At 31.9% G+C, this 67,696-nt stretch overlaps 10 protein-coding genes across 17 annotated transcripts; 4 read left to right on the top strand and 6 right to left on the bottom strand.

Moving 5' to 3' along the window:
• Nucleotides 1-2,606: 2,606 nt before the first annotated feature.
• LOC106760555 (serine/threonine-protein kinase HT1-like) lies at nt 2,607-3,548 on the bottom strand. The gene has a single exon (XM_014643976.1). The coding sequence runs from the start codon at nt 3,546-3,548 to the stop codon at nt 2,607-2,609; it is 942 nt and encodes a 313-aa protein (XP_014499462.1).
• Nucleotides 3,549-9,461: 5,913 nt separating this feature from the next.
• On the bottom strand, nt 9,462-16,664 carry LOC106762126 (pentatricopeptide repeat-containing protein At2g03880, mitochondrial). Of its 5 annotated transcripts, none has more exons than XM_022781274.1 (4): nt 16,527-16,664; nt 14,116-14,139; nt 13,724-13,882; nt 9,462-12,158 (listed from the first exon to the last, which is right to left on the bottom strand). In XM_022781274.1, the coding sequence occupies exon 4, from the start codon at nt 12,123-12,125 to the stop codon at nt 9,687-9,689; it is 2,439 nt and encodes an 812-aa protein (XP_022636995.1). In that variant the 5' UTR covers nt 12,126-12,158; nt 13,724-13,882; nt 14,116-14,139; nt 16,527-16,664; the 3' UTR covers nt 9,462-9,686. The 5 variants fall into 5 exon arrangements, with proteins under 5 accessions (XP_022636995.1, XP_022636996.1, XP_022636993.1 ...); XM_022781275.1 differs by having other exon boundaries at nt 14,116-14,136; nt 16,527-16,574; XM_022781272.1 differs by lacking the exon at nt 14,116-14,139 and having other exon boundaries at nt 9,462-12,161; nt 16,527-16,641.
• On the top strand, nt 16,557-18,747 carry LOC106762127 (thioredoxin-like protein Clot). The gene is made up of 3 exons (XM_014645852.2): nt 16,557-16,686; nt 17,547-17,701; nt 18,207-18,747. The coding sequence occupies exons 2-3, from the start codon at nt 17,557-17,559 to the stop codon at nt 18,455-18,457; spliced, it is 396 nt and encodes a 131-aa protein (XP_014501338.1). The 5' UTR covers nt 16,557-16,686; nt 17,547-17,556; the 3' UTR covers nt 18,458-18,747.
• Nucleotides 18,310-26,616, bottom strand: LOC106762125 (sister chromatid cohesion 1 protein 3). 2 transcript variants are annotated; one of them, XR_002667971.1, is made up of 15 exons: nt 26,328-26,616; nt 25,975-26,236; nt 25,818-25,864; nt 25,155-25,204; nt 25,000-25,067; nt 24,495-24,913; nt 24,300-24,408; nt 24,037-24,173; nt 23,368-23,948; nt 22,800-22,839; nt 22,595-22,643; nt 21,658-21,829; nt 20,809-20,929; nt 19,086-19,196; nt 18,310-18,421 (listed from the first exon to the last, which is right to left on the bottom strand). XR_002667971.1 is itself a non-coding variant. In XM_014645848.2 (14 exons), the coding sequence occupies exons 1-13, from the start codon at nt 26,449-26,451 to the stop codon at nt 20,831-20,833; spliced, it is 2,157 nt and encodes a 718-aa protein (XP_014501334.1). In that variant the 5' UTR covers nt 26,452-26,616; the 3' UTR covers nt 18,941-19,196; nt 20,809-20,830. The 2 variants fall into 2 exon arrangements, 1 of the variants encoding a protein (XP_014501334.1); XM_014645848.2 differs by lacking the exon at nt 18,310-18,421 and having other exon boundaries at nt 18,941-19,196.
• Nucleotides 26,617-30,845: 4,229 nt separating this feature from the next.
• Nucleotides 30,846-34,622, bottom strand: LOC106759845 (30S ribosomal protein 2, chloroplastic). Of its 2 annotated transcripts, XR_002667970.1 has the most exons (5): nt 34,248-34,622; nt 33,045-33,146; nt 32,631-32,930; nt 31,079-31,186; nt 30,846-31,006 (listed from the first exon to the last, which is right to left on the bottom strand). XR_002667970.1 is itself a non-coding variant. In XM_014643194.2 (4 exons), exons 1-4 carry the CDS (start codon nt 34,530-34,532, stop codon nt 31,148-31,150), a joined length of 726 nt encoding a protein of 241 aa, XP_014498680.1. In that variant the 5' UTR covers nt 34,533-34,622; the 3' UTR covers nt 30,855-31,147. The 2 variants fall into 2 exon arrangements, 1 of the variants encoding a protein (XP_014498680.1); XM_014643194.2 differs by having other exon boundaries at nt 30,855-31,186.
• Nucleotides 34,623-39,985: 5,363 nt separating this feature from the next.
• On the top strand, nt 39,986-43,750 carry LOC106762224 (TMV resistance protein N). The gene is made up of 5 exons (XM_014646001.2): nt 39,986-40,498; nt 40,623-41,730; nt 41,872-42,162; nt 42,263-43,060; nt 43,156-43,750. The coding sequence occupies exons 1-5, from the start codon at nt 40,002-40,004 to the stop codon at nt 43,660-43,662; spliced, it is 3,201 nt and encodes a 1,066-aa protein (XP_014501487.1). The 5' UTR covers nt 39,986-40,001; the 3' UTR covers nt 43,663-43,750.
• An 890-nt stretch (nt 43,751-44,640) lies between these two features.
• Nucleotides 44,641-46,470, top strand: LOC106759783 (60S ribosomal protein L6). Its single transcript, XM_014643121.2, has 4 exons — nt 44,641-44,958; nt 45,510-45,616; nt 45,873-46,054; nt 46,145-46,470. Exons 1-4 carry the CDS (start codon nt 44,705-44,707, stop codon nt 46,298-46,300), a joined length of 699 nt encoding a protein of 232 aa, XP_014498607.1. The 5' UTR covers nt 44,641-44,704; the 3' UTR covers nt 46,301-46,470.
• Nucleotides 46,471-47,279: 809 nt separating this feature from the next.
• On the bottom strand, nt 47,280-50,071 carry LOC106761552 (FT-interacting protein 1). Its single transcript, XM_014645113.2, has one exon. The coding sequence runs from the start codon at nt 49,975-49,977 to the stop codon at nt 47,518-47,520; it is 2,460 nt and encodes an 819-aa protein (XP_014500599.1). The 5' UTR covers nt 49,978-50,071; the 3' UTR covers nt 47,280-47,517.
• A 6,771-nt stretch (nt 50,072-56,842) lies between these two features.
• Nucleotides 56,843-63,769, top strand: LOC106759825 (chaperone protein dnaJ GFA2, mitochondrial). 2 transcript variants are annotated; one of them, XR_001375630.2, is made up of 19 exons: nt 56,843-57,069; nt 57,205-57,295; nt 57,531-57,617; nt 57,878-57,960; nt 58,571-58,654; nt 58,769-58,807; nt 59,451-59,540; nt 60,076-60,126; nt 60,214-60,301; nt 60,426-60,490; nt 60,592-60,666; nt 60,917-60,989; nt 61,245-61,336; nt 61,436-61,507; nt 62,357-62,413; nt 62,498-62,546; nt 62,709-62,775; nt 63,057-63,222; nt 63,626-63,769. XR_001375630.2 is itself a non-coding variant. In XM_014643172.2 (18 exons), exons 1-18 carry the CDS (start codon nt 56,995-56,997, stop codon nt 63,151-63,153), a joined length of 1,335 nt encoding a protein of 444 aa, XP_014498658.1. In that variant the 5' UTR covers nt 56,843-56,994; the 3' UTR covers nt 63,154-63,496. The 2 variants fall into 2 exon arrangements, 1 of the variants encoding a protein (XP_014498658.1); XM_014643172.2 differs by lacking the exon at nt 63,626-63,769 and having other exon boundaries at nt 63,057-63,496.
• A 635-nt stretch (nt 63,770-64,404) lies between these two features.
• LOC106760554 (protein LIM2) lies at nt 64,405-65,796 on the bottom strand. Its single transcript, XM_014643975.2, has 2 exons — nt 65,432-65,796; nt 64,405-64,487 (listed from the first exon to the last, which is right to left on the bottom strand). The coding sequence occupies exons 1-2, from the start codon at nt 65,730-65,732 to the stop codon at nt 64,474-64,476; spliced, it is 315 nt and encodes a 104-aa protein (XP_014499461.2). The 5' UTR covers nt 65,733-65,796; the 3' UTR covers nt 64,405-64,473.
• Nucleotides 65,797-67,696: the final 1,900 nt, after the last annotated feature.

The following is a 67,696-nucleotide window of genomic DNA, read 5'->3' as shown; positions in this document are numbered from 1 at the left end:
TTAGTTTATGTATAAATTAACTAGTAAAACTTCCTAAAAATATATCATATATATATATATATATATATATATATATATATATATATATATGAATACCTACCAAGAGAGGTAATGGAAAAAATAAGTTAAAAAATATAGATATTATCCATATTCTTAATCCTAATTAGTTTATGTATAAATTAACTAGTAAAACTTCCTTCTTATTAATTTTTGTAAAATAATGTTTCTTTCAACTTACCCAAACAAATTTTAATTTATAAATAAAAATTATTCCATTCTCTCTTTTTTTTCTCATAAAGTTTTAATGAAAATAAAAAGTTTATCCAGGCAAATTTTCTGATCAATAATTGAGCTAATGTTACATATTGACGTGGTCTCCACCAAGGAAATTTACACCTCGATTGGTTCGTGCAATTTAACTATAACATATTAATTTGCATTTGATATTTAATCAATATTGATATAAGAGTGACCTATATAATTTCTCATTGACTGCTTCATTTTATTATTATTAGCTATAGGGTACCACTCAAACATGATTCATGTGACCTAAAATCATCTGAAAAACATAAAATATATCATAGAAGAACTAGATATCCAGCCAAAAGTTTGTCAAAAAGAAAGCTTATATATTCACAATTTCTTTAACTTTGATCATGTCTCTGATCATTAACAAATAATCTATAATAATAGTAATAGTTACAATTCCTTCCAAGAAACAGACAACATCCTTACAAGCGTGAGAGAGAAGAGTTAATAGGAAAATAAGACATCACAACTGGTGCTCCCTTTGATTTTGGTTTCTTCTTTTGCTTCTCTAAAGAAGGTGCTTTTGATTGACACTTATGTTCAACATCAGATACTTTCATGGATGATGATGATGATGAAGAAGAGGGAACACAACAATTGAAGAAGGATGAGAAAAAAGACACTGTTGCACTTTCTATTTGCCTTCGTATGAAGCAAAGATTGGTTTCAGATATTGAATTGAAAGTGAGACATTTAGCTGCTCTATTTATAGCACCCTATGATAAAAATTAATCCTTTATAATGCTGTGTGGGTCCCTCTATACGTGAGGTGCAAGGATTTTGTATCAAAACTTTCTATTTTCATTGGAAAATAATACTTTGACAACTTCTCGATAACAAATTTTTGACATTGATGCGTCACGTTGTTATTGGTCGACTTTTAAGAAAATAAGATTAATTTTTTTTATTTTTTTAAAAATCGATCAATGATAACGTGACACGTTATCGATGTAAAAAATTTGTCATCCTCAAAGTTATTAAAGTATCATTTTCCAAATTAGACTCAGATTTGGTTAAAATATAAGGATAAAATGGTCCTAAAAATATAAAGTTTTCTAGTTTTTTAACAAAAAAAAAAAAGTAAAGAGTAAATAAGAATATACACATGTGTGAAATAATCGTTATTGTTTTCATTATGCTGAGTCTACCAGCTATTTTCAGGTAAACTTCCTATAGTCAAAAAATGCTAGTGGGAGAAGAAGTCAAATTTTTATAATTTTTTATTCATACTTTTAAAGTTACCACAAATTCACAACCATGTTATAGAAATCTCTAAAAATTATGGGATCATCTGGGTTGGAACAAGGAGACATCAAGAACTAAAATAATGTTAAATTACAAATATTCATGGATTCATCTACCTTGCCACAATCAGGAAAGGCAAATTTTGGCAGAAAGCTTCAACCTTTTCATAACCCAATTGACATTACATTACAACCATAGTAATCTTAAAAAAGCTATCAAAAGGGGTAAGAAGAAAACCTCCCATAACTAGCAAATTAGAATTATCTTCTGTCAAATTTTATTCCAATCATGACAGTTATAATGTGACGACAACAGAAAAAAAAAATACAAAAGAATGTTATCAACAAGTCTTTTATCAAAGGAAAACTATTTGTTTTCTTATTCAGTTCAATAAGAGCATTTGCTACATGGCAAGAATCATTTGAAAAGGGTGCACAGTGATGCAAGAACAGTTTTTTTCTTTTCTTATATGTTGGTGTTTTGATTATTTATATAAAGCAAGGTGCAAAGGTGGTTCTCAATCCATTAAAAAGTGAATAGTAAAAATTATTTGTAACTTCCGTACAACTAAAAGAAAATTAGATAAATACAGAAATTTAATTAATAAAAAGGGAACAAAAGGTAATATTCACACCTTAGCTTCTGCAATGTACAATAACAACCTATCAATTCATGTTTTTATTTGCCATTCAACAAAATGAAATAATTGACACGACATTATAAACATCTAAAACAACTCTTCTTTTTTGCTAATTACAATGGAACAGTTGTACCACAAATTACAAAAACGAGGTCACGCACATGACCAACTTCATGAATACAACGAAAAACACATTCTAGAGATGACAATGAGCATAGCTACAAGATCTGTGCAACACAATTATGTTCCTTCTACGTAGAAAAGATAAAGAAAAAAAGATTAATCTTAGAGGTAGCATTATAGATATCAAGTCACGTCTCTTTCTTTTCCAAAAAAGAGTAACTCATCAGAATGTAATTTTTACACTGTGAATTACTGATATGGAAATGAAAGAAGTTGTGACTTTCCTTTGTTAGAGGAAAATGTCTTTGATCATTTGCTCCAAAACTCGAACAATCTGACAGAATTCAAGTCTCTTCTGTGGTTTCAATGCCCAACATTGATTGATCAAATCTCTCAAACCTTGTGGGCAATGTGTGGGAATAACAGGCCTTGAATTCCTATGAACTACTGCAACAGCAACCTGAACTGGATTCATATGCTCAAATGGAAGTGTTCCACTCACCAACTCCCACAAAATAAGCCCAAAACTATACACATCAACCTTCCTCCCATAGCATTTTCCTTTGATCATCTCTGGTGCCATCCAACGATACGTTCCCCTCAATGAGTCACACTTTGAAGCCAAACAAGCAACGCCAAAATCAGCAATTCTGAGGTTACAGTTCTTATCTACAAGCACATTCTCAGGTTTAAGGTCTCTGTGAATGATGCCTTGTGCATGCACATATTCCATTCCACGAGCAATATCCAAAGCAAAAAGTATGACCTTCCTGAGACAGATTGGCTTCGACTCCAACGTGTTCAAATGTGCCCTCAAAGAACCCTTTTGTTGATACTCCGTGAGAATGTAATAAGAATCAGAATATCTGCATGCTGCTATGAAACTCACCACATTCTGATGGTGCAGACGAGGTAGATGTGCAACTTCTCTCAAAAATTGTGTCTCCAAAAGAGATCTAAGGTTTCCATCTTCCTCACATTCTCCTACCTGGAAAATTTTGATAGCAACATGTTGCTGCTTGTATATGCCATGGTAAATTTTACTGTGAGCACCGTGAGAAAACCTGTGCCCGATGAAGAGATCAGAAAAATCAACTTTCCATTCTTCTGCAATTCTCGTGGCAGTATCTCTTGTATTGGTGTGGTGAAAGCATTTTGTCAATGGCCATGATAATGATGATTCCTTGCGGTTCTTGCACTTACCCTGCAACATGATTGATAACTTTCCCATGATAATCTGAGAACAATGGTTCTTGTGATTTTGATTAACCCAAATTACTCATTCAAACTTGCATATATATAGTCACTCTCTTTTATCTTTTTATCTTTTTATCTTCTCATGTTTTTTATCATAAATTGGATAGGATTAGTTCCTTTTTATTCGGATCTAATCAAATAATATATTTCTAACTTTCAGATTTATTCTCAGCTTTTAAAGCTACGTTAATTACTAAATTTGCTACCAATTCTTTTAATTATCTTATCATTTTCCTAAAATAAATACTATAATTATTTTACAATAAATTTTACTCAACCTCAATCCAATATCTCAAAAATATTATCAATTTTCAGTTTTTCAATATTTTTTACTAAATAAATTATAACTTCCATTATCATTATATATCAATAATTTTTTTTTCTTTTAAGAAAACATATCGGTTATTTGTTTCTTCACTCCTAAATTTTTCTTGTGCACCCTGATAAATACAAAAGTATCTCAATTTTCAAATAAGAAAAAAAAAATAGCTCTTGAATTATGTAATCTAAAATTATTTCTTTATATAAAATAAAATTTAAATTACCGAATTGTTTTTCAACTGATATAATTCATTTTCCAATTTTGGATTATGTTTTCCGTTTTGTTTACTTTGGAATTGCACAATTCATTTTTTTTTTCGAATTATATAATTTAAAAGTATTTTTTATTTTTGAATTGTAAAATTTGCAATCCAATCGTTTTTTTACTTTCACATTATTCAATTTAAAATATTTTTTACTTTTAAATTGTGCAATCACGAATTTTTTCTTTGAATGAAAAAAAAAATTAATTACACAATTCGAAAGTATTTTTTTCATATAACTAGTTTAAAAATATTCAATAAATATATCAACTTTAATAAAAATAAATATAATATAAAAAAATTAATATTAATAAATTGGATAATATAATTATTTAAAATTCGTGTATTGATTTCACATATTATATTATATTATATTAAATTAAATTATATTATATTATATTATATTATATTATATTATATTATATTATATTATATTATATAAAAGTTCTATTAAATTTTATCATTTGAAACTATATTAATTATAAATTGATTTGAATAAGATGATAATACAAAAATAGAAAACATATCTATTTTTATTCGATTTATTTTTTTTTTTAATTTTTTTTATAAAAATTAGGTTTAATCATTCTGATAGTCCATATTTTTTATGACTTTTGTCAATTAGGTCCCTATTTTTTCTTTTTCTCAATTGGGTCCCTATTTTTAAAAAATTGAAGCAATTAGGCCACTGCCGTTAGTTCCGTACTAACACCGTTAAAAAGAGTGACACGTGTCAGCTCGTGATTTTTTTGAATTTTTTAAATATATTTTTAATTTTTTTATTTTTTTTTTCTTTTAAAAATAAAATTTGTCACGTGTCAAGTTGACATTGTGTCACGTAGCAATGACAGTGTGAGGTGGCACTGACAGTGACACATGTCACTGCCAAACCACGTATCATTGCGCTTGTTTCAATTTGGTCCCTGTATTTTTATTTTTTTCCAATTTGGTCCTTGTATTTTTATTTTGTCTCAATTTAGTCCTAATTTTTTAAAAAATTTAAAAAAATTTGTTCCTTCCCAAATAAAATACGGTATATACATTTTCCAAATTTTTGTCTTTAAATTTGTTTCTGTTAAGCAAAGTATTAGTAATGATATATTTCAAATCGAAATATTTAACTCTAGAAACTTTTTATGAATTGTTGAGGAAGTATTGAGACTATACTTGTGTAGATTACTTTCACAAAAATATTTATTATTGAGATGTTAACTTTTATAGGTTACTTATTCATATTATTTAGGTTAAATGATTTATTTACTACTATATAAATAAAAATGTGTCATATGTTAGTTTGTAATTTTTTTATTTTTCTAATAAAAAATTAATTTGAATAAATTTCTTTGTAAAGATTTGTATACAAATAAAATTTTGTTTGAACTTGGAGAGAAACAAAATTGTTTAGTTTTTTAAAAAAATAAGACTAAATTAAGACAAAATAAGAATACAAGGACCAAATTGAGACAAATTAAAAATATAGGGACCAAATTGAGACAAATCTAATGACACGTGATCTGATAGTGACATGTGGCACTATCAGTGCCACCTCACATTGTCATTGCCACGTGGCTTAATGTCAACTTGACACGTGACAATTTTTTTTAAATAAATTAAAAATTAAAATAAAAATAATTAAAAATATATATTTAAAAAATTCAAAATAATCACGAGTTGACACATGTCATCCTTTTTAACGGTGTTAGTACGGAACTAACGACAGTGACCTAATTGCTTCAATTTTTCAAAAATAAAAACTCAATTGAGAAAAAGATAAAATGAGGGACCTAATTGAAAAAAATCACCGAAAATAAGAATTATAAGAATGATTAAACCTAAAAATTATTATCTTCATAAATAAACTTATTTTTATCTTAATTGATAGTCTCTCGATAATATATTTTATAAAATCTCAACTAACTCACTTTTCTAATTAAATTATCTAAAACATTTTAATTAAATTATCAAAACCATTTTTATAATCATTATAGATTTATATATAAAAAAATAACAAAAACTACAAATATATATATATATATATATATATATATATAAAAGAAACTCCCACTAACATAATTATTTTAAAAAATATGTTTAGTTTGTATGTCACTGACTACAACATATTGTATAATAATAATAATAATAATAATACATGCCATATATAATATTATTATAATCAACCTATAACAATAATCCTAACTAATTGTGTTAGATATCACTTCTATTTAACATATTACTTCTTATTTTATTTAACATATTCATGCCCTAATATTAGTTAAAACGTAGATAAAATATTATAAAAGATAAAGAAAATAATTTAAATAAATATAAAAAAAAGGGATTAGGAGGGAGTAAGCCCCGTTCTGTTAGTCATGATGATGAACATGTGGATGACTGTGAAATTGGCCAATTACTACGGCAGAACAAGCATAGGCTCCACACATGTCTCAGCCGCAAGTTCTAGCTCGTAGGACCCCTTTACAGGATCTGCATTTCTGCAGTACGGGCCCGGGGACTTTCCTAAGCCCAGCAAGAAGCAAAGGCCCAATCACATCTCCCCTAATCCAAAGTTAATGATGCGTCATGTGTAAAGCTTTATAAACATATTTTAACTTTCAATTTCTATCGATGTGGGACTTTAGCAATACAAATCATAAAATGATACTAAAAACCATTTAGTATGATAGATAAAAAATTATACGTCATAAAAAATAATTTTACGTCATAATTCATTCAACCTATTATGATTAACGATATTTACGACGTAATACACCACATATTATAACAAATAAATACAACTATGTCATAATACGTTTTGTTATATTATGACGGATAAATGAAATTTTGTTATAATAAATTATGCATATTATGACTTATTACATATATTACATCATAATATTTTTTAATACAGTATGAAATAATGATTATAATGCATGTAATCAATATTTTTTATTTTAATTTTGATATTTTACTCCTGCAACATATTTTTAGGTTGAGTCCCTATTTTAATATTTCAAGTAATATAATTATTTTACTTTAATAAATTAGATTAGTTTCCCTTTTATTGTTTATTGTGTTGCCGCTGAGAAAGTAATCATCCAAAGCTTACAAAGTTTTATCTCCATCATAATCATAAAGCACCAACTCATCTTTAATGAGGAATTAAAACGGTGAAAAAGACCAAGAGAATGAACAATATAAACTCTTTATCTTCAGTTATTCAACAACAAAAAAAATTCATAATTCTATAAATTTGCAGTACAGATAAAAATGAACTGTTCAATCATACGAAAGAGAAAGAACAGAAACACAACCTAGTTAAACATGTGACAGGAATGAATTAACTACAAAATAGGTAACAGCACTTGAATTTTCACTGTATTTTGATGAACTTGTACCTATTTCCATGTCAACATTCTCTACATCATCAAAGTTGCGAGATGAAGATGAAGTTGCAAAGAACATAAAGCAGTTGAGAAATGCTCTGAGAATAAACATTGTTTCCAACTTGGAATTCAGAATCATCCGATATTAAATACACATATATAATATAATCTTATACTATAACAGAACATGGATTCCTACGATCTTATCCTATATATGTAATGATAAACATCAAATTGTCATTTTCAGTCTGAGTTAGAGTGACAATTGACCTCTTTATTTTATCAACAACTTTACAGTAATATATTTCAGACGTCTCATGAGATGTTTCTTGCGTCTTCAAAGGAATCTCCTATATCTTATTTTTTCCATTTTTATTTATAACCAACTAAAAATATATTTATACATGAATAAATGTTAACTTTATGTCATAATATTTTTAAAATGTTTTAATTATAATTAATATTTGAATACTTTTTGTTTTATGCCAAAACATTCAGAAAGAATATTAAAGAATTAAAAGGATTTAATTTAGTTTATTTATTTATTTACTTTGCTCAAATTTATTTTATAAATGAAAGTGAAAATAATGTCATGTTATAATTATAATAAGTGCTAAAATCTCAATTATATCGCATTAACTAAAATATGGTATGATATATATCAGCGAAAACTTAAATTCAGTGTAATTTGGATTCATGCACTTCAAACCAAACTGATATTTTGTTTTTAAAATCCCAAAATTAAGCCCCCACTTCAAGCCCTTACATCTTTCGATTTCATCTCATTTTCAATTTTTTTAATATTTACCACATGGACTAATAAGAGAATGACATTTGTCAGTGTCAAAAATTTGTCAAGATTTAAGTATCAAAATATCATTACCCTCTAAAATATAACTCAATCTCATAAAATCGACTTATAAAATAAAATTTGTACCTATTTATATATTCTAAATTAGACTTCTTTCTAATCGATATAAAACTTTCAACACTTCACCTATACTGTCTGTGAGACCCAAATGTATGCTTGCGAAATGGTAGACCACTGCCTCCGTTGTTTGATTTCAGTGCACAAGGTATGAAGGTGATAATCTAAGTGTGTTCAGTTAAATACTATATATTCCATTACTTATATTAAAAATCAATGCAGAACTAGCACACAAAACGGAGGAGTTGCATTGACATCTCATTCCTGATCATGCAAGAAATTGAATTCATTATTCAGCACTGTAAATGGGATTTTCCACACCAACAATGCTACTTTCCCTAACAGTCTAGGTCTCTGCTGCCCATCCTACACAATCATGACTATTAAGCTCATAGGAACCTTAAAGCCATGCAACCTCTTGGTCGTCAAGGACTGGCAGGTGACAATCTGATGAATGAAGTAGATCTGCCTGGTTATAGGGTTGCAACCACTTTTTAAATAGTTTATGATTGATTCATGTAATACATCAGCTGTAAAAGATAATCAATTCTTACTATTCTTTGCTCATGTTTCATATAGTTCAAGCTGTCTGTTCTTAAGGTGGACTATGTGAATAATCAGATGAGTAGGCATCTATTTTTTTAGGCCTCTATTTATTGTGTATTTGTTTCTTTATAATAGCATAAAAAATATCCTTCTTTTATTGTGTATGTTATGTTTCGTTCTAGTAACTGCTAAGCATTCTTTTCCTAACAAATTCTTAGTGGATTTCTAGGATATCTTATAGTTAGAGAAATTAAATTTCCTTAATTAAAACATATTTTGCTGATTGATACCCTGGTGGTTTTAGGCGTAGGTAACTAGGTAGCAAACCAGAAACAGGTAAAAATAAATTAATTTTAGCAATGTGCCTCAATTATTGGCTTGATTTCTCACACATGCAATATTTAAAGAAACAAACTATCAGTGACCGAAGATATAGAAACAAGAAATTAGAAGGAAAATGTCTATTAAGTTCTTAATATTCTAGAACAAGGTCTATTTCTTCATGTATATTTACTCACTTCAAACATTGAAATAATAATGAGCTTACCCTCTCCATGATAGGACAACAGAAAAAGAGCAAATTTTGTGTAACAATGCCCGATAAGCTTGAAACTGTCTAATACCAATTCATCTTCAAACTGAAGGACAAGTATTAAGAATAAAACGAAATCCTACCAGTAATCCCCACAAGAACATATTCCTTCTCTAAAATGATGAAAACAATTGGAATCTCTCAAAATGATATGACGAGCGAAAATTCCTGATATATATTTCATAGCGGAATGACAATCTCCACAAACTCTGAGATTCTTAAATATCCGAATTGATGCACCAGGTGGAGAAGCGAGTAATCCAAAAGCAACAGCCAATTTTTCACTGTGGTAAGCAAGACCAACCTCCATTCCCTCCTTATCCATATCATGCAAGGAAAAATTCATATCTGGAACATAACCAGCTTCCTTAATTCTTACTATAATTTCATCAATCTTGGAATAAATCTCAGCTTCCCTTGGATGTCCTCTATCTTCTGAACTGAATGTATGCACTTTGCTGTTCATCTCTATCCAACTACATCCAGGCTCCTTCACTATTCCTTTTGATTTCATCAACCTTCGTATTTTCGCAGCAGCATCCCATTTACGAGCTGCAGAATACATGTTAGACAACATAACATAAGGCATAGCATTCATGGGCTCCAACTGAAAAAGATTTGTAGCTGCCCTCTCTCCCAATTCTAGGTTACCATGCACTCTACATGCGGCAAGGAGTGCCTTCCATACAGTGGCATCAGGTTTCACTTCCATTTGATTTAGTATTTCTTCGGCCTCATTGAGCTTTCCTGAGCGTCCAAAAAGATCAATCATGCAAGCATAATGTTCAGGGCCAGATTTTATTCCATAAATCTCTTTCATTTGCTGAAAATATGCACGTCCTTCCTCCACAAGACCTGCATGACTACAAGCAAATAATAATCCTATAAACGTGATAAAATCTGGTTTCGTGCCACATGAAACCATAGCATCATAGAATCTTAAGGAATGTCTTCCTTTACCATTCTGTGCATAACCAACAATAAGAGCTGTCCAAGTAATTACATCCCGGACATGCATTGAAACAAAAATTGCATCAGCATCATCCAGGCAGCCACATTTTGCATACATGGTTACAAGAGAATTATCTACTGATAGTGATGATCTTAGACCTGACTTAATAAAGTCAGAATGCACTTGTTTACCAAATACTAGAAGAGTCAGTTCTGCACAGGAACTCAAAATACTTGCAACAATAAATTGATCAGGATTTACCCAAGCAATTCTCATGTCACGAAAAATCTTCAAGGATTTCTCATGGGAGCCATTTTGTGCATAACCTGTGACGAGGGAGGTCCAAGAGATGACATCTTTCTCAAGCATCTTTTCAAATACAGCATATGCACAATTCAACTCTCCAGTTTTGGCATACATATCAACAATAGCATTGCTAACAAGCTTATAGTTCCCAAATCCAGTTTTGATAACCAAACAGTGAACAGACTTTGCATCAATTGTACCTATTATGCAACAATTCAGAACAGATGGAAATGTATAGTCATCAATCTTCATATTTCTTGCATGCATTTTTTTAAACAAGAGAAGAGCTTCCTCCTCAAACCCATGTCTTACACAACCAACTATCATAGAGTTCCATGAAACAACATCATCATCATCCATATTTTCTAATACCCTTTTTGCACTAGTTAAATGTCCACATTTTGCATACATGTCAACCAATGCACTCTGAACATATACATTGCACCCAAAACCATTCCGCACAATACAACCATGCACTTGTTCTCCAAAACAAAGAGCTGAAACTGCAGAACATGCTGTCAATATGCTAGGAAATGTAAACTGATTAGACTCAACCCCTTCTGCATGCATATAACAAAAAAATTCAATTGCCTTAAGGCTGTCGCCATTTTGAGCATAACCAGTAACCATGGTAGTCCACAGGACATGATTTCCCTTGTCAAAGGCCAAACTCTTGAAGAGAATCTCGGCTTCCGAAACATGCCTGCACTTTGCATACATGTCAACAAGGCCAGTGACAACATACACATTGGACTCAAATCCATTCTTCACCACATACCCTTGAATCATTTTTCCATTTTGGATCAAACACAATGCAGAACACACCCTCAGGATACTTCCTAAAGTGTATTGGCTTGGTTTTTGTCCCTCCAACCTCATTGACCTAAACAAACCAAAAGCCTCATCTTCACACCCAAATCTACAATACCCCGATATGAGGGAGGACCAAGTGATAGAACTTCTGCTTGAAAACCCATTCAACAGTTCTCTTGCTTCAACCAATCTTCCCGCATTAACATAACCAGATATCATGGTGTTCCATGAATACTCATCCCTTTTAGTCATTTCATCAAACAATTTTCGGGCAACATCAATTTGACCAGATTTTGACAACCCATTTAGAAGCTGATTGGAATGAAGTATAGATTGATAGGAATTGATCATGCTGTGGACAAAACGAAGAAAAAACATACTCCTAAATGGGTAACATGGGTTAAAAGAACAGGCCACAAATTTTGATTCCAACTTGAGCTTAACCATTTGTTGCACTCTTCTTTCATCAGTTTCCTGCACCTGCTAGAGATTAGCATAAACAGAAGAAGATATCTTTTATGTCTACCTTTTCAATATCATTTACACTTTACAAAATCAGGACTCGTCTTTTATTTATTTTCGTTCATTAATACATACATGAAAGCATGTGATTTATTTTAGTCAAAGATAGGTCAAACATGGGAACACTAGGAATCTAGCGAAACTATTTTCTGAAATTACAAGACTAAGTATTTTTAAATTTTAAAGATAAATAGAGGTTTTCTTATATATATATATATATATATATATATATATATATATATATATATATATATATATATATGTATGTATATGGAGTTTGCTAACTTGCGTATGCCTGTTTTTCAGTTGGTACATTTTAGCAATGTGTACCGCGTTTTAGTAGACAAAAATATCCTAATATATCATATATTTTAAGTTTTAAGGTTAAGAGTATTTTAATAATTTTCAAACTTAAAACTAAAAAAAGAAAAAAGAAACCTCCAAACATGTGCTCACCTCCCTCATCCATCTCAATCTTTTCTCTTTCATCTCTCTCACTCCAACATTTTCTCTGTCATCCCTACACTAGTCCCAACTGAAAAAACACTCGTTGTTAAACAATTTGCTTTTGTAAAGAGTTGAGTCATTGACATATTCGCCTTCAGGAAAAGGTTCATTCAAGATCTCTTCAATTTCATTATTTTCACTAACCTCTCTAATTTCAAATCATCTGCGGATGTTGAATCATCATCTCTAAAAAATACTTCCAGGCCAATTACCAATTCCTTCCAATGTCATTATGCTTGTGAAAATTAGATAAAATTAGATAAGACAAAAATTATAAAATGAAAACTCATTATAAAATCATTTTTTGTAAGAAATTGTTTAACAGTGAGTGTTTCTGATTTTTTCCAGACCAATTACCAATTCCTTTGGATGTCATTATGCTCATAAAAATTAGATAAGACAAAAATTATGAAATGAAAACTCATTAAATCATATTTTTTTTGTAAGAAATTGTTTAACCGCGAGTGTTTCTGATTTTTTCAGTTGGGGCTACAGTAGGGATGATAGATAAAATGTTGGAGCGAGAGAGATGAAAGAGAAAGGGTTGAAAGGAACGAGGGAGGTGAGCAAGGGTTTTGGGATTTTTTTTTTAGTTTTGAAAATGAAAATTATTAAAATACCCTTAACCTTAAAACTTAGAATCTATGATATATTAGAGTATTTTTGTCTACTAAAACCCGGTAGACATTGCTAAAATGTACCAACTGAAAAACAGGTGTACGCAAGTTAGCAAACCCATATATATATATATATATATATATATATATATATATATATATATGTTTACAAGAATTGTCTTAAAAATATTTAAACTTTTAAAGGAACATAAATCTCCTATTTCATGAATTTCAACAAAAAGAAAAATATAAAATTGTTATGTCTATTGGTATCTCTATTCCGATAAAAAATATTAAGTACTTATATGATAAGTATGATGACAACAAATCACAACATCAAATTAGGACAAGCTAATTTTAATACACTCAAGTCAAAAAAATAATATTACTAAAAGTTACCTGGGTTTTGCGAAAATTGATACAAAATCAATATCAGGGTTAAGTGCTGCAACAGCTAGTGCAAGGCATTCTCCTAAAGATTCTCCAGGAAGATATATGGGCCTGTTTTGTGACGTTGATATTCCAACCTAAGTGTTATCTCAAATATTTTCACAAGGTCTGCAAGAGGGAAACATAACAAATAATAAATTATGCTTTCATATATCATTGAAAGATTACATAAATTTTCAAAAAATGTAAGGAAATAATATGAGAAGCTATTTTTGAATAAGATAAACATGCTCCTAAACATTTTAAGAAAGTAGAGGCAAAACAATAAAATAAATTAATTGGTGAGAAAGAGTATAATATGAACTTGAAATAGTATAACTAGGTATACGGAAAAGAAGTACCTGGAAAGGGTGTTTGGTCTGCTACTGGGATATGCAAGCATCACATATCAAACATCCTTTATTCAAGAAAAACAAAAACAAAAATAGCATTTCCAAGAAGATACCTTTTTGTTGTAGTGGATATATTAAATATAAATCTCATAATCTGTGCGAAAGATTTAAGAATTTAATTGAGATTGGAAGTATAATTTAATTGAGATTTAAGAATTTAATTGAAGTATATTAAAAAAGTTAGAAGTATAAATTTCATTGTCCAGTTGTATAATTTAATTCAAATCATGTGAATATTCTGAACTTACACATTATATTCACTTACATGATTTAAGTTACTAAGTATCTATTAATTTCTTCAACTATTATTTTGTAGGTTGATAACTTCAAAAAGGGAGGCATATGAGACTTGGTTTTGAATTTTATTGAGGAGAAGGAAGAAGAGAAAATGGCTGAAGAAAGAAGAAGAAATCGGGTAGTAATATGCGAAAAAAAAAGAATGTGAAATTTCTATTGCAACCCAACACGTACTTACTTCACCCTTTTTTTTAGCTTTCTGCTACAGTCTAAATTAAAAGCCCAAACCTAAAAGCTCAAGTCTCTTCTTACTATTCTATTCTATAAGGCTTTTTCTTCCTGTACTCCAATATTATTTAACTGCACCCTCAACTTAACGTTAAAAAAAACTAAAATATCTTTTCTCACTATCCCATACCACTGTTGCAGCGTTGCTGCACTTCCGTTCTCCATTGTAATCTTTTGAGAGGAAGAAAAGGAGAAAGAGTCTGTTCGGAAAAAAAGTTTGTTCAGAAAAACTAAATTTATGTTTCAAAAAACTTATTTTGAAAATTTTGTTTTGGAAAAATCATTTTGTCACACAAGAGAGGTTGTAGCATGTGGGGATTCAATGAGCAGCCTATAGTTTATGTAGGGCATATCAAGAGACTTTAAACATTTGTTTTTAGAGTGCAGTATAGCTAAGAAATTATGGAGCTAGTTGGCTGGTTGCTTTAATAGCCAAGTTAACACAACTTCTTTTATGGATCTTACAAATTTTCTCTTTTGCAGGTGAAGCTCTCACTTGAAAGACATTAGATATGCAGCATTTGTTAACATATTTTGGATAATATGGAAGATGCATAGTTCTTCTGGATTTGGTAAAATTATCAATTTAATTTGAGCATAGCTTTGGTCATTGCAGGCTGCACGACATTAACTGGTAATTTGACTAAGAGCTGTCGCACAGCTTAGTGGTTTGTGATGAGCCCTAAGACCCTCATCACATCCGTTCCAACTCTCATTTGACTCATATACTATTTTTGTACTTGTAATATGCATGATTTGGCTTTTTTATCAAGTTCATAGGTTATAACAACATTTTAGAACTTCATTGGATATATATGTGTTCTTGTATTCTTTATAAATTTATAAATTGATGTTATTATAAGTATTAACTGATAGAAAATAGTTAGTTAAAATATATGCTGCTACCCTTTTTCTAGACAGATTTAAAACGCTTGTTAGGCATAGATATTGTGTCATAAAGTGTTGAGGTACACCTTGTGAAAAATAAGAAGTTAAAATTATGATAGAACATACACTATTATAACTTAATACTATAATGTTTAAAGTAACAATACATCCTTTGAGCGAAGCAAATGCTTTTAGGCTAATGACAAAGTTTCTATTTGGCGTGGCAAGAAATGAAAGAAGCAAACTCAAAAATTTTGATGGAAATTGCAATCATTTGAACCCTCAAAATAGATTGAAACAGACATTTCATAATTAAGGACCACATGGTAGCCAACCAGGGCAGGTGACATCCAGACCACAGTCCACATTCCATTGTTCCCATGCGGCTCTTAGTTGCTAAAGTAGCTGTCTCATCTACTTTGCTGCTTTACTCATAACCCTTTCCAAATTTCAAAAGAAAGTTTCTAATGTTACTACCTTCTTTGTATGGTCTAGAAAATGTTCAGCATGTGTTATTTGCCCAGTTTTGTTAATTGTCATCTCTAGTAGCTTTTAGATCAGTAGTAAACTTGGCGTACTATGTATCTATCCATTGTATTTCATCTCATAGACAATAATACTTGCTGAAATTGAAGATTGATATATAGTACACTAACAAAACGTCTATAAGCTAAAATAAAGTTAGAATGTTATTCTGCAAAATAAATTGCTGCTACTTAAATGAGCTGTTTCGGAAATTAGCAAACCTCAATTAAACTGGTCAAACTCGCTTACATTCTACCTTCCGAGTCAACTCAGAACCAAACTCGATTTTGATGTAAACTCGGTGGGCTAGAATCGTTAAACTCGCTCAAACTCGCGATTTTGCAACGGCAAGAGGTTGAAGAAAAGATTTTTTAAAACCCAAACCAACAGTGGTTTGGTGTGCTAGACTGAAGAAAACTCACTGGTTCGGGGAGTAGGGTTCCACCCTGGTTCTTCTGCTGCCCCGCACTGCCCTTCCTTTGAACCGCTCGCCGTCGAGTCACAGACCGTCACCCTCGGTCATCGTTGCGCGCCCTCGTCGTCGTCGCCTGCAGCAGGTTTGGTTGCGCCCTCGAAGAAAAGGTAATGATATAACATAATTTATTATGTATTTTTATTAAGAAATATATTAATCTTTATAAGACACTCCACATATGATATTTAAAAAATTACTCTGTTTTCTTCCATAATTCATAAGAAAATTTATCGCAATCTTTATAAAAAAAATTACATTAAGAATATAACAAATAAAATATAAAGATTCGCCGCCCTTCATATTTTTAGATACACCTGAAATTGTAATCACATTTATCATTATATTGACTATTTTATTTTAGATGAAGATTAAATTGAGAATGTTGAATAATTATGACAAAAACACAAAACCTATATAATTTAATAAATTATTAGTTAGTACAATTTTTTCTATATATTCTATTGCATTGTCTATTTCACTTATTTTTAGAAATTATTTGTGAAATTCTATTGCATTAATCAGCATCATCTTTCCAACAAATTTTGAAAAAATGTTTTAAATTTTATTTAACTTTCTCGGAAAAAGTGGCATATTTCTAAAAGATTGTAAGAACTGAGTACATTAACATTATTGGACTTGCTTTATTGTTGAACCAATTAGGATGTTTTCTTTTTTTGGTTCATATGCTTAAAATCTGAAATGTATTTGGACTTTAAAATGACTGCATACGTTTAGACATAGGCGATATAGATAGATACAAAGATCAATGTCTACATTCATTCTATTTTCTCTATGTTTTCTTTCTCAGCAGCATAAATATTTAATTTGTCATTTTCGCATCAATTAATGGGCCATTTTAAGCAACCTATTCTATAATACTTTAGTCCTTTTAATATTGTTTTGCAAAATATATGGCTTTCTCCTATCATTAAATTCACATTTAGTGGTGTGGTTTTGTTGTTTGCAGAGAAGAAAAAATGCCGTTGAAGTTGTTGGAGGCAACAGTGTCGAGTTTTGATGGTGTTTTTGAGAAGTTCCGATCAGAGGCTGCAGAAAACAAGGCGAATCTCATCCTTTTCTTGGCTGACAAAGACCCTGCTACCTCTCTCAGCTGGTGCCCTGGTATCTATATACCTATCATGCTATCCATGCATGCTCTTTTTCTTCTTTCTCTTGCATGTTCAAATCTTATTCTTTTTACTCCAAAACTTATGATTTATAGCTATGTCAGCTTCTGAATTTGAAGACTGGATGCACTAAATGCATTTGATAATATCAATGGAAATTCTTTGCCAATATACCACAAAACATTGGCTTGGATTTCATTGGAGAAAGAATTTTTTTTTCTGTTAATATTGGAGAAAACTGATAAGATATTCGTTAACTGGTGAGAAGAACTTCTGATAGATTGTTGTTCTGTATGTAGCATGATATTTGTACCTATTAGCATATCTCTGGATAACTTAGATCTCTAACTTTGATGACGCTTAGTGTAAATTACCAATTAAAGTATTATATTAGACAAGAAAAAAGATTAGATTGATGTTGATTACAATATTTTTATCATATTGTTAGAGAAGCATGACTAGTTTAATCAGAACTGCGATGTGCACCTTTTCCTTCTTAGATTGTGTGAGAGCAGAACCTGTGATCTACAAGAAGCTGGAGGCGTCATCTGATGACATCGCACTTTTGAGAGCTTATGTTGGAGATAGACCAACATGGAGGAACCCCAAGCATCCATGGAGGGTGGAACCTAAGTTCAAGCTCACTGGGGTGCCAACATTGATCCGTTGGGACAATGACACAGTCAAAGGTCGCCTAGAAGATCACGAAGCTCATCTAGAAAACAAAATTGAAACTCTTTTTGAAAAGTGACAAACGATTCCCGGTGCATGGTTTTAGTTGGTACTGCATATAGTTTAAACAATGTGATATACACCTATCAGCAATTTATCCCTCATACTTTATAAACTTGCTGCTAAAGCATATAATAAATTATTAGTACCAATAAAGGTGAGAAGGGATGGCTATAAAGCGAGGGCAGGTTCTTTTAGCTTATTTTGTGGCTTTGAGCACTACAAATTTACTGGTTACTCCAAGGTAATGTTACCTATATAGTGTTTTTGCAGACTGAAAAAACCAGTTAAACGAATTTTGTTTCAGAATTCATACCTTTCGTAGTTCATAATGCATAATTTAGTGAAGTCTGTATGTAAGAGAGACAACCGATACATAAATCTGCCTTTTCTTACTTTGTACAGAGGGCCTAAATATCATTATTTCACCCTTCATTCATAATTAACATATATTACATGTCAAGGTATAAGAATCCTCACTTTTGTAAACTGCCTGAAAAGCTTAATTTAAATGACATGCTTGTTGACAAAAATTCAGACCAGATTACAAGGTGGACAATTTGAATCCTAAATTAATGTTTCTCCTTTACCAAATATACAAAATTAAATAAAAATAAGTTAATGATTGCAGTTTAATATAAACTAACCAGATACAAATATACATAGTAACAAAAATCATCTCCTCAAGCTGGTCATTTCGCCTTATGTCTGCTATTATACATAACCAACAGCGTTTCCATTCTAGGCAAGAAATCCAACTGCAAATCAACAAAGAAAAAGTTAGAGAACTGCCTTAGGGGAAGTGGGTCACCAAACCAATATTTCAAACGAATGAAAGAAAAATTTTAGGAAATGTTAGGCTGCACAAGATGGTTCAAGTTAAAAAATTCTCCACCACTTCTATCTACAACCTTTAATTTTGCTCACAAAGGAATCAGAATAAGGTTAAAGTATCAAGAATATTGAATAAAGTGAACATGTGATTGAGGTTTTTTTACCAATGAGTTAATTCACTTTCCAAATTACGGATATCGATCGCCTTTTAAAAAATTACAAACAGTGGCACGACTTCGTCAGACGACTTTTATCTAACATCCTTTAATTTTTCTCACAAAGAATCAGAACAAGGTACAAAACTATCAACAATATTGAATAAAGTGAACATGTGATTCAGGAGGGAGCAAGGCAAGGCTCCTCATGTGCACGATGATGTAGAATATTATAACTGATTAAATTTAGGTCATATCCTTACCACAACTTTCTCTTTCAAATATAGTTTAGAATTTAGTGGTCACTCTTAGTTTAGTAGTCACCCTAGTAAGTATTAAGAACACAAACCCAGAATGAAGGCATAGGTCCAGTAGCGGCTATATTGCATGGATACCAGTTCAATACCAATATCCAGTGTGTGTGTGTCTATATCTATATCTATATATATATATATATATATATATATATATATATATATAGGGAGAGAACATATCAAATGAAAACTTTTCTTGTTCTAAAAGACGAGAACAGTACTATACACCATTTGGTCAAGATTAAAAAAATACAACTTTAAGTGGTTTATGTGACCACTAACCTTTAATCTTAATCATCCATGTCCATGTGTACAAATAAGATGTATGATTTTCATAGAATAGTTTTCACTTGAACTTCCCTCTTTCTGTGTGTGCGTGTGTTTATATATATCAACCTATATTTTAAAAGATACAAATTATTCTAAATAGGAAATTATTAGGATTAAAAATATTCTCAATATCACCATAATAATTAAGAAAAACAAATTCAAAATCTTCCTATTCATTTCAACATATTTTTATTTCCTTTAATATATTTTATTATTACAAATAGAGATAAGGAAAATGTAATTGGTGATTGCAATCAATTAAATAATTCATTATTTTCATTCAAGTATACATTTTATGATAAATATTTAATAGAAAAAAAAAAGGTACATTGTTGTGAAAACAACTATCATAAAAGAAAGTATTCCTCACATCTAATTTTAACCAAAAACTATAAAAAAAAAAAATTGAGGGTGAGTAATCTAACTAGCACCCAAGACATACTACCCATTCCTCAATCTGCATGCACATACCATTTTCAAATAATTTTTACTAGTGCAGAGTACAACTCGGAATGAAGTACGTTATTGTCATCAGCTAGTTATGACTAAAAGAACAAATTTATTTACGCTATCAAATACTATTTTTATAAAGAAAAAATATTACTGGTATCTTGAATAATTAAATATATGTCAAAAAGCCAGGATTACAATTTATTAGAACCTGAACTATCACTGTTTCCACTCAATTTCTATTATCCACCTTAAGTTAAAGTCTTAAAGAAGTACAAAACTCTTACCTATATACACAATGATCTGCTATCAACTTTGAACATTTGAAAGCGTTGTGGCCAACTTCAAGCTGATATCACCATAAGGTGCATCTTGTTTTACATCAAGAAGTCTATTAGTCTTTAAAACCTGTAATTCCACTTTCACCTCAGTCACAAGAATAGAAGGTGGGGAGGGGAACAATGTTTTTCACAAGGCATGCGTGCTTTTGAAAAAGAAAAAAAAAAAGCATTATCTGTAGGACTTGAATTCATCTATGATATAAAAATATATATCCCTTAATTTTAAAATCAAATTGACTACACATTTTTCTATCATATATTAACAGAACTAAATCTGGAAGCACTAAGTAGAATTCAAATATATAACTATGTAGCTCACAAGAAAATGAATAGTCCAAAATTAAGTATAGGGATTTTATCCAATGATATAGCAATATTTAAAGGAGAGGGATAAATAACATCAAGGATAACACACTTTTACACCCACACACGTGTGTATATCACATTCTAATCATTAAAAACAACATACAGCCAGCAATATGACGAGTTTTCCCTTCCAAGATCGTTGTCAAGCTTAGAGAAAATAGATCTCTAGTAGGGTTCTGATAGGTTTGGTATTGTATATAAGAGAAGGAATAAATAAGTTGTGTGTGCCAGCTGTATCTGAACTATTTAAATAGTTTAGGGACAATTTTGAGGGGAAGAGGAAGGTTCTCCAAAATTGGGGTGATTGGATTAAGTCTTTTCAAAAACACAATTCACATTCTAATCATTAAAAGCATACATGCAAACACCAAATATTCACATTCTTTGGACATAATTGAAGCTTCTTTGAATGGAAATGTTTCAACCTACCAATACTTCAAAGAACATACGAGCAGCAATATGCCGTGTTTTCCCTTCCAAAATCTTGTTCAAGCTGAGATCAGAGAGATCTCCAGCAGAGCCCTCCGAAATAGGGGTGATTGCAGGGTCCTCCAAAATTGGGGTGATTGGATTAAGTCTTTTCAAATATTCAGCTGTATACCTGGAATTACATATGTGAAGAATACTGGCCAAGTTCAGACGCTACAGAACTAACATGAAGAAAATAGAAAAACAAAAGGGCATAAACAACTTATAAATGGTATATATGCACATTCTAACTTCTAGAGAAAAGAAAAAAAAAAAACACCCACACACATTAAGAATATGTCTTTAATTACTAAGATTTCTTCAAGGATTTCCTCACCTATCACCAAATTATTACATTCTTACTATAACATAATTACCACACTAATCTGATGCTTAATATTTCACTCTATTGTATTTAATGACGTATAGGATGAATAATCATTTGGGCCCAAGGAAGAGGAAGAAAGTGAGGTAATAGTCCCTGTGGATAAAATACTGAACAATTTCACAATGTGTAAGTCCCTAGGTTATATGCATAATATAAACAATTAAAAATACCCAGAAATATATTAAATTTGGAAAAGCACAACCTAAACATATCACAATGCCATGCTTGATCAAACAATTTCATAATAATGATATTTCAAAAGACTATCCTATAAACCAATTTAGTAGTGCGTTACTATTAACTATAATTTCATTAACTTTAATTGTTGATTAAAAACAATTAAAATAGTTGTACTTGACGTCAAGAGTTGAGGTATATGGATAACTGCTCTGTATAAGCTAACATAAGAAATATTATCAACTGTCTCAAAAAATTACATTGCATGTTATGAACAGCTTGAACAAAAGCATGCATATTCCACGAAAGTGTATAGAGAAAATGGATACGTACTTGGTCCTTTCAGACAATGTCATGTTACTTCCACTTGTACCTTGTGAACCTGCAAAATAACCAGTGTTAACCATAAATCTGATTCTGATGATATACAAGAAATTGGCTATCCAGCATCATATAATACAAGCAATGCCAACAATAAATAAGTAATAGAAGAGTATTTGACAGAAAAATCAAATTCGACATGGCATTTAGAACCTACTGGCTGGTGTGTTGTTGCCCAGATTCAGAAACCAGAACTCCTACAAAAATAAGTTTGACAAATTATTAGATTCAATGCTTCAATTAAACCACATTAAGAACATTAATAGTAAGATTACTAGAAGCAATTTTCACACTCCACAACAAGAATGGAATCCACAGATGGTTAAAAAGACTAGGCGGAGAGAACAGGCAAGTACATATAGAAAATTATTGCAAATAGACGTAAATGAGTGAAGTTGTATCCTATTGCTATTACTACTAACTCAAAAATATGATCAGAAGAAAACTCGTCAAGCAAGTGTTTTAATTAAAAAGAGCATTAAGTCCTAAAATATTTAAAAACTGATGATTGACAATTAAATATCTCTGGAAGATTCAAAACTATATCACTCATACAACAATATCTGTTTCAAGGGACTTAGAAGTTACAGTTTATATTTATCCTACTCATATATTCCTTCTACTAAAGGAAAATCAGATTACATGCTTTGAACTGAAAGGAAATTGGATGTGATTAACTGAGACTGACTATATGAAAGCATACATAATAAAACATAAAATCTTACATCCGTAGCAGCAGAATTGATCACGTGATGCATATATGAATCTGGAGATTGCATTGTCTCTGATCCATAAGCACTGGGTGATGCCCCTAAATCTAGTGTCGGCATTCTCTCAGATGCAATATTTGTTCCCAAAGAAGCAACTGATAGGTTATGAAGTGAAGTCATAGTCAAATCATCTCTTCTACTAGGGCTCGTGTAGTCATCCTCAACCACATTGTGTGCTTGGAAGGTGGGAGGGGGAGTGACAGCAACATTACGAGCATGTTCAACTTCTGTATCAAATGCAGTAACAGGCGATGTAGCAGTTATTATCTCTTCAGTAACTTGGTTAGTAGCAGCTATTGGCTCTTCAATGGTTTGGTTTGTAGCAGCTACTTGCTCCACTTCAGGTTGGTTAGTAGGAGATAGAGAATCTGCAGGGGGCTGGTTAATTGGAGCTATTGGCTCTTCAGAGACTTGGTCGGTTGGAGAAAGAATCTCAGGCATTCCAACATCAGCATGATCTTTCTCAGAGATGACCAAATGAGGTCTTGAACGTATATATTCACCAGTGCATATGTCCAAAAGATTCTTGTCAACCCCTGAACACAGGGACACATTTTCAGATCACATGTTGAAAAAAGTACAAGGTACCACACAATCAGCAAAATAACATACACATCAACCTACCAGTTAACAAGGGCTGGTAAAAAATGTGCTCTTTTCTTCGACTATTGTTGAATTTCCATATGCCCAAGCTAGAGGAAGGAGCTTCCCTTCTTTTCCTCATTATATCACGTGGATTATTAAGTGCACTCCGCATGAATCTACAAAGACATATCAAACATGCGTAACAAGCAGAGAAAGAACAGGAACCTAAAACTTTTTCAGGTATGATCTACAAGTTGCATGAGAAGGAAGCTATTCAACAAAAACAAATCTTAAATTATTACTTATTCTTTAACACAATGTGTTCATCAAACAACTGTTTTCTTTTTCTTCCTCTCCCTTGTGGCTGCTGTATTGGTGGACTTTCAGGTAGCACAAAATTGGGAGTATTATCTGAAATGCAAGGTAAACAAAAGTAAACTTTTTGTATTTCTGGGATCAATATGCAACACAAGAGACATAGATAGGCATGCACTGACCGACAAGAACTGGCACAGCTGAGGTGGTGCCCCCCTGAGATGTAGGTGGTGTTGGAGGATTAAATCGTTGCTGAGATGGTACAGACATCCTTTCAGGATCAAAATCATGAATCATAGAGTCATGAACTCTGTTTGGCTCAGCGTCATTGTCCTCGAGATTGGAAAATAGTGGAGGGTTTTCAAGGTTGAGATCATCATTGGTGGCATCAAGACCAACCTCAAGTGCCTCGACTTGGGTTGCTTGTGGAGGACTAGGGCCCAACCCCCGAAGAACCTCAATGGGATCGACTTGGGTGGTTGCTTGTGGAGGACTATGTATGGTAGGATCCGGCTGGATAGTTGATGATTCTCTTTGGGTGCTTGGACCATCATCTGCAGCACCCAAGCCTTTCAATGATGATGGAGACCGGGGAACAATGCTGTAAGAACAAAACAAGTACCATTCGTTCATAATCCCAAAAAAAATGAATGAAAAAGAAAAGATTAAAATACAACTAGGGCTTACTCCTCCTCCATTGGAATAGGGCCAGAGTCATGCAGCACTTCTGTATGAGAAGAATCCATTACTATATCCTAAATAATAAAGAAAAATTAACGGTTTGAAAAGAAAAATACAATGTCACATAGTTACACAGTTGCCTGAAGGGAACAAGACTGCACCTCATCAAAAGATACAGTCACGTAATAATCTGTTGTCACAGGAATTCGATCTGCACATTGAGAATTATTAATTATTAACGTCCATCTGCTCACAAGCTTTCAAAAGGAATGAAATGAGTTCATAATCAAATTAGTCCGTAAGAAACAAAGCGCGTCATGCTAATCCCTTAAAAATGGAAACAATACTCAGGATTCCCAAAAGTGTATTTCTTTTGTCAGATGGGTCCTCGCATCACTAACTTTTCATTGATAAGCAAAATACACATACGAACTGGCCAATAACAAATTTGGCATCACTCAGTCCCCAAAAGAAAAAAATCACTGTTTTCGTAAAACATCCATAAATTTAGTCTTTTTTTCCCAGGAGTAATTTACTTTTTCACTTTTGAAATACAAAAACAACTATTTCATCGTCTTTCAGAAACTATCCCGACTAAAGTAGCATGCATTCCCCTCAACACAAATTAAAAACTAGCCCCTTATTGGTTTCAAAAAACATAATACATAGCTATAATCGCAACTGTAACATCAAGACTTCGAAATGTCCATGACCAAAATGTGACTTCAATCATGGCTGCATGACTGCATTTGTCTGCACACAATTCAAAATTCTAAGGAACAAATTCAATTGTCTATTCTAAAAAACTCAAACAACTATGTAACCTGGGAGCGTGATGTCTTCCAGATTCCTGGAGTTCCGATCCTCGGACCTTTGAGAGACGCCCAAAAATCATCCATGATGTGATAACACAAATCAGACCACGAAAACTCAAAGTAAAAAATTTTAAAAAAAAAAAGTGAAAACCCAAGAAAAATTTACCCTGTGTAATCCATTTGGTAGTCGATGTTCTGCGCATCGAGGTCGAAAGTCCCCGGCAGAGTCACCGACTGAAACGGCGCTGGCCCCACCTCCTCCGTCTGAGCAAACTGGAGGGAAGAAAACGCCTTGTGGAGACCCGTCAACGCGTCCTTGCAGTCTTGGTGAAGATACTCAACTTTCTTTGAGTATATCCGAACCACGCCGAGAAGAAGGTGCCCAGACATTCTGAGCGCGATGGGAACACCAGGGTCCATGATGCGCACTGAAAGAGCACAAGAAAAAAAAAGGACTAAGGAAAAAAGTGTGGGGATGAAGATGATTTGGGAAGGAAAAAAGCAACGGCTTTTACTTACGAACTGTGGAGGGAATGTCGGTGGTGGTGTAGTGCGATTTCTTGAGGCGGTGCTGGAGGTGAGCGGCGATCCACACGGTGGAAAGTGGACCCTTTCGCGCCAAAAAGGTTTGAGAATAGAACATGGTAGTGTTCTTGATATGTTTGATGGGACTATGATTCGGGAAGATGGAGGAAGGGAATTTGGGTTTGGTTGGGGTTTGTGAAGGGATTGAATGCAAAAGAGAAATGGCGGGAAACAACGTTTGGAACTGTGTAGTGGCGCGGATCTTGCCAGAGAATTACTGCAATGCGCAGTTTCCAGTTCTGTTCAAAAGGCCTCATTTTCTCCCCTTAATTACAATATCTGCCATTGGATTCGATAACCTTCCACTACTTTTTTATTAGACAATGATAAACAATAATTTTTCCAGAACATTTTAATATTATTATATTAATTTATATTGTTATTTATTATTATTATTATTATTAATTACGGAGTAATTTTTTATAATGATATTAAAATATTGTAAAATAAATTATGTAAAAAATATTTTGAAAGCATTATTATCTTTTTTTTACGTTAAGTTAAAAAGACCATTATTCAGACAGAATATGTTTCTGGCAACATCAATCTACAAAATTAAATGTAGAATTAAAAAAAATAATGAAAATCTGAAATAACCATATATATATATATATATATATATATATATATATATATATATATATATATATATATATATATATATATATATATATATATGTATGTATATCATGTAATTTAGATTTTATAAATGTTATTTTATTTCTTTTACATTCTATGTCAATATTTATTAACCAATTTTTTTAGTTTTCGTTTTATAAAGAACTATCCGTAAAAAATTATAATTATTATTATTTAAAATATTTTATTTTTATGTATACTTTAATCAAAAAAATTATTTTGATGAAAATTTAGAAGTGTTTTCATTATGTAATTACAGTGTTATAAAAAAATCCATTTATAATTATTTTGTAGGCATGCAATTTTAAGACTTTAGTATGAAATTTAGTAATATTTTTAAATTCTTTTTTTTACTTTGACATTGGTATCAACTAAAAATGTAATAAATTATGATAAGTAGAAGTAATATTTGGAGTTGCATCAGTTTTTCTTTTGTACTTGATTACTATTACTATTTCTATTTTCAACAACGGTATAAAATAACCCTAAAATATAGTAACTTGTAATTATATTTTTGGAAATAAAAACATAATTGCAACTTTTATTGTCAGCTTTCAATTAAAATTATCAAAAAAAAATAATTATCGTTGTATTATTTAAAAATTGTAAAACAATTCATTAAATTTTAGAAGAATAAAAAGTCATTTAAAAAATTAAAAAAGCAGAAGAAAAATGAAATATTGTATAGTTCAATATTTTGTTACTAATTTTATTGTTATTCGATTCTATAAATAAAAGGAATTTTAAAATTTTACTAATTGTAATGTAATTCTCTTATCTGAAACTTGTTTCTAAATCTTTATTTATGAGACAAGATAAAAAATTGAACGTCAATTTTTATTCTTGATTTCTTTTTGTCCAATTAATTTAATTACAAATTAAACGAATTCAAGTTATCTATCATCTCAAATTTTATTTGCTAAAATTTATAATTAATACAAATTATATAAGTAAAATAAAATTCCATTCCTCTCTTATTTAAAATCTCAATAAAAGAAAATTATTTTAGAAACATAGACTTTAAAAAGGGAAAAACGTAAAACTAAATAAAATAAAACTTTTTCTATTTAAATATTAGCAAGATGCACAGAAGAATTTAAAGCAAAGCATTATTTTAAAAAACTCATCGCAATAATCAATTATTATGATTGATTATCTCAATTAAAATAAAAAATAGCAAAGTTTTTTAAAATAATTGATTATCATTTGAGATGATCGATTATTTAAAGAAATAACTTTCAAAATAATTTGTTAATAATCGATTATTGTTTTAGATTATCGATTATCAATAGCAGTTGTAAAAAGATTATTTGTCTCTTGACCTAATTTCAAATTAATACTATAAATACTTTATTTATGAACACTTTAAATTTATTGTGCTTTAAGTGTGAGTCTATGAAGTTTGTGTCGGTATAAGGAAGTGTTTGTCTCAGTGTATCTGAGTGAATAGTATATATATACATATATATATTGTGGCAAAGTAAAGTTGTTCATTCTTTTGTGTGTTAAAATGAATTGTTGTTCATGTTTGTCAATAAAGGTGTAGTTGTATTGTAAATTTTAGTTTCTTATTAGTTATTAATTAATCCCTTTTTTAAAGAGACTAACAGCTATACGAAGGATTTTTTGATTTAAATTAGTATAAAAATGACTTGTTCAAGCTTTTTTTCCCTTATACTCTTTTATTTGCTTGTTTTATATTATAAAGTGATTATATATATTATTTATTAAAAAGGGAAAGGTTCCACACTGCATGTTTTCTAACAAATAATGTACGAAGTTATTTGAATATGATGTGGTCATTATTGAAATACAGATAATACTTGTGAGAATAAAGGTTTTTGATATGTAAAGGAGGTTATGCACGTGGTGAGTTGAATGATTCAACAAGGTATCATCAGACAGGAGGAGTGTTATATGAGAATTCGATGTTGTGTTTGAATTGTATGGTCATATAATTCCAGAGGAGGAATAATATAACATGTTAGTCTAGTGTCATGCATTTATTAGGACACTCTTCAGAAGTTATCCTTATACTTACGAACTCATATAGAGGAATGAGTTTAGGTGGTGAAGAGGAAAAGATATTTTTATAACTAGTTCTAGAGTCGTGGATCCCTTTTTTTTATTAAGTTGAGTTAATCCATTTTATTACAAGAATTAAAGGGGACCAGGTATCATTATCTGGATTTGTAACATTGAGGAATTTCATTTTACATGACAAAGTGAAGTTTTTAGAGTCCAAGTGGATTTGTAAATCCAGATAATTGAGTTTATGTCATATTTTTGTGAATGGATGAGAATAATTGTGATATATGGAATGAATACTCAATATTTTGATTTAGATCTTTATATGATAACTATATATGAATGTCTAAGTTATCATTAACTTATTCTCTTTTGTTTGTTGGTTGTTTGTCTTTTTTTTTAAATTATCGTTTCTATGACGTGAGCAAACAAGGTTTCAGGTGATAATGGTACCAACCAGTAGGCTACACGCCAAGACAAGTTCTTGGAGTTCTATGAAGGAATATACATAGTTATACGATGTAATGTATGTTTCACAATTTTAAAAGATTTTAGTAACTTCTGTATTTTGAATAATCTTAAAAATGTGTAGTAAGATTCGACTACACTTTATTGTATGATTTTGTATACATTTCTTTTATCCTTATGACATGTTTGCTTAATACCAAGCTTATAGGAACTCAAGAGAGTATAAACAGTTTATTTTCTTGGATTGTTACATATTTCATTCCTAAAATTAATTAAATTGATTTGATACAATTTTTTATAGACTAAAATACTATTTTGATCTCAATTTTTGTTGAAAATATTGAGTGTGACATTTTTTTTTCAATTAGATCTTAATTTCTGGTTAAAACAATTCAATCAGGGTTTTCCAATTAAATTTATACAATTAGTATTAAAAACATGTCATGCACCAATTCATTTTTTTGTTTGTTTTATTTTTAGTTTTTTTCCTGTGGATATATGTGATGCGACACTATCAATGTCGCGATAGTATCATATGTCAGTAAATGTCACTTGTCAATCTTAATTAACATTGTTTGTATTGAACTTAGTCTTTATATTTATTTACTTTATTTAATTCAATCTTAATTTTTTTTAATATATTAATGTTTTCCCTCTTCAAGACATGGTTAAATTCAATTCAATTACAAATAGAAAATAAATTAATTTTTTTTATTATAAATATTATTTAATTTATAAAATTGATTAAAACACCTTGACTATATGTCTGTGAATAAAACACTTTCATTATAAAATAATAGAAAATTAGAAAAATTATAATAACATCTGTGATCAGTTTTCAACCCTAAGTTAAAATAGTATATTAATATAGTAGTGAAATTTGTAATTTACAGGTTAGAAACTAAAATAAAGAAAAAATCTTTTATATTTATTAATATATGTAAAAGAATAGTATATGTTTATGAAATAAATACTAAATAGAAATAAATTTAATATATAATAACATCAATTTTAAATATTAACACCAAATTTAATATATATATATATATATATATATATATATATATATATATATATTTCTTTAATGGATGCATTAAATAGATTTATTTGTAGAAGATGAACAACACAAATGATGAACATATATTTAAGTTTAGGGTAACACTAATGGTATATTTAAGTACAAAACGATTCATAAACCAAAGAAAATTATTTCCAAACTGAACATTGTCAGAATACTTAATATATGATAGATTGGTATTATCTAAGAAAGAGCAATAATCGGTAAAATTGGAGGCATGCTTGGTGCAGTTTTTATGGTAACTCAAATTCAGACAAAAATGGAATTGAATACATGCATATATAAACAAGAGTTACGTCACCAGAGCAGAGTAGAAGGGAGCAACAACATAATGATGAAGAAATAGCAAGGTGCAATGTCTACAACAGAAGCATTAACCACTATTTTTTTTTGTAGAACCCTGTCAACTGAAAATGATTAGGTTTATGCTATACAAAGAGACAAGGAAATTTGTTAGTGGTTTCAGCCTCACCCAAAGTTTGCTTTTTTTCTGGCTAGACAGTACATGGTCAGATAAATGCTCAGCAACATTGCTAATTCTCTATGCCTTGTTCACACGGATTTTTTGCCCTTCTAATGACTGCATTCAGCACGACAGCAGACAAATAACAAATCACTTTCAGAGTTAACATTTAGAGCAAAACTAATTACTAGTTCAAAGACTTCTTTTCAATCTACAGCATCCGGTGCTATTAAAAAACCAGATCAAAACATCATTAAAAGACAACATGGATGAGCTTAACAAAAAGGGAGACATATGAGATGAGATGAGACACGGACCAGCTCTTACATAATTTTTTTTTAGCAATGTGGATGTGCAATTCTATGTTTATAAGCAAGCTAGATGATGGAAATTAAGCAGGCTATTTTACTTTATAAATCATCATTAGGCCTTTTGATTTTCCAGTGAGACCCTAATGTACCTTCATAAGTTCTGATGATTTGAGCTGATTATGAAACTAATGATAGATGAAAAAATTAGTCATACTTAGAGCTCTTCAACCATCCTCAAGGGTGTATTCTGTGGGAATCAAACTCTAGTCTTCCCTCACAATTCAGCATGTGTTTCCAATTGAGCTACACTCTAGGTAATTAAGCAGGCATTGTGGTTGTGCCAAGAAACATTTTATTTATTACTTATATATTAAAAAAAGTTGAGGCAGATTAACTGTCTTCTTGGGATGAACTTAGATTAGTAATGAATTAAAATGAGATTACGTTTGATTCACTTAGTAGATTGTATGCAACATTATAACATGTGTAACATTGATGACAGCAAGTATATAAGACCTGCACCACTGTTATCCATAAGCATGATTGCAAAAAAGAGTGGTAAGAACTAGTTCAGATTATAAAAAAGATAAACAAAGCTGGAATTAAATAATGGATTTTTTACTGAACTAGATTCTTTCTTCAAGTAAAGTTCACAGGAACCACAATACAAAGATGAACAGCAGAATGCAATAGGTCTCTCTTGCCTAGAAATTGTCAAGACTCCTAGCTCTCCCCCCCCCCCCCCCCGCAAGAGTAAGTTTGGGTGTGGAATTTTGGAAGGAAAACAAAGGGAGGATAGACTTTGTAAATTTAAATTAATAGAGATATTTGTAAAAAGAATAGGACACTAATTCTATGCTAATCTATCATATTTTCTTCTATTTTAAAAGCTATGGACTAATTAATATTTATTAAAAGAAAAAAAAAAGTTCCCTTCTCTTTCTCACAAAACCCCATTCTCATCAAACATTACTTTCTATACACTCAATCTGTAAACATCTTTCTCTCTCCCCTTTTTAGACCGTCAATACTAAATTTATAGAATCTGACGTAACTGTCAGATTCATAACTAACTATACATAAGAAATGGAACCCAACATAGTGGTCCAATGATCTCCATGTTCTTTCTTCTGATGTATGTTTCCCAAAATTGGGGGTCTGACAAGGGAATGCATCTTCTAGGTGCTATATTTAAGGTTTAATGTAATTTAAGTACATTTGGATATCTCAGCTTGAAGTAAACAACTTACAGAATTGTTGAAAGACGAGATTGCAGCTTCTACATCCTCTTCTGATGAAAATGTAACAAAACCATACCCACTGGATTTTGAGGTACCAGGGACCCGTGAAACCTTGGCACTCAGAACTTTTCCCTTCTCAGAAAAAAACTTTTTAAGAGTATCAGTTGTTACTGTCTTGGCTAGATTTCCCACATACACCTTGTGGGGACTGTCAATAAATTGAGATTCCTCAGCTTGGGATGAAGGCAAATCCGATGCTGATAAAGGTTTTTCGGTAACATTTACTTTAATCTCACGCCCTCCAATTTCCTGCCATGGAAAACATGAATTTCACAAGTCCTTGAAGGGATATAAAGTCTAAACTGCTGAATGAACATTAACAATCTTTCTAAAGGTTCCTTCAAATTCTGCACTGAAACTTACAGTGCCGTTAAGTTTCTCAATCACAGCATTTGCGTCCTCAACAGTTTTCATTGTAACAAACGCAAAGCGACGGCTCCTTCCAGAGTATTTATCATACATAACCTATGAGCATACATTAAGAAATGTTAACAGTACACAGATGAAGGATTCCCATATATTCTGACAGACCATACAAATAAAATTGTCACTTGTGGATATATAAAATGCACTAATCAATATACTATAGTATTTAGTATATTTTTGAATCCCGGGGATATTGGTGTATTTCAGGTCCTTCACTAAATTGTTCAGTTCATGTCAATACATCTACAATCATTCCATTGAGCAGTTTAGCATACAAAAGAATCTATAACAATACATAAAAGGTGATACTAACTTTTAGTGCACACATTTCATACTTTAGTAAGTTTTAGTCTTCAACTGCTACTGTACTCTAACTTCAGTTTACTTTTCAAAAGGGTGCAGCGCACTACTATATAACATATTTGCTCGTGTTTCCATCATCTTACAAGGGATGATGCCTTTCCACTATCCTTATCAGAGAGGTTTTCCGAAATCCAACTCTCAAACTCACCTTAGGCTCTACATCAGCGAATCCCCAGCTGGCACTGTTTTTCACATACACACAAAGCATGCTTTATGAAAAAATTCTATAGGTTGATACAGACTACTTAGTAAAACATACCATTCCCTCAAATACCAAATAACAATAAAACCAAAAAGAACACTCCATTTCTATGTTTATTTAGTAAGAAAAAACAAATCAACTACTTCAATAACAGTTGTTTGAGTTTACTTCCATGTTGAGGTATTCCTACGAGTTTCAGTCTATTGGACCCACATGAATTTATTCAGTTCCTCGCCACAAACCACACCCATTGGGTTCATCCATAAAACTTGAGAAGAAGATTCCTATAAAGAATTCTAGAAGAGAAAAATATAAAAAAATAGAAAGTCTCTCGGAGAACTTCTTCAATTTTGTTAAGTTGGGCATAAACTAATGTAACGAAGACTTGCATAAGCTAAGTTTAGCTGCAGAAGTAATTTTTCTTTTCTTGGTATTTTTGTTTTTAAGAACACCTCATGAGAAGTTTGTCCCAACATTATCTTAATTCAGCACAGTCCCACACAGCAAAAGCTTTAACTAATAACCTAGGAAATAAAAAACTTTTAAAATTGGTGAAAGGGTGAAAATTTAAAAACCTCAGCTTTCTCAACAACGCCATGTTCTTGAACAATCTTGGCGAGCTCATCGTTGTTGACAGTGCGGGGAATGTTTCCAACGTAGAGCCTTCTTGCGGCCTCCGTCAACGTTGCCTGCTCAGCCACCGCGAAGGATCTCCCAAAACGGCGCCGTGTGGTGAAAAGGGGTCGCAAGTGGGTGGTGGAGGGTCTCAGGTTCAAGAGAATGTGAGAAGGGGAACTTGAAGGAGAAGTAAGGGAAAGGAGACTCGGAGGCAATAGAAGAGAAGAGTGAAGAGAAGCCATTGTCGTTGTGCTTTGTGTTATCTGAGACAGAAGAGGATGTTATAACAGAACAACAAATTGAGGTTTTGATTTTGCAGTGAGGGAGAGTCAGAGGTTTATCTTGTTATCTAAAGTCGTGTTGGTTTCGGACATCCATTTTTATTGGGTCGGGTCGGCCACTTGAGGTTTCAGATTAGGATGATTTAGTATTGAAATTAGCTAAAGTAGAGATTTTGTAAATTATTTTATTTAAATTTTAAATCTATAAATATATGTAATAATTATGAGTTATGGTTAAGTTTAAGTATTGTCAAATTATAACATTTGAGGATTAATTAGATACTTGGAAATAGGTTATGTGGATTCTGAGGGGTTTATTATGTTCTATATTTGTTGAAGGCCTATGAAAATTTTATAAAAGGATTTTTTTTTTTAACTAGAAGATTAGATATTAGGTTTTAAAAGGTTTGGTAGGCCTAACATTCTGGTCTTGTTATATGACAACATATATTTTGCATAAAATATATGATATATAACCTTCAATATTGATATTTAAAGTTATGGTAAGAAATAGTGTAAGTTTTAAATTTTAAAAATATCAGACATGAATTTGTGAGCGATGTCCTGCCATTGATTCATATTCTACTTCTATTTGTAAATAATAAAAGATTTACTTGTTTATTTAATATATAAGTGTTATACTAGCATAAAATATAAAGTTAACAAATGAAATAGAATAATTATAAGTTCATTGAACGCGAATTTATAATATTGATTATAAATTGTTATATCGCATTAGTGTAGAATTGTTTTTTAACTTCATTCTTTAGAAGTTACTTAGGGAGTTTGACGTAAATTAATGATCGGTGACATTTTCGTAAATAAGTTGGTCATATAGACATCGGTTAGGAGGAGTCTCGATGTCTATAATATTATAGACATCGAGGACCCTACTACCTGACATTTATATGTTTGATATGTTGGTGAAAAATCATTTCTTTCTGTCGTATAAACGTCCGTTAGAAGGGGCACTGACGTCTATAATATTATATACGTCAGGACCCCTCCAACCGATGTCTATATATCTGACAGGTAGGTGAAAAGTCATTTTTTTTGCCATCTAACCGTCTAATCCCGCCACCGTGACGTCTATATGCAATTATAGACGTCGATTCCCCTTACAATCGACGTATATATATATATATATACACCACAAATATTAATTTTTAAATTGAATGGACATCACATTAGTGAGGTCCCCGACGTCTTATTTCTTGTTAAATAAGACATTACGAACCAGTAGTTACACGCACTTCATCATCTTCCATCACCTTTTTCTCTCCGCGACATTCCATTTCCAGGTGAGTTTTATCTCTTTTGAATCGTTTAAATTTACTTTTACTCTGATTAAAGTAGTTTTTTTTGTATTATCTTTCGTTTAAACCGATTAAAATGAGTTTTCGTTGTGTTTTACTGTAGTTTTTCTTGTGTCTTTGTGTAGCATAGTGCATCTTCTTCTTTTGCTAGTTTCCTCGTAAGAAAATCTTGTGTCTTTTGGACAACTTATGACATTTCAACCTAAAGCCGAACCTAAGTCCTTGCCTAGTTTTTATGTCACCGTATTCTTTTTCTTTGGTGGTTAGAATGGAACTAGACAACGACCCATGTTCGGTTTTGGATTGAAATGTCATAAGAGATCCAAAAGAGACAATTTTTTCACGAAGAAACTAACAAAGGAAGGATGTGTTACTACGCTGCTCAAAGACACGAGCAAACTGTATTAAAACACAAAGAAAACTCAGCAGACGTCGATTAATGTCATATCCGATGTCTGTAGTGCCCTTAGACGTCGGTTTGTGGCATGCTCGACGTCTTGATAGTGCCCATAGACGTCGATTAATGTCATGTCCGACGTTTTTATAGATGTCAGACATGACATTTAACCGACGTTTATAACAACGTCGAACCTGCAAAGTCCGACGTCCCATTAACGTCATCCATAAAGACATCAAGTTGGGATGTGACATTAAAAGTCCAAAATAACAGACGTTTAAATCCCTTTCTGCACTAGTGTGGATGAATTCTTTTTAACAATATTTTTGAAAGTCAGAATAATAAACTTAAAATTTATATATTTAATAACTATATAATTTAATATAACTATAATTATATAAAAAAGAAATTACATATATTTAAAGAATTGTTTTTTTTTTCTATTTAACTAATTGTCATCTTACAATGAAAAATGAAACTTAAGAGGATCAATTTCTCTAATTGAAGGTAAATGGATATTATTGTGTTTAACCTAATTATTTTGAAGAAAGTATTGGTTAAATTATTGTTTTTTTTTCTATATAATCTTATGACATTTGAAGTCCTTTATATTTATAAGTAAAAGTTATTTAGCTCCAAAGATTATGAATTATTATTACTCATCGAAATTGGATGAAGATGAAGATTAAATAGAAGTTAATGTTACATTAAATAACTAAATCCATACAGTTGTTAGTATTTATATTACTATATTCTACATATATTTACATAGTCTATCGTCTGTATTTTTAGAAGTTTATTCTATATTTTTTTTACATGTTATATTCTTTGTATTTTTACAAATTATAGTCTTTTACATTTTTATATATATAACCTATAAATAATTTTTAATATTGATTCTATTCAAAATTTAACCATAAACTTAAAACTATTATTATTTTTCTCCTTAATCTCTAAATATATTTTAATATAATACATATTTAAATATCTTTTAATATAATATATATTTAAATATTTTTTAATATAATAAATATTTATTTATATAAAAAACGCACATAAATAAACACCAATTCGTATATAAAGACGAATTTAAAACTAGTAAAATACAAAAATATAACTAGAATTATTTCTCAATATAAACGCAGCTGTAAATATCAAAGACTTAATAATCTTATAAAATAAAGACACGCAATAAAAAAAAAAAACATTGTAGTCGTGATTATAATTTCGTATTAATAATACGACTTTTGGGCTAATTGCTTAAAAAGTGACACTTAGTCATAAATACTAAAATATTAAGAGAAATTTCCTTAAAGAAAAATCGAGGATAAATTTATTAGATTGGAGATGCCTAACAAGAATAAAATTTGCATGTTAAAATGATCCATTTTTTTTCTCTCTAGAGACTTAACTTAACAAAGTTAGTAAATCCAGTATTTATTTATATTAAATAAATTTACATATATAATATCGTAAATACTCATTCATAACATAATTTAGTTTGATTTATTTGATAAGGATATTATAAAATGTGAAATTATAGCAGTTAAAAAAAATTCATAAATGGTTGTGTCACTTCACTTGTGATAGAACAAGTCATTCTCTAATACTATTTTCGTCAACATATATATTTCATTTAATTAATTTACAAGTAATTTATAAATTTAAGTATTTTTAACTAAATTTTTATTAATAATTTTATTCTATTAAATGTTTACAATATTTTTTACTTTTACGTAAGTATATTATTTGATTTTGTCGTTTTCTTCTTTTTATTTTTTTAACTTGTTTCTATTTCTAGTGTCTTCAAACTCATAAAAATAACCCGTGATCAGTTGAAAAAAGTTAAAAAAAAGAAAATAAAGAATAAATTGATAGATAAGTTAAAATTAAAAAATAACTGCATTATTTTAAGGTTTAAACCCTCCCTTGGTCTTAATATTTGTGTGAAAATCTCAGTTCGGTCCTCAAGTTTTGAACTGTCTCAATTGGGTAATAATTTTTGTAAAAATGCACACATTTTATTCTAACCGTTAAGTTGTCTCAAACGGCGTTAATTGATGTTGAGATGTATTTTCTATTTTAGGCTTAATCCTTTCCTTGGTCCTTATGTTTGTGTGAAAATCTCAGTTCAGTCCTCAAATTTTGAACTGTCTCAATTCACTAGTGCAAAAACGCTGTTTAACGTCTGTTAATTTGGGCTTTTAACGTCACTTTCCCAACCAACGTCTATACAGGTGACGTCTATGTGACGTCGGAATTCATCCAACCGACGTCTATATACACGTCAGTTAACGATATCCACCGACGTCTATATAGACGTCTGATTATACTCAAACCGATGTCTATTTACTCTATATAGACGCCCGCCTATTCCTAAACCGACGTGAACATGAATATATAGAGGTTGTAAACGACACTAACCGACGTCTATGTTCTTATAGACGTCAGACCATGCACTAACCGACGTCTAACAAGAGCGTTGTGTTTTAGTGTAGTTTTGATCCAGACTTTCGGTAGCATTGTGTAACACTCTCCTCTCGCTAGTTTTCCCACAAAAAAAACTTGCGTCTTTTGAATCTTCTATGACATTCAACCCAAAACCGAACCTGGGTCCATGGCTACTTCCCATTATTCAACCGCAAAATAAAAAAATTACGGTGACACGAGAACTAGACAAGGACCCAAGTTCCATTTTGGGTTGGAAGCCATAGAAAACTCAAAAGATCGCCACTCTATTTGTGAGGAAACCAACAAAGGGAGAATGTTACACTATGTTACTCAAAGAGAGGATCAAAACTGCACTAAAACACAACAGAAAGAAAACAAATTTTAATCAGTTGAACCACAAGATAATCGATAAAAAAACTAAAGAAAGTTTAAACGGTAAGCATTAAAAAAAAAACACTCACCTGGGATGCAAGAGAGAAACTGACGTCTAGTTTTCCAATTTATTTACGATAATGCCACTGTGCAGTAATAAACGTTGGATTTTCACGGAACCGACGTCTAAGGGGTGACGTTAAACAACGTTTTTGCACTAGTGATTGGGTCATAATTTTTGAACTGTCAACAACGACGACATTTTTTAGTTTGAGAGGGAGAAAAGGTGTCAGTCAGGGGATTTGAGGGTTTGAGGGTGGAGGAATGAGTGAAATGTGATCAGTGATTGGAAGGAAAAAAAAACCATAGCCACGTGGATTTAATGATTTTAAAACATAAAAAAAAATTACAGCTCAGTTCAAAGTTAACGTCGTCTCAATACACTTAACGGTTGGGGTAAAATGTTGTAAAATGTTTGCATTTCATAAGGATCTGAGAAAAAACTTGAGGACCGAACTGAGATTTTCACACAAATATAAGGACCAAGGGAGAGATTAAGCCTAAAATAAAAAATACATCTCAACATCAATTAACGTCGTCTGAGACCAGTTAATAGTTGGGGTAAAATGTGTACATTTTTACAAAAATTATGACCCAATTACAACCGTTCATTTACAACCGTTCAAAACTTGAAGAGTAAACTGAGATTTTCACACAAGGGATGGTTTAAGCCTTATTTTAACCACAAAAATCAAATCACATATTCTTAACCAAAAATAGAAAATACTTTTAGTAAAGAAAAAAATTAAAATAGAGAATTATTTTAATATATCTAAATTTATAATATAACATTATCATGCGCAAAATGTGTGGTGTTCGTGTTGAGTTGTTTCCATGGCTGTGGCATCATTCTCTTCTTCCTTCACCTATGACGTGTTCCTCAGCTTCAGAGGAGAAGATACTCGTTACAGTTTCACCGGCAATCTCTACAGAGCCCTTCGTGACAGAGGAATTCACACCTTCATCGACGACGAGAAGCTTCCCAAAGGAGACGAAATCACCTCTGCACTTGAGAAGGCAATAGAAGGTTCCAGAATTTTCATCATCGTTTTCTCTCGCAACTACGCCTCTTCCTCCTTTTGCTTGAACGAGCTCGCCTACATTCTTCCCTACGCTAATAGAAATGGTTTGCTGGTTTTGCCACTCTTCTACGACGTCGTTCCTTCCCACGTGCGCCACCACATGGGTAGCTATGGAGAAGCTTTGGATACTCATGAAAACAGGTTCAAAGCTACGAGTCAGGGTTTTGAGCTTAACATGGAGAAGCTCAACAAATGGAAGATGGCTCTGCGTGGAACAGCTAACTTATCTGGCTATCATTTCAAACATGGGTACCCATCTTTCAACTTAGTTGTTTCAAACATGGCTATCATTTCAAACATGGCTAACTAATATTCCTAAAAGTTTCTTTCATATTAAAATGGATCATGGTTATTTTGAGTTATCTTTGAACAGGGAGGAATATGAATACGAGTTTATCAAGAGGATAGTTGACTTGGTCTCCAACAAGATTAACCGTGCTCCTTTACACGTTGCGGATTATCCAGTTGGACTAGAGACTCGAGTGCTAGAAGTAAAGTTGCTTCTGGATATAGGATCTGATGATGGTGTCCACATGGTAGGGATCCATGGACTCGGTGGAGTTGGTAAAACCACACTTGCTCTTGCAGTTTACAATTCCATCGCTGACCATTTTGAAGGCTTGTGTTTCCTCGAAAATGTGAGAGAGAATTCAAACAAACACGGCCTACAGCATCTTCAAAGAATCCTTCTTTCTCAAATGGTTGGAGAAAATAATGTCAACATAACTAGTGTGAGACAAGGAATTTCAATGATGCAGCATAGGCTACGACAGAAGAAGATTCTCTTGATTTTAGATGACGTTGACAAACATGAACAGTTACAAGCTATTGTTGGAAGACCTGATTGGTTTGGTCCCGGCAGTAGAGTCATCATCACAACTAGGGACAAACATTTGTTGTCATGTCACTTGATCGAAAAATTATATAAAGTGAAGAAGTTGAAAAAGAACAATGCTCATCGACTGCTTAGTTGGAAAGCTTTTAGAACAGAAGAAGTTGATACAAGTTATTTGAATGTAATGGATCGTGTACTAGCTTATGCTTCTGGCCATCCATTGGCTTTGGAAGTAATCGGTTCGAAGTTGTTTAGAAAAAGTGTAAAGGAATGGGAATCTGCCATCAAACAGTATGAGAAAATTCCTAACAATCAAATCCTGGAGGTGCTTAAAATAAGTTTTGATGCTTTAGAGGAAGTAGAGAAGAGTGTTTTTCTTGACATTTCTTGTTGCTTTAAAGGATATGCATTGTCAGAGGTGGAAGATATACTTCGTGCTCATTATGGTGATTGCATGAAATATCATATTGGGGTGTTGGTTGAAAAGTCTCTCATAAAATATGGTTGGAGTTGTGTGGTTACAATGCATGACTTGATAGAAGACATGGGTAAAGAAATTGTCCGGCAGAAATCTCCAAATAGGCCAGGGAAGCGCAGTAGATTATGGTCACCAGAAGAGATAATTAAAGTTTTGGAAGACAACTTGGTAAGACTCGTGATTAGTTTGTTTCGTTCTTTGATTTATCTTTTTTTTACTCTTATGTAATATTTAAATTTAACTAAGCATTTGTACTGCAGACTAACATATATCTGAACTATGCTTGATTGGTGCCTTTTCTGTCATCAGGGGAGTGGAGAAATTGAAATCATATGTTTAAATTCCTCCTTACCTGACAAAGAAGAAATAGTAGAATGGAACAGAAAGGCCTTCAAGAAGATGAAAAACCTCAAAACACTTATCATTAAAAATGGTAATTTTTCGGAAGGTCCTGAATATCTTCCAAATAGTTTAAGAGTACTGGAATGGTTGAAATATCCTTCACATGGGCTACCGCCAGATTTTCGTTCAAAGAAACTTTCCTTATGCAAATTACCTTCAAGTTGTTTTGGGTCACTCGAATTGGCTGAGTTTTCAAAGGCAAGTATGGACGGTTGATTTTCCAAACCTAATATATAAATAAACTCCCATCCGCATTGTTAATTTTTGTTTCCTTGTTTGTCCTTTTTGTTGGCTGCAGAAGTTCATGAATATGACTCTTCTGAATTTTGACGAATGTGAAGGTTTAACACAGATACCTGATCTATCTGGGATGCCAAATTTAGAAAGATTTTCATTCAAGAATTGTAAGAGTTTAATTACAATTCATGACTCCATTGGCTTCCTAGGTAAGCTTAACTCCTTGAATGCTGTTGGTTGCAGCAAGCTTAGGAGTTTTCCCCCCCTCAAATTGACTTCTCTGGAAAATCTTGAACTTTCATATTGTTACAGTCTTGAGAGCTTCCCAGAAATATTAGGAAAAATGGGACAGATAACAGAACTTGTCTTGGAGGACTGTCACATAAAAGAATTGCCAATTTCATTTCAAAATCTCACCGAGCTTCGAACATTACAGTTGCGTTCGTGTCCAACGTTAAGGTTACCTAGTAGTATTGTCATGATGCCAAAACTGGCCAACATTATTGCTTGGGAATCTAAAGGGTGGCTATTTCCAAAACAGGTCGAGAGGGAAGAGAAAATAGGCTCAATGGTGTCTTCAAACGTAGATTGTCTTGTTCTCTCAGGGTGCAAACTCTCGGATGACTTTTTCCCAATAATTCTTGAATGGTTTGCTAATGTAAAAGATTTAAACCTATCAAGGAATAACTTCACGGTTCTTCCTGAGTGCATCGCCAATTGTCACTTGTTATGCAAGCTTACTTTAGATGCCTGTCATAGTCTTCGAGAGATTAGAGGGATTCCACCAAACATACGACAGTTACTAGCAAGAAATTGTAAATCCTTCACTTCTTCTTGCAGAAGAACTTTACTGAATCAGGTTTTGTCTTGTTTTTCTTTTGTTATGTATTTGATTTGATGTTGAGCACAGTGTACGCAATGGTACTAAACTTATTAATCATCTGTGACTAACAGAAACTGCATGAGGCTGGAAACACCATGTTTTCGTTTTCAGGAGCAAGGTTTCCAGAATGGTTCGATCACCACAGTCGGGGAGCATCTTGTTCTTTCTGGGTTGGCAAAAAATTCCCTTCCATTGCTCTTTGTATTGCTATTGGACCAACTCATTTGGAACACCTTGAAATTGTTGGACCTATCATGATCATCAACTGCATTGAATGTTCATTTGATTGGGAGGAGAATCCTTATTTATATATGCTCCCTCATCACACATATATTTTCGATTTGCAAAATATAGTTTTTCCAGATTATCTAGACAGATTTGTTTCAGAAAATGAATGGAACCACGTGGAGATTACATACTCAGTCAAGCAGAGATTCAAGGGAAAAGACAAACATGAGGTGACCCCAATCTCTATAGAAAATGGAATCTATGTGTTCAAACAGAAGAGCAGCATGGAGGATATTCAATTCACTGATCCCCACAAAAAGAGAAGATTAGATGTTGATCCAGAGTTGTAAAAACCACCCATTGTAGATTCATGCAAGTGCAAGCTTCTAAAACAAATTAATTTCTTGCAGCAATGCTGGATAATGATTTGAATTGAAATTAGCAGCGTATCATCAGCTAAATATTTTGCCTTCTTTTTCAATTTGCACAGTCCATATAGAACTTTGCTGAAAATATATTTATTTATATATAAAATTGTTTGATAATCATAATTTTTTCTTTAATGAGTGCATTTTAGAACTTTGCTGTTTATAAAGTAAATGTTGATCTAGACTCTAGTTAATATTTAAGAAAGCATGCCAATTATATTAAAATTAATAAATTTGGATAGTTAAGTTTTAAAACCATTGTGTACGAAAATTAGTTTTGCAATTTCTTTAAACATAAACTAATTTACAAAAAAGGGAAAAAGGATTAAATATAAGAAACAAATACAATCTTCTTTTAGTTTTAAAAAACCTTCACTGATCTTAATTTAATTGAAAAAAATAATTAAGTTTTTTATAGAATCAACACGCCTTCAGTTAAGTGAGGATTAAAATAAATTTTGTGAAATAAAATAAAACGTGAGTTTTAGTGTAATAATTTTTTTCGGACGAAAAGAAAAAAAAAAGAAATTTCACAACAATATAAGAAAGAAACATATTTCTCTACTAATTCAATCAAAATTCAATTCAAATTTAGTACTTATAATTAAAATAATTAATTCACACGGAGATTTTAATGTGTTTAAAAAATTAATTCTAGTGGATGATTTTATAGTTTGAGAAATTATGTAATTATAAAAAATATTTGAAGAATTAACAGAAAACACTAAGTTTACTCACTTTCAAAGATGAATAATTTAAAATAATGTCGTAAATTACACGAATTATAAAACGTATGCTATTTGCCAAAGAAAAAGGCCCAAACCTCCTAGGGTTAAGTTTAGAGAGCCCAACCCATTAAAACGGAAACGGTGCGTTTGAGGCGCATATATAACAGACTAAGTGTTAGGGTTTTGTATCACGAGCCTCAGCTGAAGCGGAAGAAGCAGAAGGAAAGGAATAAGCAATGGCGCCGAAGAAGCCGAGAAGCGTGTCGAGGAACCCTGAACTCATCAGGGGTATTGGAAAGTATTCCAGGTCTCAGATGTACCACAAGAGGGGCATCTGGGCCATCAAGGCCAAACACGGCGGCGTTTTTCCTCGCCACGACCCCTCGCCCAAGCCCGACGCCCCTGCCCAGAAGCCTCCCAAGTTTTACCCCGCCGACGATGTCAGGAAGCCCCTCGTCAACAAGCACAAGCCCAAGCCCGCCAAACTCAGGTACTTTCTTCCTCACTCTTATGTGTGTATCTGATGCTTTGATTTGTTTGGTATGATGATGTTTTATCTTTCGGGGGTCTTATTGTTGTTGGAAAATGTGGAACAAAAGAAGGGTTTTTAGTCTTCGCATTGAATGATACGCAAATTGAACCTGTTGTTTTTGTGTGCCTTAGGGTTTTTGATTTGTCAGCTATGACGGATTTTTAATTGTTCTGTGGTTCGGAATGTTAAAACTGAATATATCTTTTTTGGTTTAGTGGTCTCTTGTTTGGAATATATGGAAAATATGTAATTTTGTGTTATTGTTATTGAATGATGAAATTAACTGTTTTCCGATATGAGAAGATTCATTCTATGTGTTTTAATTTTAGTGTCTTGTTGTAAATTGATTAGTGTTCTTTAGTTGTCAGGGTTGATGTTCCATATTTTGTTGGATGATGAAATGAACCCTTTTTGCAATATCTAATGTATCCCATTTTAAAAATTTAAGAATTTTAACTAGTGCATTTTTTGTTATTTGAGGCCTTATATTTGTTATGTTTCCTCTTCAGGGCTAGCGTTACTCCAGGAACAGTGTTGATTCTGCTTGCTGGCAGATTCAAGGGAAAGAGGGTTGTTTTCCTGAAGCAGCTTCCATCTGGATTGCTTCTGGTAACAGGTGTGTTGTGCTTGTGATGAGATTAAACTCTGTACAACTAGTTCTTGCGTGATGAGCTTTTCTGGTAACAGGTCTTTCATTTTGTTGTGGTCATTATGCCTCAATGACTTAATCTGATTGCTCTGGTTTTTCACTTCTGGAACATAAGTGATTGACAAGGGCTCCTTCTTATGTTTACTGTTGTCCACCCTTCAACATGCTTAGTTCTGTTTTGTGAAACATAATGTTTTGATCTTAATGTCTTTGCGTTTGTTAGGGCCCTTCAAGATCAATGGTGTTCCTCTTAGAAGGGTGAACCAATCTTATGTCATTGGTACATCCACAAAAGTGGACATCTCCGGTGTTAATGTCGATAAATTTGATGACAAGTACTTTTCCAAGGATGCCAAGAAGAAGAAAACAAAGGGAGAAGGCGAGTTCTTTGAGGCAGAGAAGGAGGTTGGTTTTACAATTTAATGTTAATTTGTCACTTGTTAGTATGAAGCTGCTTCTGCAATGCTGATCTTTATTATAATTTTCCCATTGTAGGAAAAAAATGTGCTTCCCCAAGAGAAGAAAGATGACCAGAAAACCGTGGATACTGCTTTGTTAAAGGCAGTTGAGAGTGTTCCAGAACTGAAGTCTTACTTGGGTGCTAGGTTTTCTTTGAAGGCAGGAATGAAGCCCCATGAACTAGTCTTCTAGAGGCCTAAATTATTTTTCTCATTCTGTTTTGTCGAGCTTTCTCTTCGTAATAGTTGCACTGTCTTCGTTGTACTGGAACTTTATTTTTGTTAAAGTTTTTTTACCAGTTTTGGTTCTAGTTGATTAATACATTATTATCGATTGATACATTAGTATGTGTTTTGACTCCATCGAAGTTGCTATCATGCGTGTGCAGTAACCAGGCAAAAAGTTTGTTATTTTGTTGCGGTGGATAAACTCGCGTTATTTTACCTTTGAACACCTATGCTACCATTTTTGTATTCCATTCTGCCATAATCGTGCTGCGATGTAAATTCTAGGGGAAAATGCGTTTAGTTGGTTTTAATCCTCCAACACTGAAATGGTTTGAAATTGGTATTTCTAAAATTTTGCAGAGATTAGTTAATAATTTGTACTACTATATTTTAGAAACTTTAAAATCAATGTAAAATAAGCGGTGGTATAGAAGAATTATTGAACTGTAATTCAATTTTTATACACTCGGCAGTTTGATTTGTTAGTTTGAATGAAGAGGTATCCAAGTTTCTTTAATTGCAAAGAGACTAAAATCTTAGTTTTCCCTGTTTGCGTTGAAGGAGAGCAATTCCTGGTTATTTTAAGGTAGAAGTTAGAATAGAATTGATAAAAGATGTTGGATTTGTGAAGCAATGAGTGTTGGATTTGATTCAGAGTTGAATTAAATAGATAGAGTAGTGTTTTAAGCGTAAGCCATTTGTCCAATTCAAAGAACTCCATTCAACCCAACATAATAAATATAAATATATAATAACAAATATTATTTATCCAATCATTTTATAAGATAATATTATATTTTACAATGAGTATTACTTTTGTATGTATTATAAATAAATACTACTAATATTTTTATTATTATTAAGAAATATTTATTTTGAGGGTATGGTTTTAATTAGTGTCCATTAAGTGCATGTCATACTAACAAACCAAGCTATTTGCATAATTAGACTGCTGTGTTATTATTGATATCGACTAGGTAAGTTTACATAACTGTGAGACTATGATACAAATATCAACCATTTCAGTTTTGTTACAAAGGTTAAATTCGGTGATGCTGATCTGAATCAGCTATCTAACATCGTCAAATGAATAGCAGAAATTCCATTAAGTTACAACATTTGAAGTAAGTAAAGCTCCACCAAATAAATGAATAAAATGCATAGTGAACTGATTCCTATGCATCACAGCATGCTATCTGTTCTAGCTGGAAGCCTCTTGAAGAAGTTGCTGGGTACAGAAGGAAGTTTGCTACGAAACTTTGGGTGCCTTAGATAATACAAACCTGTTACCATAGCCACCACTTTTGGTGGAGTTGCGTAGAGAACCACAGCTGAACACAAACTGAACACTACGAAGAGGCTGGTGGCTCTGGTGTCTCTCCAACTCAGTAGAGAATGAAACCTCTCTCCCTGAGTTGCTATGTCCCCAACCACTGTTTGGATCCTTCCAGCAACACTTCTAAGCTTGTCATACCTCATTCTCACCACATCATGCGGTCTAGAAGTTGGGAATGTGTCAAACTCTTCATCAAGTTCATCAGGGTGAACTGCATCTGCCCATGAGAGTTTTGTGTCCATGTGGGGTGGGTTTCTAGGCCTAAACCTATAGTTCCACAGGCCGATCAAGAACATGTAGAGGAACAAAGTTGGAAGTATCAATTCAGGGTAGCAAATGAGTATGAGTAAGAGAATGTGAACCAGGACGGATGTGATGGGGTTCTTCCAATGGCAAACTTGGCTAAACCACTGCCCCATTGTGATGATGCCAGAGAAAAGTGACATGATGCGGAAGAAGTTGGCTTTGCTTCTTCTCATGCTCCACATGTTGGAGTCAACATCCAACATGTACTCCACCACCTCCTTCCTCAGGGGAGGTTCAGCTCTTCCAAGCCTCCCGGCCACAATGTTCATGGCTTGGTACCTCAAACTCTCTATCTGGTTTACTGTGAAAGGGCGCAAGTAGTGCATCTTTGGAAGCAATGGTTGGGCATAAATGTAAACCATGTTAGCCAGTGAGAGGCTAGTGAACCTCACGGCTAGCTGAAGCTCACCCATTTTCTTGACACCATGAGGGTGCAAAACAAGAAGTGGATAACTATGAGTGTATATCCTATGAGCTTCAAGTGTTGAGAGTCTAATTCTTACCTTTCCAATTCTTGAATCCCTGGCTGCAGTGCCCGCAGTTGCTTTTTCGCCCCCACCTAAATGGCAGTTGTCAAAAACACCAAGTGTTATCACAGAGCATGGATCATAAACCTCCCATGTGTATTGCTCATTCCATTTTGGACTATGAGTGTCAAGAATTGTTCTGGTTCTGACCCATTTTTGACCGTACTTTGCCACACAGTATGCATCTGTGCTGCCATGGCCATCCCTCATCTTCATTGGGAGGAGTCCTTGTGCTCCCAAGATGCCTACTTCAAGTACCCCGATGGGCTGCTTCCATAGCTGTCTAGCTGTTGGTCTTTGGTCACTTGAGTACAAAGTGGACTCATCAAGGACGTGGTATCCACCTTCAAGGCAAATTCTTAGGTGAATCCTGCTTGAAAATTTGAGCTCATTTCTCCTATCAGCTTCCATCATTCCAAAACCAAACTTCTCAAGATTAAACCAGCGCGAATGAACTGCCCTGTGGTCTAGCCGCTTCTCAAAGAGGGTCAGTGGCAAGACTATCTTCCCAAGTACTTCATCTTTTGAAGGGTGCACGCGATCCTCCACAGTGATTGTCAACTTCTCCTCAAATGGTTCAGCTGCCACAAAGACCAAATCTTCGTTCCAAATTGGTGTGGTTGTCCTAGTTGGACATATCTTGGTCTTCAGCACTTGGCTCCCCATCTGAGCCTTGACAAACACCTCTGGCAACCGGTTTCTGTCACTTGGTATCACATCTTGTGCTTCAATGACATTCACCCTGAGATACCACAGTTTTGGTGACAGATAAACCTTTGATCTGACATTGAAAACACCTTCTCCATACACAGTGGCAGCATCAGAATGCCAAGCCTCTGAGAAGGCCTCATCAGCTTGAGTTCCCATCCACACTGCAAGCATGATATCACCACCTCCTCGCCGGTCATCGAGTCTGTACCACTGAGGAGCCAGTGGACTATCCGGGGGAACTCTGGTTGGAACCTCGTTGAGATCAAATGCCACCCTTCCAATACAATCATCTCTTCCCAACATTTCTTTGTCTTTCACTATGACTTCCAAAACAGAAGATTGAATTCTGTCTTTGGAGAAAGCGTAGACTTGGTTCCATTCTGGGTTTGTTTTATTCTCTATGTGCTTTGTTCTCCCTTTGTAGTTCCCCAGCTTCACTTCCACATAAGGATCACATCTTGAGGTAAGAGTGCTGCGATGAAGATCCTTGGCTTTCACTACCCTTACATACAGAAAGAACATCTGCTCAACAAGGTCATGTGTGCTTGAGAATCTTTCACCACCAGTCATCCACCCTCTTCTGGCATTTGGCCACCGCTCCCCCCCGAGCTGTGGATCAGTCTCCCTCAGATTGTACTCTTCATCTTGCCTACTGGGATGAACTTGAGGACCAACTGAGTGCATTGTGGCTGGAGCATTCATTGTGGCTGGAGCATGCATTGTGGCTGGAGCACCTCTTTGTCTTCTCTTTATTGAAATCATTGGCTGCTGGCGCTGCTGCTTGGTGTTTGTGTAGTTGCCGTGTCAAACCTAGGACAGGCTCTGTGCTTTCTTTTAGATCGTGACCAGTATCAAAGCCACTACACTGCAGCTGAGTTTACTTTCTCAGCTTCTTTTGTGATTGATTTTGGGGTGTCCTCTTTGTGATCGATCAGCTTTTGATGTTATGTCAGACAGGTCAATATTTTCTGTGGTTGGGAATGGACAATGAGGAAGATTGGTAGTGTTGCATTTGCATTCTTGTACTTTTGGTGAAATTGGAGATGAGAGGTTTTCTAATTCTGAAGTAGGAAAGTTAGAAGGAAGGTTTTGTTGCATCCAAATGGAATAACAGATTGTGATTCCAAGTGGGGTTCAGGTTCTTTAGGATAATTCTGGTTTTTCTTAATTGGTGTTCAAACTCTACTTCAACAAATGCACTTGTGATCTCCACAACTACATTCAACAAATGCAATGTGTCTATGTCACAGCAAGCTAAAGCATATATATGGCTGTCCACAAGTAACCCGATATTCGATTCTGAAGCAACAAAATTCTACTTAAGAAGACAAAAGACAGAAGAAAACACAGTGGTGGTTGTCTCACTTTCCTACACGATAGAACTCCTCACTATCTTAAGAAAGGAATAATATGATGAAGAAGCTACATGAGCTTTAGCAGTAGTAATCTTAATATGGGAAAAGAAAACAGAAAACAACGGACGAAAAGCCTCTTGTTAACTCACATTACATGCTTTCTGATGGAGAGATTGTAATTATGAGTGATTCCAACACATGAGAACAGTTACTTGGTATGAAACATGGAATCCTAAATGATAAATAGGAAATAGTTTAATTTGTTTTTGTACTAGGTTTGTGTGAAAATGATGTAATAACTTAATGAATGGGGTTATTTGAAAGGATCAGTTCTTTCTTGAATGTGCAGCAATGTGAAAGTAGAGAAAAAGTGAGTAAAACAGGACGTGAAAGGCAGATTTGAAGCTGCAAGAAAGCAAAGGTGGATTGGCTCAAGTGCTTCTGCTGTGACAATTGCACAAAGATGCTTTTCTTGTGCTTTATTTCCCTTCTCTTTTTAACAATGTATATTATAATTTCTCTCTTTTATCTTCACACTGCTCGTGTTTTTGAATTTTCATATTTTACCTTGCCAACTCAATCCCTGCCAAAAGTTGTTCATAGCTTCTTTGCTGTTAACTTTTTTAAGTTGGACAAAGAACAGTCAACAAAAGATCACACACTTAACAAGAGAAATATATATATTTTTAACAAGAGAAATGATTATTTGACACACTTAAATCTTTTACATTCATTTTTTATACTACTGTTACCTACTTTTCAGTCTCTTATTTATTGAGAAAATATAAAAATTTACATTTTTATGACCATTTTATCCTTACAAAATAAAAATATATCATGATACCATTACTCTTTTATCAATTCATCATGTACATAATCATCTAAATTCATTGCTAAAACATGAGAAAAATATAATATAACGAGACTTATAATTTATTTATTTTTTACAATTTTTCTCCGAATATTTGACAGAGATGACACATAATTAGACCCATAAACAATAATTCTTTTAAGAAAAATAATACATTTAGAGTATTAAATTTTTTATATTTATTTGACACCATCCTTTTTTATTTTTTAAAAAATACAAAAGCTAATACTTTTATCACTATTTTACTCTTGTATTGTGTATCAAATGAATATAAACATGTGTCATGATATCATTGATTTTTTGAGGATTAAAATCTTTATTGGGTCATTATTTTCCTTTTAATTATTTAATTTGGTTTCTTTTTTTTTTTAACAAAATTCTAACTTTTTAAACTGTTCAATTACATCATTTTCTATATTAACATTAAAGTTGTCATATTCCATATATGAAATGAGTTTTTATATTTAAAATTTTAATTCAATTGAATTTTAAATGTGTTATCAACGTTAATTTAACAAAATGACCTAATTGAATCGTTTTAAAAAACATTAAAACTTAATTAGAAAAAATAAATAAAAAGATTATTTTGAATAATTAAAATAAGGATTTTAGTTTTTTTTTATATGACTTTCATTTTTTTTTTCATATTCAAAATCTGAAACATCAGACACAGAAACCAAAACATACTATAGAGTTTTACTGTTGATGACAAATTTTGCTGGTATATATATATGATTTATAAATACATGTTTGAATCTTGATATATGTTTATTCCCAAAGAAATTCTTATTCAATTCATGTAAACATTTTTTTATAAGAGAACAAAGTTGATGCAGTGGCATATGATTTTGATCTAAAAGCTTTTCTGATAAATAAGATACTTTATGAAGTTGTTCGTTACTTGCTTGAGATTAGAAAGTTTTCCTAGTTAAGGAATTTATCACAAGTACAAATGTGATTAGAATGAACTTTATTATTCGAAATGACTTTCAAGTTTTAAAATAAACTTAATTGGGAAACACATGTAAAAGTTTTAATATTATTATAGTACAAGAATAATAATGATACTTAGACAACAATTTTTTTTATAACATTTGAACATCATTTACGTATTATCCTGTGATCGGTCTATGGTGGAATAATAATAATCATAAATACTACTATGGACCAATCACATAATAACACGTAGATGATTTTCAAATATTATAAAAAAATATTGTCGAGTATCATTATCCATAATATAATAATAACTTTTTATGAAAATTGATAAATTTTGAAATAATTATTGAAAAGATGTTGTGTACTATTTTAAAATTGAAAGGGATGCAAACAAAAAAAGGTGATCAGGAGGTTAATACAATTTTCCCTTTAATATTTGTTTGGATTAATATTGTTAAAATAAAATAAAAAATAGGAAACTAAAACAAACAGATTAAAAAATGTGTATCTTAATGTGAATGAAACAAAAAGAAAGCAGTACAAGACTTTTTCTTCACTTCTTAAGATGAGTAGAAAAGAGAATGAAGTAAATAAATTATATATATTTTATATTTTCTAGCAATACCTCGTTTACATGTTCATCCAAATTCATTGCTAAAATATAAGAAAAATATAATATAGTGAAACTTATGATTTATTTCTTTTTACAATTTCTCCTCCAAATACTCAATGTCTTTACTAAAATCTTTTTTCTTAGATCTATCTGTCCAAAATTTCCTATATATAATAAATTAAGTGGAAAAAGTCATACTTAAATGGCAATATATTAATTATTTAATAAAACTAATTTTGTAATTAGGTTTTAAGAACTAGTTATTACTTATTAAAAGAGAAGTTGTAATTTACCTTTTGTTATGTGGATGTCTATGTCATGTTATGAACTTTTGAATGTGACTTATTGAGGAATAACATTTAATGAGATGTATTTGTAAAATATATTTGTTAACATGATTGATTTAAGAAGGATCTTTAATATTAACTTAATTACATGAAATAGGATAGAAAGATAATCTATTTATATATTATAAACTAATTTTACTTTTAGTTGAGGTGAGATATCTAAGTTAAGATATATATTTGTAATTGAAACTAAATATTAATAGATGATTCGATAACGAGTTGATAATCGATGAAATAATAAATCTAATAAATAATAAATTTTATAAGAATAGGTTCTAACTTATGACTCTGACATATATGTTAAAAATGAATTTTTAATTCTGACTCAACGTTATTATATACATCTTGTGCATGGGACTAAAGATTAATGGATGTGTGACAGAGATCATACAAAAGATGAAATAATAAACCTAACAAATAATATTTTTTTTGTCTAAGATATGCTTAAACTCATGGCTTTTACATCATGTTAAAAAGTGAATTTTTAAGTTTAACTCAACCTCATATATACACATCTTATACATAAGACTAGTTATTAATGTGAGTTTGATAGTGGTGTAAGAGTAGAATAATAAACCCAACAAGCAACAGATTTTTCTTTAATTCATGACTCTAACACCATGTTAGGAAATAAACTTTAAACATATCTCAATTCTTTAAATTGACTTGTAAAATGAAATTTACGTCCACTTATATATTATAAATTAATATTATTTGTACTCAATGAGAGATCTGCAACAACTACGGGATATTATTTATAAAAATTATGAATTTTGATAAATTTTAATTAATTTTTGAGAGTGCAGCATATTGCCATGGTGGTTACTATATTAGACACCTTCAATTTATATAAAAACTCTAGCCATTAGAAAAAAAAAGAGATAGAAACTTTGAGGGTGAGAGTGAGAATGAGAGTTTGATCAAGTGAAGGTTTGTGAGAGCTTAGGGGAATTGTTGAAAGACATTGTTTATTCTAAGAAAAAGTCGTAGCGAGAAACTCAGGTAGGGGGAGCTTACATTCTTGACTTTTGTCATTCTTGATTTTTATTCTTGATTTTTGTCATTCTTGATTTTTATTCTTGATTTTTGTCATTCTTGATTTTTATTCTTAGTTTTGTCATTCTTGATGTTTGTCATTCTAGATTTTTATTATAATTTGTTGCATGTTATGTATGATCTTGTGGTATTGTTAAATTAATGTTGTTGTAGTATTTTTATTAGCTGTGGTTATTGTAAAATTGGTTCGTGGATGTTGTTTGGACCTTTTATAAGTGGTGAATGATAGTATGAATGGGTTACGAGAAAAAACATGTTTTTGGGTGTGAGTTGTGTATATGTTTGTTGTCATTTGGATGTTTTGGCGTTTGAGTGTTGTACCTTCTTTGTATGGGGGGAATGATATTTAGTCTGGTCTCTGACTTGTTACTGAGTATAGTACCCGATATGCGATGTGCTGACGTTTTTAATTACAAGTTCTTGTAGAGCAAGAAAACATGTCCTTTAGCTGCGAGGGCAGGAAGACTCGAGCAAACCTATTCGGTATAACGAGTGGTATGGTAGGGTACGAGGGATAAACCATTAGTTTGTGTGACGGTGTTTAAGTTGTTTGTGTGTTGTTGTTATAGAGTTTATTATTGTGATGAATGTTTAACATTTATGTGTTATGATTGATTCTCCGTTAGCTCACCCCTTTGTTTGTGGTTATGGTTTTCATCTGCGATGATCGTTTTATATGAAAGTAGATGATCATGCAGTTGATTCAGATATTGTATAGAGCGACATTTGAATTGAGAGAGAGAGCTGGAAAATTTATGGTTGTTTGAATAAACTATTTTATTTGAACTTTTTATTTCGTAATTAAATTGGAATTTTGGTTTATTTTTCTTGAATTGTAAAAACTTATCGAATTTAGATTTCCGTAATGGTATTATGATTTTAAAGGTTTTAAATTTTCACTCATAATCGTTGCATAAAAAAATTAAGGTGTTACACTTGTAGTAAAGTAAGAATAATTTGAGCCTTGTATTTTGGACCAAGTAGGATTTATTTTGGGTCTTATATTTTGTGCCAAGTAGTATATGGTTTTTGGACCATTAAGACCAACAAAGGCCAAGACCCAATGTTAACCTAAAGTGGACGTCCATAGTGTGTTTTGACCATATGGTTAAAGTTTTTAACCTAAGTTGGTGGACAAAGGGTGTAAGTTGTCCCACCCATGTGAGTATGAACATGTGTAATGCTCACATTGGAAATGATTTCTCATAGTTAGTAGCCACATTTAACTTCAGCAATGGAGATGATTCTCCATAGCTAATGGCCATATGTCATTCTCCTATTGAAGAAGATTTTCACCTTAGTCTTTAAGTTAGGTAATCAAACTTGTGTTTTTAGGGTTATGCTTCTACAAATTGGAGACACCCTAAGCTTATAAGTAGAGATGTCTCCACCCTTGTATTCTTACTTTGAGATTGATAATGAAATGCTACCAAATTCTTGAGCCATTTTATTAGTCTCCAAAGTCAAGGTTAGAGTATTCCATGTGGTCTCCTCTAGCCACATTCCTCTATGAGTTGGCCTAACCTCTCTAAGAGCACCATTCAAACACCATTCCTTCACTTATAAAACACCATAGGTTGTGAGCCTTATCCCTAATCCTTTATAGCTTTTGCACCGTTTTACATTCATCATCAACATAATATCTCTTAATACTTTGGCCCAATATAGCAAAAGAAGGTTACTATCATTTGGTATTAAGAGTTTTGGTTTTATAAGAGCTAAGTCTTTTGTTCCTAACTATTTTATTGCTTTTATGTGTTTGTTTATGTGTTGTTCTTTATGGTTTCATTTTTAAGTTCAAACTATGTTTTTTTCATGATTTTAGTCTTGTTTTTCTTAGAATCATTCGACTTTTGACTCTAGTTTCTTGTAACATTGACTTTTATTGTATGAATATTCCTTTAAAAGATAGAAAAACTACATGCAATAGGAAATAAACCATATGCATGAAAGAAAACAAATTACTTAAAAGAAAAAAGAACTTGATTAATACTTACAAAATAAAATTGATTTGTGATTTTTGTTGAATTATTTGTGATAATCAATTCTATGACCTTAGATATTAAAAAAAAATAGAAAATGAGATTAATTTTATTATAAAGAAGCAAGATAGAACATAAAAAAACGTTATTTTAAGAATTTTTTTTTTGAAATGAAATGTTTTAGAATGATTAATTTAAAATAATTAAAAATTAATTTTAAATTGAAAAATTTATAAAGTATAGTTTTTTGCAAACGTTTTCACAATGCACATACAATATCCATTTACTATATTTAAAAGAATATTTTTATTTCTGAAAAATAAGAATTATAAAAATTTATTTTCGTGATTATATTGATAGATGTGCTAAGAAACCATTGCAGAACAATTTTTTTTTTTCTTTATTGTATAAACATAATATAAAGTATATTTTCTTAAAAATAAAGTTTAAACCTTTCTCTGCCCCTCTTCTCTTTTACATTACTAACAACTAGAACCTTCCAATTGCTCAAAACATTAGGGTTTTTGGAAGGGGTTTTAGGGCTGTTATTGCTCGCATTCAGAAACCCCCAATTCTCCTTCCTACGATTCAACATTTCTCATCGAAGTGCTTCCAAATGCTGCGCTCCAATGGCGTTAGGCTCCTCCGATCGCTGCCCGCTAAATTCATCCGTCACGCCGACGCCGAACCTGTACTGAACAACCCTTCATCTCTCTCGCCCCTTGATTTGCCATTCATTATCCAACTTCAAATTTTGATACGTTTTCTCTGCCTACTTGGAAGCAATTTTGTTATGTTTGGTTGATTTATTTTGGATAAATCTCAGGCATATGAAGGAGTGTGCCAAAGGGGTTTTAGGACTTCGAGTTCGGGACGTTGTAATCCATCCAGAGTTATTGGGAACTTATTTCCAAAAGGTACGTGTTGAAGATAATAATGCAAGTTTCAATTTTTGCTTTGAATTTTTAATTTTGTTGTGCGATTATACAAAGGAATAAGACTCTGTTATTGAGTCAATTACTTTTGGATTAGTTTGGAAATTGTTGGTCCTAATATTGTTTTTCTTATGCTGTATTGAACATCTTATAAAAAAAGCGAACTCTGATTTTCTGTGTTTTTTTGCTGATCCTTTTCTTACCTGTCTAATTGCAGTTGGAAATGGTTTTACTTTGAAGAACTGGTTGCTGTATGGAGCAGCTAATACATATCGGGGGACATCCAGGTCCATTCATGGGTCGGGTATAAGATGTTGGAGTGCTTGCCTTACTTTTCATTCTTGCTGATATCACACCGAAATGCATTGGGAAATCTTGTTTGGTTATTCATGGCTTGTATTTTGTCTTTTCCTTTGGTGATGATGTCTAAGTGGCCTGAAGTTAATGCTACTTTTGTTTAATTAGCTCTGCAATTTCTGTTTTGGTCATTCCCCTGGATGGATATATTTGTTTACTGTCCCTTGAGTTGAAATAATTTATTTTTTCCCCTCAATTTCTTTTCAGCATCATTGGCTAGAGACTATTATGAAGTGCTTGGTGTGAGTAAGAATGCAAGTTCTTCTGAAATAAAGAAAGCATACTATGGGGTAGGTTTTACTTGACTAGTTTGATATAAATGTATTTTTGTTTCAACGAACATTTTTGAAGTTTTAGGTGAACATTTGAATTATTTCCTGGTAAAAAAATCTGATTTCTTACTTATACCTTTCCTGGTTGAAAGGGGTCATCACATGTTGCATTCTCTTCTAATTCCAAGTCTTGCCGAAAATGTTTTGCAAACTGTTTGCTTTTCTTATAGTACGCATTGCTTTCATTTCCCAAGTGGGCGAGATTAAAATAGTTGTTTGGATTGTGTGGGAAGAGTTTGTTTTCTATCATATTGCCGTTACGTATGCCAACCACTCATTTATGTCATATAATACTGAAATACGTTTTATCTCCTTTTGCTGTTTAATTTTTATACTTTGTTGTTGGCACCCGTTTTATGATTTTCTTATTCGTAATATGTTCCTCTGTAATATTTTAGTTCCTACAGTAGTTGTATGCTTGTGAAAATATTTCATGTAGTTCCCTTTATTTTTCCTTTATTCTCTTCACACATTCTTCAAATGCACTCGATGAGCATGAGTTATTTGTCTGAAATAATTCTATTTCTGCCTTTTTTTTTTCACTTTTTATTTTCTTCATGTTCTGCAGCTTGCAAAGAAGCTCCATCCAGACACAAACAAAGATGATCCTGAAGCTGAAAAGAAGTTTCAAGAAGTTTCAATAGCATATGAGGTTTACTGTTGTTGTGCTTGTTACTTACGTAGAGCTCCACTGTAAATTGTTATGTGATGAGTGAACTGGATTATGATTTCTTTACTCCTCCCCCTTTGAATAACTGCATTGTAGGTTTTGAAGGATGAGGAAAAGCGTCAACAGTATGATCAGGTCTTGTGCCTTTCCTGATATATTTTTGTTACCTTTGCCAAAAAATTGTTACTCTATTGGTGTAAATTTATAGGGCAGGTTACTGATTGTATTCACAAGAGACCTACATTATACATCATAAGAGCATAACAAGGGAATAATAGCTGGACTCAGAAGACCTCTGTTTTATGTAGTTGGAGGATAGAGATATTTGAGGGGGAAAAGTTGAACAAAAGGATTGGGCAGTTATAATTAGCACCTTTTTTTAGATATGTTTGGGATAGCTGTAAAAATCTTCTTATTGCTATAATTGATTATATGTATAGTCGATTGTTCTTATAATAGATTTTAATCAAAATTAGTTTTAAGATAATAAATTTTGTTTGATATTGCAAAATAACAAACAAAAGTATAAAGCTGAAAGGGAAAAAAGGCTATTGGAAAATAATTATAAGCTACAAATTTCAAGAGTCATAGTCAATTTAATTTTTGGAAAAAAAAAAGAAGCTTTTCACCAAGTTCAAAGATACACACAGCTGATATATCAAACAACTTTTTAATCCCCAAAAGTGTCTGAAATCTCAAAACTAATCTTTTCCATACATGCTCTTCTTTTATCTTTTTACTAATTATCTCAGTGATTTGATTTAATATGGATATGTAGATTGGCCATAATGCGTATGTAAACCAACAAAGCTCTGGTTTTGGAGGTGACAGCGGCTTTAATCCATTTGAGCAGATATTCCGAGATCATGTAATGACTTGCTGCTTTCTATACTCTTGCTATTGGTCATGTTTCATTGTGTATTCGTTCATCCTATAATTTTTTGGTAGTTTTGTCTTCGTTTCTGTAGATTTTTATTAGGAATTTTGCTTAGTAGAAATAACTATGTAGTTGTAATTTTAAATGTGATGTTATAAAGGAAGCATCTGATGTTATTATTGTTGTTTTCTGTTCTGTTCAGACACTACATGCAACTGCATCAGTTACTAGTTCAGATTAGTGGTGGAATAATCTGTCTAGTTTTTAATAGTTTACAAATATACAGCTTCAATAATCATACAAGCAATCAAGCATCTTAATTTGCATATGCAATGTTTGTTTGTGCCTCTGTTCTTCTTTTAAATAAAATTGTAGTAGAAAATAATAATTAGAAAATAATGATTCAATAAATTATTGCATTATAATAAATAACAATTGTCTAAGAAATTTGCTTGAATTAAATGTCCCACATTGAAGACTACTGTGCTTTTTAATCCTCTAAACATTTCCCTCTGATGGTGATCAGGATTTTGTCAAGAGCTTTTTTCATCAGAATATTGGTGGAGAAGATGTCAAGGTTCTTTCTCTCTTCATATCTTCTGGACATTTTAACTATTCTAGCACTTGTTTGTGGAAATGCAACTTGCTCTATTATTGTTCACAGACTTTTATTGAACTATCTTTTATGGAAGCCGTCCGAGGATGCACCAAAAATGTTACCTTTCAAACAGAAGTGCTCTGTAACACTTGTGGTATGCTCATGACTTAAACATCATTTACATGCTTAGTTGTTAGCTGTCTGTAGTATATGTAATTTAGTTTGCAAGGCATGTGCACCGGAAGGTGACAAGTTTTTTCTCTTTGTTGACTATTCAGGTGGGAGTGGTGTTCCTCCTGGGACAAGACCTGAAACTTGTAAGCGCTGTAAAGGGTCGGGAGTGGTCAGTATTGTCTTAAATATAACTTTCTTTAGTAATGCATTATTATTGTTATTATTATCATGATAATGATGTTAACCTGATGGCTTTTGTCATATGTCCAGACATTTGTACAAACTGGCATATTTAGGATGGAGAGTACTTGCGGTACATGTAAGGGAACTGGAAAAATTGTATCGGTATGATGCAAACATTTAACTTTTTTCATATTAATTCTCTTCTGTAAATTTGGATACGGTGGATTTGGCTGTGATTCATGTAACTTGCCATGTTGCTTATTATTGTTGCTTTTTTATTTCCTATTTAGCGACAATACATATAAATAAATAAATTATACAATGAATAGTGTAGATTCATCATGTTCATGTATTTGTGCTTATTTTTCATACCAATAGCTAGTAATTTTGTTCTTTTCTTTGTTGGTGTCAGAATTTCTGCAAGTCATGCAAAGGGGCAAAGGTTACCAAAGGAACAAAATCAGTCAAATTGGATATTATGGCTGGTAACAACTTAAAATTCTACAGTGCATTGTTTTGGGTGAATCATATTCATAGTAAAGTTACCTTATTTTACAACCAGAAAGAAACTACCGTATTTTACAATAGTAAAGTTAATGCTTTTAATCACTGACCTTTTAATAATTTAGAGCAATGTTAGGTGTTGACTATCTTTCTACTGACTAATTTGATTTTATTAATTGTGGGAGCTAAAAGGAAATAAAATGGGTTGAGCGATTGACATGCTCTTACATATGCAGGGATTGACAATAATGAAACTATAAAGGTTTACAGGAGTGGTGGTGCAGATCCTGATGGAGATAACCCTGGTGATCTTTATGTTACTATTAAGGTGACCGTTTAATCTATTCATTGCTTGGTCATCATTTCCATTTTTCTCCTGTATCTTCTCACAAGCCCAATTATTTATTTATCATTTTCCTTTGAGCAGGTCAGGGAAGATCCCGTCTTCCGTAGAGAAGGGTCTGATATTCATGTAGATGCTGTCTTAAGTATCACTCAGGTAATGTTTCTCTATTAAACAGTTTGAAGCTTATTTCTAGTTGATTTTTTTCGGCTTTCTATTTATGTATGCCTGTATTTGTTCTTAGTATCAGTTTATAATTCTGGGGAAGCAAATTGGTGTCATGGCCTAGATAGAGAAAATGTTTTGACCAAGTTGGACATATATTTTTTGTATATTTGTTGTCAATCTGGGATCAGTGGAATGCTCCACCTCTTCCTAACACTATATGGAGTTGTGACATCTTCATTGGGGTTGGGAGGGGTGAGGGATAATCTTTACTTTTCTTTTTACCGAAGTAGGCCTTTTTTTGTGTAAATCACCTTCCCCTAGCATTATGACTGGCATGTTTGACATAGATTGCAGTTGCCTCTAGACTCCAATCAGCCTGAAGCAACTAAAAGTTACTTCTGTGTGGTTTACTTATTTCTTATGCAGATTTGAAGAATAATGGGAATTAGAAACGAAGATGCAAACATGCCATGCAGCAATTAAATTATGTATAGATGTGTATTTTTCATAATAACAATTTATATTATCGGGGCTGTGTGCATTTTATTTACCATTCTAGTATATTCCATGGTGGCTGGCAAATATATGAATTAAATAGTCGTGATGTGGGAAAAGACACTCCAATGGAATCATCCACATAGAAATTGATTTGATTCAAGCACTTGGTTACATTCATAGGGACCTAGCAATCAATAACCTCTATAGATTCTGGTAGATTTATGGTTTTCTTTCTATTTTGTAAATGTTTAGGATATGAAACATCTTACTATTGGTTTGTGTTGCATTATGGGGAGTGCTAAATATTGAAAATAACTTAAATGCTATATTATTTTTCAGGCAATTTTGGGTGGAACGATTCAGGTCCCAACTCTTACCGGAGATGTTGTTCTTAAGGTTTGTGTTGCTTTTGTACATAATTTCTCATGGCATTTTGGTTTTGGTAACTGATGATCCTTGATAATGGGTCGTGATTGGCAGGTTCGTCCTGGCACCCAACCTGGTCAAAAGGTGGTTTTGAAAAAGAAAGGTAAGTTATATGATGTCGTATATTGATAATTTGGGAGTATTTTACCATACAGCATTGTGTGAAAGTATGTTTTAAATTCCATGAACCTGTTCGGTGGATTTTTCAAGTGTTCAGTTTAAGGTGATTTTTTCATCGTTACCAAGTTGTTTGTTCTCTTAACAGGGATCAAGGCAAAAAATTCTTATACACTTGGGGATCAATACGTTCATTTTAACGTCAGCATTCCAAAGTGAGTGTTATATTTAATGTTGAATGTTGTTTATGAACTAATGTGTACACGCTGGAAATTCCATTTGGAAACAGCTCCAAACCCTGATTTGTGTTAAAAGTAGTCTCTTCAATTTTGTCCAAATCATGATTTGGAGGCTTCAAATGGGAGTAAACTCCTTTTGCTCACCCCACAAATAAAAATAGTGTAGGATCAGGTTGTTTGAGAAAAGATTTTTCTTTGTGATGGGTCTGATAGATGTCTATAATATAATTGGTCTCTTTTTGTGTGATGTTCTGCAGCAACCTGACAGAGAGACAGCGTGAATTGATTGAAGAGTTTGCCAAGGAAGAGCAAGGGGATTTTGATAAACAGAGAGCTGCATCTGCTTCGGGTTGAAAGCATTGCAAGATTTGCCAAATCATGCTCAACTAGGCGGGTTTTGAAGTTTTGTAGGATTAAGGACTGGTAATTTTGTTTGTCTCTTCCACTCTTTTGATATGTAATATTTCTCATCGAAGTGATGACAAAATTCATAATTTTTAATTTAGAAGGCAGTCCCCTATGCTCCTGTAGGCTAGTATTCTTGTCAGTGTTGTATATATAAAAATCACTCAACGTCATTGTTTTTCCTACTATCACCACATACATATAGGGGAACCTTAATAATTGGGCCATGGCTAAACTATAACATTTTCTTCACAGTATTATCTTCAAACATTAAACAATACATATTCATTTGTCCTTGAATCAGTTTGCTTTTGTTTTCTTATAATGATAGTGATGATTAAAAAATGTAACTTATCGAATTTAACGTTCTCTTTCTTCCTTTAAATGCTTTGGTGAATTTGTTACTTTTTTCGTGGACCAGTTTACATTGATTTCCAAATCAACTTCACGGTAAAATGGAGGCAGCAGCTTCTTGAATTTCCATATATTTCTTCCTGTACCCTCATAAATTTGTGCTCCAGACTATGTAATTGGGAATGTAAATTTTATAATTTGGATTTTTTTATTCCTAGAATATAATTTTTTTGTACTTATTCGGAATAAAAAAAATACATTTTGGATTATATAATTTAAAAAATGTATTTGTATTTTTATTTTGTACTCTGAATCAGATGATTTGATATACAAAAAGTTTATGGTGGTGCAGGTCAAAATTATGGAAGTTTGTAAAGGAATGGCTTAAATTATAATTCATGAATTACAGATTTACAAGAAAAAAAGTCTGATTTCAAACCAAATAATGCTGTTTGTAGGCATGTTTGTTCATAAAAGTTTTATTTATTTAATTTTCTTATAAGAAAAAAAGTTACGTTTATTTGGTCTATGGTTATGTCTGAGAAGAGTTAAGCTAAGTTTTTTACGCAAATTTATTAAAAATAATAATTTATGCACTCCATTTTAAATACTTTTAAAAAATAGTGAACATTTTCTAATAACTTAACCCTACTTGCATTAACCTGATATTACTATTTGAAGATTGTTCTTGAATTGGTGCATATTTTGGATGATTATTTTCTTTTAATCGACTTATTTTTTTTATTATAACATTGTTAATCTCTTGAATAATTAAAAAAAAGAACAATACAACATAGTTTAAACTAATCTATTATCTCATAGAACATTATTTTAAGAAAGCACTCCATAAATTTCTTGTAAAAATAAAACCCTTATTTCTAATAACATTTCATTCTAACATTGAACTTGATTTTATCACATGCTTTCACCTGCATAAAGAGATGAATAAAATTAATCTCACTTCCAAAACATTCACACAAAACAACATAAACCATTTCCTCAACATTATTACATAAAAAAAATGTTACAAATGTATTTTTCAATACAATATGAAGAGTTTATATTTAACAAATTTATCCATAAATATTTCTAGTATAGAAAAATAAGAAAAAAAAATGATGAATTTCTTTATAAACTAAAATTAACTGTGAATTTGTAAGAGTTCATTCATATAACTTCTCTAAATTCTTGTTTTCAGTTTTCATATAAACTTTGTGAAGAAACATTTTATTTTATTTTTTGTTTTCAGAAGTACTTGTAGGTAAATTTGTGACATGAATAAAATTTATTGAAATAAGATTTAGCACAGTTTAATAATAAAAAAATTATTAACCAATAAGCCGGATTGTTAAAACTTTTTTTTAAAAAAATTCTTTTTAAAAAAAAATTGCCTGTAAAAGTTTATATGTATTTGTTTCAATATTTTTTAGATAGAAGATATAGAAAAATCTAAATCTGAACAAGATAAACACATATTTTGGATAACTTACGAAATCTAACTGTTTTTTAATTATGGACAACAAAAATATAGTAATACACTCTAATTCCTCTTATCATTTATTATAATAACTCTAGAAAATTAAAATGGATTGTATAATTTCAAAACTATATTTAAATGCAAAATAATGTTGTTGTCTAAATGATAGCAAACATAAAATTATGAATGACCTTCCAAATATCACCCATTACTTTTATATTCAAGAAATTATTACATGATTGTAAATCAATATTGGTCTTATTAAATCTTCATGAAACACCATCATTTTAAATTTTAAGAGTATTTGAAACCAGAATCAAATGATTTATTGTGTATATAGAAATTCAATGTTCATGTTTGTAGTATAAGCATTGAAAGAGAGAGAAGAAAGGTTACATGGTTGAAAGTTTGTGGTGCACTTGTTTGGGAGCTGTGAGGCCATGTTACGGTCTACCCCAGAAATTGGAGGGCCATTGACAAGGACACACAAACAAGGCTGGCCTAGTGCCCTAAGGGCATTGCAACATGCATCACTTGGTGGAATGGAGCTAAAAGGAGCAACTGCTGCCCTACAAGGAATCAGCTGCACAAGAGAAGAGAAGAACGTGCTTGTGCATGAACTGCTTTCAACTTGTCCCACCAAACCTACCATCATCATCACCAATGTCACTGCCCTCATGTAACTACAAAACTTCATCTTTGATTTCTTGCTGTTGAGAATATTTCTGAGGGTTTGGATTTATTTATACATATGATTTATTCTCATGTCATGCATGATTCCTGTTCTAACTAAGTCTCATTCTAGTCATGCTTACCACAGAGAGATATCCTCATCAATGTGATTGTGCTGAATGCTAACAGTTAGAAGATTCAAATGATGTGATTTCTTCCAAGAAAATTTGTAAAATTGCTTCTGCATATGCATACATTATTTCAAGAATGTGAGGATAAGTATGTGTTTAAGAATGAATGAATATATGTTTTCTATCTGTCATGTATTTTATTATATGTTGCATGAATATTGATCCACCTGTCTGAATTAATGATTAATATATTTCTGTGTGATTTTAATCTTATACGTGTAACATGAGGAGTTGCACATAGTTAATATAGATGTCTGAGTGAACAAATTTTAAACATTAGATTTGACCATACATGAACAAGATTAAACACAAAAATCATGTAGTATATATTCTTTAAACTAACATGGCTTTTTAAATTAATCACATAACATTAATGCATAATTATGCAGTCTAAATTTATTCCTCTCATTGGGATAAAAATTGCTCTCACTGCACACAATCCCTATATCTATATCTGTATCTGTCTATTAACCTATTGGATGATTATGTTTTCTGTGAGAACATATATTATTGCTTTGGTTCCTGCTCACAAATTTAATGATACAAATATTTGCTCTAAAAATGTGTAGACAATTCAATAGTAAGTAAAAATTAAGCAACATAAATTTTTGGGATGTATTCAACTGCTACAAATGATGGTGCTTTCTCAAAGAAGGCAATGTTGTGAACAGTTATACACCTCTGAAGCAGTTACTCCATTGTGAGTTGTACATGGTACAGGACATACTGGATTAGTCCATGTTCTAATGAAAGTTTTTGAAAAGGGTATGTCTTGGATACTAATCAGATCCCCTCACTTAATAAAAGTGATAGTTTTTTAGTTAAAATTAGGATTTTCTCCCTTCTCTTGTTTTTTCCATTTTTCTTTTCTCCTTACTATTTTATCAAATCCTTTGTGATCCTACTTGTTAATGTTTGCAGAACAATCTACTTGTGTTTTCTTTTTTATGTTTGAGTCATACAATCACACATGTCAAGATTCAAAGTTAGTCATCACATGAACACTAAAAGTTATGAGTATTTTTTTCAATCTTGGTGAGTGCATATTTATTATTATATTTCCCATAAAAGTTTTCATTTGATGCCTTCCCTGAGGAGCCTTGCCCTGCTCCCTCTCACAGTATGTGTTTGTAGATTTCTGCTATGTTCAAATCTGAGCTCAAGTTTAAAGTCACTTTATTCGATATTCCTGATATTTTTGTGCCTTGTATCTGATGCCTTCGCTTTTAAATTTTGATGATACCCCATTATCATATATTCCTTCTCTGGAGAAATCTAGAAATGAGGGTAGAAAGGTAGTTCTTTCAATTTTTCTTTATTGATAGAGAGTGCAGAAGGGTGTGTATAGCAGACACAAGGTAACTTATCATCAGCTTGAAGATATATAAAACTAATAATGTTTGACGTTTTTCTTTAATCCAATCCAAATACAGGGCCAATTTTTTAAACTTAAAGTAAGCACTTTTAGAGCATATATGATTTTTAAAAACCAGTGCAGATAAAATTTTATTATTTATAAAGTAGAAAACTAGTTATTTTTACAAAAAAAATAATAAATATACACTTAAAATATAGAAATTTACATACTTTGTTGAAAAAACACTTTTTCTTTTTTCAAAAAATAAACACAAACAAATAAGCCCAGAGTTCATAGAAGAAATGACTGCATAATTTTGGATTAAAATTTTATCTTCCACGTTGTAGTTTGGTATGGTGTTATTATCTCAATCAATAAGCATGTGCAACATAAAATTAGTCGTTTTTAAGTCATCTTCCAGGGATGAAGAATTAATTATAC

Source organism: Vigna radiata, chromosome 5, assembly GCF_000741045.1.
Source record: "Vigna radiata var. radiata cultivar VC1973A chromosome 5, Vradiata_ver6, whole genome shotgun sequence".
Classification (NCBI taxonomy): Eukaryota; Viridiplantae; Streptophyta; class Magnoliopsida; order Fabales; family Fabaceae; genus Vigna; species Vigna radiata.
This window is presented reverse-complemented; position numbering and strand designations above follow the sequence as displayed.

What these genes read in the sequence shown, in the direction of transcription:
- LOC106760555 (XM_014643976.1), bottom strand. Translation starts at nt 3,548, where the DNA reads ATGGGAAAGTTATCAATCATGTTGCAGGGTAAGTGCAAGAACCGCAAG.
- LOC106762126 (XM_022781274.1), bottom strand. Translation starts at nt 12,125, where the DNA reads ATGGTTAAGCTCAAGTTGGAATCAAAATTTGTGGCCTGTTCTTTTAAC.
- LOC106762127 (XM_014645852.2), top strand. Translation starts at nt 17,557, where the DNA reads ATGCCGTTGAAGTTGTTGGAGGCAACAGTGTCGAGTTTTGATGGTGTT. An exon ending in CTCTCTCAGCTGGTGCCCTG is followed by an intron (nt 17,702 to 18,206) that starts GTATCTATATAC and finishes TTTCCTTCTTAG; the next exon opens with ATTGTGTGAGAGCAGAACCT.
- LOC106762125 (XM_014645848.2), bottom strand. Translation starts at nt 26,451, where the DNA reads ATGTTCTATTCTCAAACCTTTTTGGCGCGAAAGGGTCCACTTTCCACC. An exon ending in TTACCAGCCCTTGTTAACTG is followed by an intron (nt 23,949 to 24,036) that starts GTAGGTTGATGT and finishes CCCTGTGTTCAG; the next exon opens with GGGTTGACAAGAATCTTTTG. An exon ending in TCAATTCTGCTGCTACGGAT is followed by an intron (nt 22,840 to 23,367) that starts GTAAGATTTTAT and finishes TTATTTTTGTAG; the next exon opens with GAGTTCTGGTTTCTGAATCT.
- LOC106759845 (XM_014643194.2), bottom strand. Translation starts at nt 34,532, where the DNA reads ATGGCTTCTCTTCACTCTTCTCTTCTATTGCCTCCGAGTCTCCTTTCC. An exon ending in GCGTTGTTGAGAAAGCTGAG is followed by an intron (nt 33,147 to 34,247) that starts GTTTTTAAATTT and finishes GTATGCTCATAG; the next exon opens with GTTATGTATGATAAATACTC. An exon ending in TCTCGTCTTTCAACAATTCT is followed by an intron (nt 31,187 to 32,630) that starts GTAAGTTGTTTA and finishes TGCTGAATGCAG; the next exon opens with TCATTAGAAGGGCAAAAAAT.
- LOC106762224 (XM_014646001.2), top strand. Translation starts at nt 40,002, where the DNA reads ATGGCTGTGGCATCATTCTCTTCTTCCTTCACCTATGACGTGTTCCTC. An exon ending in GGCTATCATTTCAAACATGG is followed by an intron (nt 40,499 to 40,622) that starts GTACCCATCTTT and finishes ATCTTTGAACAG; the next exon opens with GGAGGAATATGAATACGAGT. An exon ending in GAAGAACTTTACTGAATCAG is followed by an intron (nt 43,061 to 43,155) that starts GTTTTGTCTTGT and finishes TGTGACTAACAG; the next exon opens with AAACTGCATGAGGCTGGAAA.
- LOC106759783 (XM_014643121.2), top strand. Translation starts at nt 44,705, where the DNA reads ATGGCGCCGAAGAAGCCGAGAAGCGTGTCGAGGAACCCTGAACTCATC. An exon ending in TGGATTGCTTCTGGTAACAG is followed by an intron (nt 45,617 to 45,872) that starts GTGTGTTGTGCT and finishes TGCGTTTGTTAG; the next exon opens with GGCCCTTCAAGATCAATGGT. An exon ending in TCTTTGAGGCAGAGAAGGAG is followed by an intron (nt 46,055 to 46,144) that starts GTTGGTTTTACA and finishes TTCCCATTGTAG; the next exon opens with GAAAAAAATGTGCTTCCCCA.
- LOC106761552 (XM_014645113.2), bottom strand. Translation starts at nt 49,977, where the DNA reads ATGATTTCAATAAAGAGAAGACAAAGAGGTGCTCCAGCCACAATGCAT.
- LOC106759825 (XM_014643172.2), top strand. Translation starts at nt 56,995, where the DNA reads ATGCTGCGCTCCAATGGCGTTAGGCTCCTCCGATCGCTGCCCGCTAAA. An exon ending in AGTGCTCTGTAACACTTGTG is followed by an intron (nt 60,302 to 60,425) that starts GTATGCTCATGA and finishes TTGACTATTCAG; the next exon opens with GTGGGAGTGGTGTTCCTCCT. An exon ending in CAAATTGGATATTATGGCTG is followed by an intron (nt 60,990 to 61,244) that starts GTAACAACTTAA and finishes TTACATATGCAG; the next exon opens with GGATTGACAATAATGAAACT.
- LOC106760554 (XM_014643975.2), bottom strand. Translation starts at nt 65,732, where the DNA reads ATGAAGTTTTGTAGTTACATGAGGGCAGTGACATTGGTGATGATGATG.